Source organism: Pan paniscus, chromosome 19, assembly GCF_029289425.2.
Source record: "Pan paniscus chromosome 19, NHGRI_mPanPan1-v2.0_pri, whole genome shotgun sequence".
NCBI classification, from domain to species: Eukaryota; Metazoa; Chordata; class Mammalia; order Primates; family Hominidae; genus Pan; species Pan paniscus.
The window spans coordinates 51,818,212-51,889,121 of record NC_073268.2 but is presented as its reverse complement, the minus strand read 5'-3'; the positions used below and the strand labels follow the sequence as shown (position 1 = coordinate 51,889,121).

The 70,910-nt window shown below is 50.5% G+C and overlaps 1 protein-coding gene across 4 annotated transcripts; it reads right to left on the bottom strand.

Annotated features, from left to right (window-relative positions):
* Positions 1-25,489: 25,489 nt before the first annotated feature.
* Positions 25,490-69,858, bottom strand: NT5M (5',3'-nucleotidase, mitochondrial). Of its 4 annotated transcripts, none has more exons than XM_034942318.3 (6): positions 67,683-69,858; positions 64,853-64,953; positions 49,680-49,740; positions 39,338-39,430; positions 28,220-28,352; positions 25,490-26,342 (listed from the first exon to the last, which is right to left on the bottom strand). In XM_034942318.3, exons 1-6 carry the CDS (start codon positions 67,947-67,949, stop codon positions 26,200-26,202), a joined length of 798 nt encoding a protein of 265 aa, XP_034798209.1. In that variant the 5' UTR covers positions 67,950-69,858; the 3' UTR covers positions 25,490-26,199. The 4 variants fall into 4 exon arrangements, with proteins under 4 accessions (XP_034798209.1, XP_034798210.1, XP_024781927.2 ...); XM_034942319.3 differs by having other exon boundaries at positions 28,238-28,352; positions 67,683-69,829; XM_024926159.4 differs by lacking the exon at positions 39,338-39,430 and having other exon boundaries at positions 67,683-69,826.
* Between the last annotated feature and the right edge of the window lie 1,052 nt (positions 69,859-70,910).

The following is a 70,910-nucleotide window of genomic DNA, read 5'->3' as shown; positions in this document are numbered from 1 at the left end:
TATGTGTAAGATGTACATTGGTTCGGTCCTGAAAGCAGGGACAACTCGAGGCCGGGGAGGGACTTCCAGATCATAGGTAGATAAGAGACAAACAGTTGCATTCTTTGGGGTCTCTGATTAGCCTTTCACTGAATACACAATTTACCTGTGAGAGGAGGGTAGAGGAATAGTCACTGATACCTTAGTCTGGCTCAGTGAAACAACAGGGCAAAGGAGGCGATCAGAGGTGCATTTGTCTCTGGTGGGCAGAAGGATGGCTTTGAGCTCTGTCCGTCCCTCATCCAAGGAATTTCCTTGTGGGCAAGTTGTGAGGGAGGTATGTAGCTTTTTTTTCTTCAACTTTTATTTTAAGTTCTGGGGTACATGTGCAGGATGTGCAGGTTTGTTACACAGGTAAACGGGTGCCATGGTGGTTTGCTGCAGAGATCAACCCATCACTCAGGTATTAAGACCAGCATCTATTAGCTATTCATTAGGATAAAGAAAGTGGGCTGGGCCCAGTGGCTCATGCCTGTAATCCCAGCACTTTGGGAGGCCAAGGTGGGCAGATCACAAGGTCAGGAGATTGAGACCATCCTGGCCAACATGGTGAAACCCTGTCTCTACTAAAAATACAGAAATTAGCTGGGTGTGGTGGCGGGCGCCTGTAGTCCCAGCTACTCGGGAGGCTGAGGCAGGAGAATCACTTGAACTGGAGGCGGAGGTTGCAGTGAGCCGAGATCGCGCCTCTACACTCCAGCCTGGGCGACAGAGCGGGACTCCGTCTCAAAAAAAGAAAGAAAGAAAATGTGGCATGTAGGCTTTTTTTTTTCAATCTTTGTAGCCATCTTATTTAGGAATAGAATGGAGGCAGGTTTGCCTGACACAGTTCCCAGCTTGACTTTTCCCTTTGGCTTAGTGATTTGGGGATCCTGAGATTTATTCTCCTTTCACAAACCTTGTTTTATAAATGAAGACACAAAGATGGCCCAGAGAGATTCAGTAACTTGCCCAGGGCTGCAGAGCTCCTAAGTGTTAAAGAAAGTGTCAAAGAATGAGCAGGCAGCCACCATGCCGAACAGCCCCCAGAAACACAGAGGGCTGTGGAGAGATGACTACTCTGAGGGGAGGTTTGGAAATGACTTTTCCCAGAAGCTGAGAGCCAAGGCCAAGTAGGGGTGGAAGGAGGGAGAGAGTGGAGTAAAACTCCAGGTAGAAGCATCAGCTTGTGCAGGAGCCTGAAGACAGACAGAATGATTGCCACGTGGGGAGCCAGGCGAGTGTGCAAGGCTCCCAAACATTGAATGACCAAAGGTCACTCTTGTCGCCATTTTGGTTTTGGTGGGTTTTGGCCAGCTCCTTTACTGCAACCTGTTTTATCAGCAAGGTATTTATGACCTATATTTCATGCTGACCTCCTATCTTATCCTGTGATGATAAGCTGGTGACTGTCCTCCCCACCAGCTCCCATGTGCACATCTAGATGCAAGGGGCCCTGGGAAGTACGTTTCTGGCCCAGTATGAGGGAGATTCCTCAGACACACAAAGGGTGACTTAGAATGCCTGAACTGTCTGGGAATGCAGCACGGTAGGTTTCAGCCTCATTTTACCCAGCTCCTATTCAAGATGGAGTTGCTTTGGTTCAAACGTCTCTGACACTTCCAGAGCTGTAGAGGTAGGAAGCAGAGTTGTCAGTAAGACTGGGGGATTGGAACTGGGGAGGGAGAGAGGAGACAGGGTGACTGTTGGGCTTCACACTTGGGCAAGGGGAGGGATGTTTCCGATGGAAACAGAGGAGGAGTAAGCTTGGGGAGGAGGCAGGTATCAGTCAAGATTCCTCCTTGCAACCCATGCCAGGCAGTTTAGGAATGTGAAGGATTAATGAAGGATAGAGTCAGCTCACAGGGTCTTCAAATGGCCCGGAGGGCAGGCCTGCAGCCAGAGGTCCATGCAAATCCCAGCCCAGAAGAGCATACCACCAGCACTGGGGCCAGATGCTGTGGTTGCCACCGGACCCTTGGCGTCTCGGCAGCCACCTGGCCAGGGCGGCTCACATGGTGTCTACAGATCCTCATGCAGGGCCAGTGACCGTCCTGCCTACCAGCTCCCGTGTGCACGTCTAGGTGCAAGGGGCCCTGGGAAGCACATTTCTGGCCCAGCATGAGGGAGATTCCCCAGACATACAAAGGGGTTCAAAAATGCCAGCCAGCCAAAAATCATGACTGGTGTTGACCAGACGAAAGAAGAGGCAAGTTCCACGTTGGCCCCATAGAGATGGAGGGGCCTGCAAGACCTCCAGGTGGAACGATTCAGTATTTCTAGGTGCATATACAGGAGAAGTCTGAGCCATGCCATCTAAGCCATTTTTCCTGGGAGATTTTAAGCAAAGCTTAAAATTACATGATGTTCTAACCCTCACTCAGGCCCTGGTTAAAAAGTATTGTGAGGCTCGGGTTTTGTGGATTTAGGAAATTGTGTATTCAGTTGTGGTCTGATTGATCTATTTTCTTTACTTTAAAAAAAAAAAAAAAGTGGCCAGGCACAGTGGCTCATGCCTGTAATCCCAGCACTTTGGGAGGCCGAGGTGGGTGGATCACTTGAGGTCAGGTATTCAAGACCAGCCTGGCCAACATGGTGAAACCCCATCTCTACTAAAAATACAAAAATTAGCTGGGTGTGGTGGCACACACACCTGTCATCCCAGCTACTTGGGTGGCTGAGGCACGAAAATTGCTTGAACCCGGGAGGTGGAGGTTGCAGTGAGCCAGCCACTGCACTCCAGCTTGGGCGACAGAGTGACACTCTGTCTCAAAAAAAAAAAAAGTTAGTCATGATTCACTGGCGTTTGGGTTTCAGTTGAGCTTGAGAAATTCAAATATTGATTCTTGGAGTCACAGAATTTCTCATGTGGGAAGAATCTTAGAGGGCCCCATTCATAACACAGAATCCACCACACCAAGGCCAGGGACCAGGGGGAAGGGGGCTGGCACAGCGTGGCCCTCAGAGAGCCTGGACATGCAGACTTGGCTCTGCCTCTGAGTTTGTCTCCTTGTGTGTAAAATGTGGGTGAGAGTCCTCCCTCTGTGAGCTGGTCAGGATCTAATAAAACAATTAAAAGAGAGAGAGAGAGAGAGAGAGACAGGGTATTGCTCTGTTGTCCAGGCTGGAATGCAGTGGCACAATAATAGCTCACTGCAGCCTCTAACCCCTGGGCTCAGGCAATCCTCCCACCTCAAGATCCCAAAAAGCTGGGACTACAGGCACTTACCACCATACCCAGATATTTTTTTTCTAAACTTTTTGTAGAGATGAGGTCTCACTATATTGACAAGGCTGGTCTCAAATTCCTGGGCTCAAGCAATCCTCCTGCCTCAGCCTCCCAAAGTGCTAGGATTACAGGTGTGAGTAGTTCTTTAAATCTGTGGCGGAATTCATCAGTGAAACCATCAATCCAGGACTTCTCTTTGTTGGGAGGTTTCTGATTACTGAGCCAATTTCCTTCCTAGTGAGGGGTCTATTTGGAGTTTCTATTTCTTTGTGATTTAGTTTTGATAGTTTGTGTATTTCTAAGAATTTCTTCATTTCATCTAGGTTATCCAATTTGTTGGCATACAAGTGTTCATAGCGTTTTCTTATAATCCTTTTTATTCCTGTAAAATCAGTAGTAATGTCCCTACTTTAATTTCTGATTTTGATAATTTAAGTTTTTTCTCTTTTTTTTCTTAGCCATTCTAGTTAGTTTTGTCAATTTTTGTTGGTCTTTTAAAAGAATCAACTTTTGTTTCATTGATTTTCTCTATTGTTTTTCTATTCTCTATATTATTTATCTCTGCTCTAATCTTAATTATTTCCTCTCTTCTGCTATTTGGGCTTATTCTGTTTTGTTTTTGTTTTTGTTTTCTAGTTCCTTAAGTTGTAAAGTTAGGTTGTTGATTTGAGATCTTTCTTGTTTTTTACCATAAGCATTTTTTTTTTTTTTTTTGAGACGGAGTCCCGCTCTGTCGCCCAGGCTGGAGTGCAGTGGCGTGATCTCGGCTCACTGCAAGCTCCACCTCCCGGGTTCACGCCATTCTCCTGCCTCAGCCTCCGGAGTAGCTGGGACTACAGGCACCCGCCACCATGCCCAGCTAATTTTTTTGTATTTTTTTAGTAGAGACAGGGTTTCACCATGTTAGCCAGGATGGTCTCTATCTCCTGACCTCGTGATCCACCCACCTCGGCCTCCCAAAGTGCTGGGATTACAGGCTTGAGCCACCGCGCCCGGCCTTTCCATAAGCATTTAACAGGTAGAAAATTCCCTTTTAGCACTGCTTTTGCTGCATTCCCCAAGCTTCAGTGTGTTGTTTTTGTTTTTATTCATACCTCTTTATTTTTTAAAAGTCATTTTATTTTATTTTATTTTATTTTATTTTATTTTATTTTATTTTGAGATGGGGTCTCACTCTGTCGCCCAGGCTGGAGTACAATGGCGCAATCTCAGCTCACTACAGCCTCCACCTCCCGGGTTCAAGCAATTCTCCCACCTCAGCCTCCCAAGTAGCTGGGATTACAGGGGCACACCACCATGCCCGGCTAATTTTTAGTAGAGACAGAGTTTTATCATGTTGACCAAGCTGGTCTTGAACTCCTGACCTCAGGTGATCCACCAACCTCAGCCTCCCAGAGCGCTGGGATGACAGGCGTGAGCCACAGTGCCTGGCCTGAAGTTATTTGAAATCCCATTTGAGCAGTCACTCACCCAGTCAGTGGTGTGGGATCTCCTGCCCTCTCAGACCCACAGAATGAACGAGAGCTTGGCCGTCCAGCACCACGTGGGTGAGTCCTGACCCTCCAGAGAGGAAGCCCAGCTGACATCACCCCGATCAGCACCCTAGTGTCTCTTGGCATTCAGCAGCATCAATCCCACAGTCTCCAAGGCCCCCAGAGCCCTGCCTGGCTCAGTCTTGGAGACACCAGAGCCCTATTCCTGCCTTCGCCATCATCTCGGTCAGAGGCCTCTCTGGGATGTCTCCAAGTACCTTTTCTTTTCCATCCCTAAAATCCAAAAACCTGATCGGGAGGGTGTAGATTCTCATCCCAGGGCAGGCAAAGTCCCTCCCTTGGGGGCTTCAAGCATAGGAGCAACTTCTCGGCAAGACTCTGTGCTCCGTCAATCAAAACGCATTTCTGAGCCCTGAGTTATGTGTTTCTATGCTTTTCATCCTAATTCAATTATACGTCTCTTTGAAGCCTCACTTGACTCCTCCTCCTGCAGGGCCTTAGAAGGTACTAAATAAATGTGTCCAAATGGCGGGTGATTAATGCATGGATGCCAGGGGGTCAATAGCAAACAGGGACTGGGGAAAGGAAACACCTCCAGGGACGGAGGACAGACAAGAGTGTGCCCCAGACCCCGGCCCCTCCGGCCTCCCTTCCCTCGCTGAGCCTTGGCAGCTTTGCCTGTCAGCCGTGCCGACTGCCCTACAGATTAGAACGCTGCGCTGATCCCGGCTCTGTGCTCAGTGGCTCCAGTACCTCGCATTCTACCCAGCATGTCATCTGCTCTGGGCACAAATTCTGGGCAAAGCAGGGTCACATATTACAACCAGGGCCCAGAGAGGTCCCAGACTCACACAGCAAGGAATAGAGCCCCACGTCAAACCCTTGGGCTGCTGTCCAGCTGGCAGCCCAAGAGGGTCCCTGAGAGCCCGCCTGGGTCTTGGGTTGCTCCCCTGCGGGACATTTCCACAGATGCAGAGGTGCTGGTCACAGCAAAAGAGACGCAGTCCCTTCCCACCAGGAGCTGAGACTCAGGACAGGAGGTCCCGTCCTGGTGTTCTATGCTTTTCCCACCAAGAGCCTCAGCGATCCAAAACGTAAGCCCGGAAGTCGGAAGGGCCAGGGGTCATGCTGAGGCTGTGGCACAGATGACTCCCAAGAGCTCTCTTCCTCATCTGTAAAGTAGGATGCCTCCCCCGCACTCCCAGAGCAGGCAAAGTCTGTTCTCACCAACAGCTCCTCCCTGCAAAGCCAGGGCCTCTGCCCGAAGACTTCCCCTGGCCAAAGAACATGCTGCTGTGTGCCCAGGGCAAGCCCGAGGGCCTGCCTGGCAGCTGACATCCCAGGAGCAGCCCTCAACTAACAATTGATGGAAGCAGATGGGTAAATCCCCAGCTCCCGTACCTCTGGGCTGGGATCACCTGAAGCATGCTGTGCACAGTCTCCCAGAGATCCCCAGAAGGACCAAACCCCAGTTACCCACAGCAGTAAGCTTCTCATCCCTGCACCCAGTAATCAAATTCCTTCTCCTTCACCATCTCACTTCTCCACCTCACCATCAGTGCTTCCAGGAATCAGCTTCCAAACAAACTTCTTGCATTCAACTCCACATCTCAGGGTCTCCATTTAGACACAGGAATTGGAATTATAATAAGAGCTAATGCTTAACTGAATGTTCTCGATATCCCAGTCTCTCAACAATAAAATGGGAAACATTTCACTCTTATTATTTGTTTGTATCATGTATCAGTCAGGAGAGGTCACTTTAAGCTACAGTAACAAACAACCCCCAAATCTCAAGGGCTTAATACCACTAAGGTTTGGCTTGATGGGAATGGTTTCTCTCTTTGCAGATCTTCAGGGACCCACTCAAACTAACATGTTTCACCATCTTAAGACACCCCCATCTCAAAGGGAGGCTTCAAAGTTTGCCAAAGCAGGCAAGAGAGTAGCACACAGGCTTTTCCACCAGGAGTGGCATCGGTCACTTCTGTGCTCATTTCATTGGCCAAGCTACTCCACTCCAAAATCTCAACCCCAACTCTGGACCACAGCCAAGACTTCTGAGAGAAGAGCCATCCTTGGGTCTGCACCAACCATCTCTGAGTCAGTTACTACTTCTGTGTAACAAAGCATGCAAAACTTAGCAGCAGAGACAACACTATTGTTTCTCATAATTTTTGTGCCTAAGGAATTCCAGGAGGGCTCAGCCAAACAGTGTGTCGTGCGTTTGCGGTTCTGAGCCCCTGGCGGGGCATCTCTTCCTCCTGATGTTTATCTGTGTGGGCTTGTTGGACTTCCTCACAGCATGGCAGCTCGAGCAGCTGGCCTGCTTACGTGGCATTTCAGCAAACCAAGCAGAAGCTGCATTGTTTCTCACATTCTATTGCTCCTCAGCAAGTTACACATCCTCCCAGAATCAAGGGGAGAGACAGAGCCCTGTGCAGAGGACGTATGGGCTAGACAGATTACTGCGGCCACCACACCCTGCCAAGGAGGAACCCTGTGCCACATCCTCGAGGTGCCCCCTCTGCCCCGTGATGGAGAACTGAGAGGCACCAGCGGCCTGCATGACAAACTGCTGTCCCTTGCTGGGACTAGCTCAGAAGTCACGTCGCCTACGTAGTTGGCCCCACCCTACATGTCAATAATGGGTTTTTTTTGGTACTGGTACATGTTCAGTTAGTATCTGGATTAGAGTACTTGAAAATTGGTGGCACTGAAGGAACTCCAAGTGTCATCAACCACATACATTTACCATGACATTAGATTCCTGCTACAGCTGTGTGAGGTGAGCCAGGAGGGCACTGCCACTCCCCCTTTTAAAAGATGTTAAGGCCGGGCGCGGTGGCTCACGCCTGTAATCCCAGCACTTTGGGAGGCCGAGGCGGGCAGATCACCTGAGGTCAGGAGTTCGAGACCAGCCTCAACATGGAGAAACCCCGTCTCTACTAAAAATACAAAATTAGCCAGGCGTGGTGGTGCATGACTGTAATCCTAGCTACTCAGGAGGCTGAGGCAGGAGAATTCTTGAACCTGGGAGGTGGAGGTCGCAGTGAGCCAAGATCGCACCATTGCACTCCAGCCTGGGCAACAAGAGCGAAACTCCATCTCAAAAAACAATAAATAAAATAAAATAAAATATGTTAAAACTGATGCCTGGCACAGGTGACCCTGAATGTGAGCTGCAGATTAAAGACGAGGGCTGCCAACTTCTGTTCCCAAGACCTCCCCAACCCCTTGCGAAGGGCTTGCAGGAGACCCTTACTCCTAGTTAGAAAGTGGAGCTTTCCAGGGGAATTAGCCAGATGAAATGAGAAGGAGCAGGTGGGGAACAGAGGAGGGAGCCTGCCCCCACCACACCCATTCCCTGCAGAAAAACGGCTTTTGAATCACCCAAAGTCTAATGAGGGGAATCCAACTCATCCCAACTTCTCTTTTCACATAGTGGAAACGGAGGCACAGGAGGAGAAGGAGGCTGGCAAAGTTCACACAGAGGTAAGTGGCAAAGCTGGGGCCTGACTTGGGTTTCCTGGGACCCTGGCCTTGCTGCAAAACGCTGCACCCTCCCGGGGATGGGGGCAAAATACATGCCATCCTGCTTTCCGAACAAAACAGTGGCACCAGGCTTTTACATGTTAAACATTTGGTTTCTTTTTAAACGTTTTCGTCAGCTGTCCTCTGGGCTTTAAAAATAGAGCCAGTCAGACGCAGGCAGGAGCTAAGTCAGGGAGCCAGCCTGAATATTCAGCTCCAGGGTACAAGAGCACCACGAAAGGGCAAAGCCTGATTAATTAACCCATGTCCCCAAGCAGACACAGAGCCGGCGCCTCGTTCCACTTCCTGTGGCTTCCTCCAGGCCTGGGAATCTGGGGAAGGGAGGCCCTGCCCGAAGAGAAGCAGGGTACAGTGTCCAGGCCCAGCAGGACCTAGGCCGAGTCTCTGGGATCTGGAAGAAATGGGTCAGAATTTCCCCAGTGAGGTGAGATGGGCCAGCTACCTTGGGTTTGCCTCTTCCAGGAAGCCCTCTAAGTTTTCAAAGTGCTTCACTTCCCAGGAGAGCCATAGAGAACTACTTTCTCTTCCTTCCTGCTTGGCTCCTTTGAATACACCCTTTGCCCCACCCAAGCGGCTGCCCTACCCCTCCCTGGAGTTCAAGGCTACAAAAGGGCTACAGGGTCCTTGACCTTGCCTAACCCTGGGTTTCCCCTCGCTGTGAGATTGGCTGGTTGGTTCTCACAGCTGTTTATTTGCCCATCCTGCAGGTGCTCACTCTGTAGGGTGCAGACGAGGCTGAGAAGGGCAGGCTGTCACCTTGAGGGTGTTTATAATCACCCAGGAACAGGGGAACAGGGTGTGTGCATCACTGTGGCAGGAGGCTGATGACCCAAGATGCCATAACAAGATGAAGCCACAGGGGAGGGCCAGGCGGAGACAGGCAAGGCCAACAGAGCCCCTGCCACCTTGCCTGCTCTCTCACCTGCCCCGCCCCTGGCTGCTTGCACAGCCTCATGGACCTGCTCACTCCCTCCAAGGCCACCTCCCTCCTGCCCTGGGTTGTCACGCCCAACCCCCCTCTTCCCCATCACCACCACCTCCCCGGGCTAGCTGATTCCTACTGCTCCTTCATGTCCCGTTTAAATCTTCCTCCCTTCCTTAGGAGGTGGCAACGAGTGAGTCAACAAGGAAGGGCTCAGGAGAGGACAGTCCAAGTTTAAGCAGAAGAGGCTCTTTGAGAGACCTGAGACTTAGAGATGCCATGAGAGGGCTGAGCTTGCACACAGGGTCGGGAGGAAGAGTGTCTGGGAGAGGAAAGAACAGGCACAGGAGCTTGGAGGGGAGCACGGAGGCCCAAGAGGCGGTGCCAATGGACAAACGATGAGGACCACGGTGAGGACTTGGGCTTCTGCCCTAGTAAAGTGTGAGCCATGAGAGGGTTTTGAGCAGAGGAGGGAGGACAGTTGCCTTAGGCTGGAGGAGAACAGACCCTAGGGGGCAAGGGTGGGAGCAGGAGCCAGCTAGGAGCTGACCCAGGGCCACAGTGATGGCAGGTAGATCACTTGAGGTCAGGCATTCAAGCCCAGCCTGGCCGGTGAAACCCCGTCTCTACTAAAAATACAAAAAATTAGCTGGGCGTGGTGGCAGGTGCCTATAATCCCACCTACTTGGGAGGCTGAGGCAGAAGAATTGCTTGAACCCGGTAGGCGGAGGTTGCAGTGAGCCGAGATCGCGCCACTGCACTCCAGCCTGGGCGACAGAGTGAGACTCCATGTCAAAAAAAAAAAAAAAGGAAAGAAAAGAAAAGAAATCTTATTCAGCCACTAAAAGGAAAGGCCAGGCACATATTACCAGGTGAATGAACCTCGACTCCATGATCCTAAGTGGCAGAAGCCAGCCACGCAAACCCACAGAGCACCTGATTCCATTTATACGCAATGTCCAGAATAGGTAAACCTATGAATTAAGCAGGGTGGTGCAGGGCCTGGGGGAGGGGACAGGGAGTAAGCGCTGGTGGGTCTGAGTGGTGAAGTTCTGGAACAAGACAGTGGTGCTGCTCACACCACATTATGAATGACCACAATGCTACTGAATTGCACATTTTAAAATGGTTCAAATAGTAAATATGTATTTTGCCACAATTAAAAAAAAATCAGCCCAAGGCACACCACCTGGCCATAGGCTGCATGAAGCCGTCCGGCCCTGCTGGTGCTTTGCAGGCTTCTAGGTGGAAGGGTGCTGGCTCTTCCTTCCTGGGAGTCACGCTGTGGGGAGGAGAAAGGGGGTTTTCTCAGCCATGAGGGGCTGGGGGAGGGCCAGCTGGGCTGCCACAGCCAGGCAGCATGGGGTAGGACCATGGCAGGGGTGTCCGGCCTCTCCCTGGCCCAGCCCCTCAGCCACCCCCAGCTGCAGGACCCTGGGTGAGTGGCCCCCTCTCTGGGCTCCAGATGCCTGTCTCAAAAACAGTGTGGGGCCAGAGAGGGCAGCTCCAGGGGTCTCTCTCTTCTTGTCCGAGAGCCTGGAACCAGATGTCCTCTGCTGACTCATGGGAATGTTGGAACTGCCAGCACAGGCTATCCCAGGACCGTCCCCCAGGCCACAGCAGCCAGCGTCCTCCCCACGCCAGGCCCTCAGACCCCATGTTCCCAATGCTGGGATATATCCCAATGTGTGAGACAGTGCTTCTTAATATTTCCTGGATCACATGCTTCTTTGAGAATTAGAAAAACCAACCACACTCTTCCCAGAAGAGCGCCCTGAGCAGAGTGAAGAGCCCGTTTATGACGTGGAGATTAAGAGCAGCTGTGCAGCGTCAGAGGGCCCAAAGCCCAAATCCCGGCCGTGCTGGGACTCACCGTGCCTGCACATCTCAGGTTCTTCCATCTGTGAAGTGGGTGTGTTAATAGCAGCCACCTCAGGGATTAGATGAGATCATTCATGCACATCACTTAGGAGATGCTTGGCACTCAATGAATGTTGGCAAGCCCACACTCTGCAATCTTCCCAAAGAATGCCCCCTCCCAGCCTTCACCTCCCTCTCCCTGCCTCTCTTCTCCCCCTCCCTGCCTCTGTCCTCCCCCTCCCTACCTCTGTCCTCCCCCTCCCTGCCTCTGTCCTCCCCTCCGCGCCTGTCCTCCCCCTCCCTGCCTGTCCTCCCTTTCCCTGCCTCTGTCCTCCCCCTCCCTGCCTGTCCTTCCTTTCCCTGCCTCTGTCCTCCCTCTCCCTGCCCTGTTGCCCTGCCTTCCAAATGCCATCTCTCGTATCCATCCTCATCCCCATTTCCACTGCCAGGGAAGCAATGGCGTTTGCACCTTGTTCTTCTAATCCAACAAGCTTGCCAAGCTTGCCAAATTCTTCATTTGTCCTTTTTTTTTTCTTTTCTAATGAGATAATCATACTGTCTACAAAACAACTAACTTTATCTCCTCTTTTTCAATATTTCAATATTGTAACCAGTCCATGTATATCTGAAAATAACTTTTTTGAACTGTTCAAGTCTGTCTGTCTATCTATCTATCTATCTATCTATCTATCTATCTATCTATCTATCTTGTTAGAGGGTGGATATAGATTCTGATTAATTCTAGATGTTGGTAGAATAAGGTTAAGTAGGTGTGTGAAACTATTGAGGGAGGCCAGGCACGGTGGCTCACGCCTGTAATCCTAGTACTTTGGGAGGCTGAGGCGGGCAAATCACTTGAGGTCAGGAGTTCAAGACCAGCCTAGCCAACATGGTGAAACCCCACCTCTACTAAAAATACAAAAAATTAGCTAGGCATTGTGGTGCGTGCCTGTAGTTCCAGCTACTCAGGAGGCTGAGGCAGGAGAATCACTTGAACCCAGGAGGCAGAGGTTGCAGTGAGCCAAGACTGCGCCACTGTACCCCAGCCTGGGAGACAAGAGCAAAACTCCGTCTCAAAAAAAAAAAAGCAAAAAAGAAAAGAAAAGAATAGAAAGAAAGAAAGAAAATGTTAAGGGAAATCTCCAGAAAAATGAAAATAGAATGTATAATTTGTAAACTATTAGAGGGAAAACTGAAATGGGAAAAATGAAATCAACCCAACAAATATCAGGAAAGGGAAGAAAAACAAAACATGGGAGATAGAAAACAAAAACTTATATAAAAGGAATAAGTTCAAACATTTCAATAATCACATGTAATAAATGTGAATGGGTTAAATTCACCTATTCAGGAGTCTCCCTAGACAAAAAACCTATAGGACCTATATAGATTTGAACAGTTTGAAAAAGAAATTGTATTACATCTGTCAATTTCTGAGAAAAATATATGAAGGTCTCTCGCTCTAATTGTAAAATTGTCCATTTCTCTTTATAGTTCTATCAGTTTTTGTGTTAAATATTTTGAAACTATGTTAAGAGCATAAGATTTCATCACTTTTATTTTGCTGGTAGATTGTCTCTTAGCAACATGAATTCAGATTTCCTTTTTTAATCAAGTTTTTACCTTGAGCTCTGTTTTGTCTGATACTGATGTATGCTTACCAATAGCTTTTTGTTAGGATTTTATAAATTATATCTTTTTCTACTCTCCTATTTAGAACCTTCCTGGGTCATTAGGATTTATATGTGCTTTTTGAAGGCAGGATTTCTTTTCTTTTTTTTTTTTTTTTTTTTTTTTTTTTTGGTCTAGGGAGACTCCTGAATAGGTGAATTTAACCCATTCACATTTATTGTATGTGATTATTGAAATGTTTGATCTTATTCCTTTTATATAAGTTTTTATTTTCTATCTCCCATGGTTTGTTTTTCATCTCTTTCCTGATATTTGTTGGATTGACTTCATTTTTCCCATTTCAGTTTTTCCCTCTAATAGTTTATAAGTTATACATACTGCTTCTATTTTTCTGGAGATTTCCCTTTACATTTTCACATATATACTTAACCTTATTCTACGAATATCTACAGTTAATTAGAATCTATATCCACTCTCTATCAAGACAAGAGCTTTAGCACACATTTACTCTCTACTGCTCCACAAACTCCTCAACACTTAAATTGATAATATCTAATATTTTAGTTGCAGATTGTTATTAATTTTCAAGCAATCAACACTTACTTAGATTTAATAAGTTTTGTTGGTTTCTTTGCTCATCATTGTTTCTTGTATTCCACTTCTTTTTTAAGACAGGGTCTTCCTCTCTCACCCAGGCTGGAGTGCAGTGGAGCAATCACAGCTCACTGCAAGCTCAAACTCCTAGGCTCAAGTGATCCTCCTACCTAAACCTCCCAAGTTGCTGGGACTACATGCAAACACCACCACGCCCAGCCAATTTTGCTACTTTTTGTAGACATGGGGTTTCACTATGTTTCCCAGGCTAGTTTCAAACTCCTGGCCTCAAGCAATCCTCCTGCCTTGGCCTCTCAACGTGCTGGGATTACAGGTGTGAGCTACTGCACTCACCCTCTGTTTCTTGGATTACTTTTTCTTCTTGCTAGGGCATATCATTTAACAATTCTCTCAAAAAGGAATTTTATCAATGCTAAACGTCTTAGACATTATTTTCCTTCAGGTTTTAAAGAAAATTTCTTCTTTTTTTCTGGCTTCTTGTATTCCATTATTTTGCAAGTTGTCTGTTTTCAGTCTGAAATATTTAGAGTCTTTTTTATCCCCAGTGTTCTGAAATTTCAACATGTCTGTCCAGCAGAGGCTCCCTCTTCATTTATCCTGATAGGCACTGGCAGAGTTCTGGGACATTGCCAGTCTCAGCTCTGGAAAATTTCTTCCCCTGCATTCTTTTGGTTATGTCTTCTGGGACCAGAAAATGAAACTTTGACTCTGTCCTCCATGTATCCTAACTTTTATTCTGTGCTTTCCATCTCTTTGTTCTTTCATGCTGCCTTCTAGAAGTCCTTAACTCAATCCTCTTACTCATTTCTTTGCTCGTCAGCTGTGTCCATTCTGCTATTCATCCCATTTATGGAGTTTTTTCAATGACCAGATTTTAACTTTCTAGATTCTCTAGTTGATTTTTTTGGGGATCCAATAGCCTATCCCATCTCTCCAGGGATACTGAGTACACCTTTCTAAGTCCTCATCCTGGTGCCTTAACTCCCTTTCCTTGGGTGTCAATTCTCTCATTGAGGAGTTTGCTGCCTGTCATTCACAGGCTCATCTCTGTGTCTGAAGCTCATGGTTAGCCAATCTGCAAGCATCACAGCTCTCTCCCACAGCCTGCCCCACTCGTGGGGTAGCAGAATGCACCACCAGCCGCTACCTAATGTTCTGTGCATGGGGGCCTCCATTCTCCCTAAACACACCAGCCTTCCAGGACAGTGCCTGCCCCTTCAAGCCTTGCACTCACATTACTTCTGATGACCACTCCCTCAAAACACAGATACCTGTGTTCTCTGCTTGGTCTGGGGGGGTGTGTGTGTGTGTGTGTGTGTGTGTGTGTGGTGGTGGTCAGGAAGAGGGTTGAATTCACCTGTGGCTCCTACTGAGTACCTTGAACAATCATCCCATCAGGGCCCAGGGGCCTACAGTGGCCCCAACTTTTTGCAGCAGCCAGCCCTCTCCCACCATTGGCCCCAGCCTCTTCTGCCTTTAAGGCCTTCAGCATAGTGTCTGGTCAACCAAGCGCACCAGTCTTGTTTTCAATGTGGTTGTGAATTTTAAAAACATATTTTTGTCCCCTTAGAGGATTTGGGATGATGGGGGAGGCTTCAGTGTGAGTCACCTGCTACCCCATCCCTTTCTATTCCTTGCATGCCTCTGGGCATCTTAATCTCTGCAGCCTGAGGTGCTGGGCATCAGCCCTGGAGTCAAGCTGAGCCTGGACTGCACCTTCTCAGCGTGACTTTTCACAGAATTGAAAGAGTCTAGGCCAGGCGCGGTGGCTCACACCTGTAATCCCAGCACTTTGGAAGGCCAAGGCGGGTGGATCACCTGAGGTCAGGAGTTCGAGACAAGCCTGGCTAACACAGTGAAACCTCGTCTCTACTGAAAATACAAAAAATTAGCCGGGCCTGGTGGCGGGCACCTGTAGTCCCAGCTACTCAGGAGGCTGAGGCAGGAGAATGGTGTGAACCTGGGAGGCGGAGCTTGCAATGAGCCAAGATCGTGCCACTGCACTCCAGCCTTTGCAACAGAGCGAGACTGTCTCAGAAAAAAAAGAAAGAAAGAAGGAAAGAGTCTACGTGGGCCGGGCACTGTGGCTCATGCCTGTAATCCCAGCACTTTGGGAGGCCGAGTCAGGTGGATCACCTGAGGTCAGGAGTTCAAGAACAGCCTGGCCAACATGGTGAAACCCTGTCTCTATTAAAAATACAAAAATTAGCCAGGTGTGGTGGCTCACACCTGTAGTCCCAGCTACTTGGGAGGCTGAGGCAGGAGAATCGCTTGAACTTGGGAGGGGCTGAGGTTGTGGTGAGCAGAGATGGCACCATTGCACTCCAGCCTGGGCGACAGAGTGAGACTCCGTCTCAAAAACAAAGAAAACGTCTATGTGGACCTTATTTCATCCTCACCAGGAGGATTCATGACGTGATGAAGTGTCTGGCATCTGCTCAATATATGTAGGATCCTCTCCCCATTTCTCTCTTTCCACCGCCGTAGAAAGTCAACTCCTTCCCTGGTGTCTGTTTGCAGTTAGCAGTCTAGGCAGTGAGTGCTGTTGGGGACAGAAGAGATAGACTACCCGGGGGGCTGGAGTCGTCGGGGACCTTTTGGCGGAAGGGACAGGCAGGCAGGGCCTTCAAGGAAGAACAGGCTTGAAATAAGTGGTGAGGGAAGGAAGAGATTCAGGCTGGAGGTGGGGGCAGGCGGGAAAGACAGACCAAGGTGAGGTGTGGGAATGTCAGGGAAAACCATCGTCTGCTTTGTTTAGGCAGAGGTCAGGGTCTCAAATGCCATAGGGGGCCAGGAGGTGACAAACCTGTGACCAGGGCTGGGTCTGAGGGCGGGGGGACTGAATCCTGGGGCAGGATGCTTAGTCAGGTTACTGCCCAACCAGCCCAGCCGTCTGTGCCCACCTTCAGAGGACTTGCGGTGGAGGATATAAAAGTACCCTGAAAAAATACAGTGAGCCGCCAAAGTGCTTCTGAGGGCTGCCAGCTTGCAACCTCTGGTGTGTGTGGGCGCTCAGTGCTGGCACCATGGGAGGGGCCTGCAGCAAATGGAACCTACCATGAGAACAGGGACCCATGGATGTCTTTGGGCACCTGCCTTCCTCCTAGCCAGGCCCGTGCAAAACCCAGCCACCCCCCAGTCTGTCTCTGGGGCCTCAAATGCCCACAGCACTTTGCTCTTTTAGGTGAAGTCACAGTTCAGGTGATTCATCTTGCCCCCCGGCCAACCAAGTGGTTGAGGTCCCCAGGGCCTGCCCACAGGAGCTTCCAGAACATGCCTGGAGTCAGAAAGAGATGCTGATCATTAGGAACATCCTTATGGGACCAGAACATGGGGCAGGTCTGGTCTGGGTGGTGACTGCAGGCCCCAGGGGAGGTCCCTCCAGGGAGGCAGTGAGGACTTAAGCATCCAGAGCCGGTCCTCTGGCATCATCCAGTGGCCATTTGTGTGAACTGCAGCCCCACACCGTGAACTGCAGCCCCACACCACTGCCTGATCATTCTCCAAGGAGCCAAAACTACCAGGAGTAGCAGAAAACCAGGGTGAGAATACAAGATTTCCGCCCACAGCCTGTTTGCATCTCCTCAGCCCTGCTTCTTTCTAAATTTTAAGGAGACTGATTATTGCTGGGTTCCTTTAGGCCCCGACCTGTGAGTACAAGCCAGCCTTGCCAAATCTAATCAAGGACTTTTTTTTTTTTTTTGTAATTTTATCCAAATTGCCAACTGGGCAGAGACGATTCCTGAACAGGCAATTTGGCTACTATTTGTACATATTTCTACCCTTAAGAGTCATCTTGTTACAGCCCTGGCATAAACTGGCTTAGGGCCTGTAAGAGCCCAGAGGAAAAGAGTCTTTTTTGGACTGTAGCGCGTGAAGACCCAGCCTCTCCCTCTCCAAAGCCGCAGGGCACCCTCAGCCTAGCCCCCCAGGCCTGGGCAGCTCTGGATAAAGGTAACACTGCAAAAGCTGCTGCTGACACAGCCCACACTGCCTCCCCGCTGCAGGGAAGTCAGAGCCAGGGCTTGTGCAGAAAGCGCCGGTAAAGACAGGTGAGCGGCAGGTGCAAAGCCGCGGGTGAGAGGCATGCGAAGAGCCCCAGGAGCCCCGAGCGCCGGGGAGATGGGGAGGGCCAGGTCCTGAAGGGTTTTCTTCCAGTGCTAAGCTAAGGAGATCCCACTTCATCCCCAACGTGACAGGGAGCTGTGGGTGGGCTAGAGGTGCAGCCCGAGGCCCAGCTGAAACCTGCACAAAGCCCTGGCTTGGAAGCAGAGCGACTTTCCTCTTCAGGCCTCCTTAAGGTCTTGCTGGTAGCGCATGCTTGAGGTTTGTGGCTGGAGACAAGAAGGTTTCTGCTGGTCAAGGGTGAGCCCCCTACCCTGGTAGGCTGCTCACGGGTCCTCAGTCTGGCTGGCGCCCTGGGCCCATCAGACATTTGTCCACAGCAGCCCGGGGCGTAAGGGGAAGAAGAGCTGGCCCAGGAGGGCAAGAAGAGCAGGTAGGGAATGGGGCCCTTCCCCCTTCTTTCCCCACAGCTGCCTGTACCCATGCACGCCCCATCATAAGCATGCACGAGCAGTCATTTGAAGGGGGCTGTGCTGCCACCTGGTGGCCACACCAGGACAATGTCCCTGGAAGGACTCCAAGTTCCTGTGGAAGGCCCCTCTTCCCCATTTAGGACTCCCTCCCCTGAGCCCACCGCCTTGCTTTACAGATGAAGTCAGTTCCCTCAATCGAGCAGCAACATTCTGGAATAAATGTCCCTATTTCCTTGAACCCTTTCTCATGGATGCTGACCCACTCTCATTTGTCAGCAGAGGAAGTCGGCTCAGAGAACAGTCACACAGCAAGTCGATGGCAGCGCCAGGCCCTGTCCTGCAGACTCCTTGTCCCTCTCTCCTCTGAAGCAAACTCTGGGGGCTGAGCTCCCACCCCAGCCTTGCTTGCTGTGTGGCTTGGGGCTTGCCAATGAGCCTCTCTGAGTCCTGGTTTCCTGGGGTTGACACCATGATGCAGGGTGTAGGAAGGGTTAAATGAGGCACAGGTGTAACAGAATCGGGTGCACATGCAAAAACTCAGATGTGCAAATAACTGTTCCCTATTAACTACAACTAATCACTTTTTTAAATTGCCAATTAAAATGAACTCACTCTTTCCATTAAAGTGGTCTTTGGTTGAACTCAGGCTCTTTTGGGGAAGCATTGAGTCTGTTCAAAGTTTCCCTGCCCTGGAGGGGCTGATGATCCCTCTGCGCTTGAGAGGGTCTCCCTCATTTCCTTCCCTGCCACGGGGACATCTGGATCCAGGAGCTGGCTTCTGCTTCAGGGCCTGGCCGTGCTGCCTTGTTTCGCCGGGTGGGCCTCCGCCCTGCCTGCTGAAGCTCCTGAAGCTCGGCGAGGGGCCTGCTCCTGAGGCCCAGCCTGGGCCCCAGGGGTGCTCTGAGCCCCTCAGGTCTGGCCGCAGCTCCCATCTGACCCCAGACTGCATGGTCCCCCGCAGCCCTCAGCCCCAGCTCACTTCGCCAAGCAGGCAGTTGCCCACCAAAGTTCTTGACCGTGGTTCCTCTACAAGCACACAGAATCCCCTGGATTTTTCCTTTCCAGGCTGAGGAAGAGCAGGGCACCTTGGGGCTCTACCTGGGGCTCACCTGCTCAACCTCTCTCATGCCATGCAGAACCAGCCTCTCACCAGCTGGGGTTTCTGTGGGATTCCTGTTCTCTTGCTCATACCCCCCAACACATACAACTACTATTGAACCAAGACAAATGGGGGTCACTTCCCAGGGCCCTGGCTCATCCTCCAACAGCGTGGCCCCTCCGAGGCTCTCCTCCCACCTAGGACCAGGGGCAGATTACAGTCTAGTGGGAACTTTCCCCAGGTCATCTCCTTCCTACCTACCCCATGGACTTCCTGTCCTGGATGACACCTGCCCTACCTTCCCATGGGGTGGTGGGGGTCATCACTTGGCCTGATTGGCAGGAGTGCAGGGAAGAAAACTGAGGCAACAGGAGTTGTCTACAAAGTGCTGTCTCCATTGCATATGTAAGCGCCAGGCCAGTCACACGGTGGAAGATCAATTCGCTCACATCCCCTTCTCCTCACCCTCCTTGGCCCCAAGACTGACAACTGAGGCCACCTCAGTGGTTGGGCCTGCCCCTCTGGCCTCTAAGAATTGGCCTGCTCTGGCCTGACCCTTTCTGCCTGTCCTGTGGTTTTGCTGCAAGCTGAGCATCTGGCACCCACCTCGGATGGAAGCCCAGCTCCTGACCCCAGGCCCTGCTTTACCCAGGAACACCTGGGCCCCAAGAGAATGCCAGGCCAGACGACAGTGCCAGGAGGCCACAAGCACAGCCCCAGCATGGCCACCGCCTAGGGCAGCCCCAGCAGGCCTGGCCACGCAGAGATGGTTCGTGCCATCCCTAACCAGGAACAACTCCAGAGGGTGGTTCTGTGGCTGTGAAATGTGCTGATCACAGTGGCGGGACACAGTAAGCACTAAGGAAACAGCTATTGTCGGATTAATGCTTGATGGGGTCCCAACAAATGGGGAATCCTGACCCAGAAAACTAAAGAAACCCCATGGTCTTTCTGCCTTCAAGCCCGAGGCCAGCCTGGAGGGCTCCAGTCCGCACCACTTCGGGTGTGTGTGTGTGTGTATGGTGCACACACATGTGCCCCCTTCATCTCTGCCTCGTCATCCTCATCCCGGCTGCCATCCTTTGAGCCGCATCTATATGCCGGACACTCAGAGAGAGATGCCCTTAAAATGTCCATTTTGCAATTTAAAAAAACACCCCCACTAAAGCTCAGGTGAAGAAGCAGAGCATAGAGGTCTGCGGGGGGGTTGGGAAGGGAGTTGGGGGGGCAGCCACCCTTCCTCTGCCCTGGGCTGCGGCTCCTGCCGCCGAGCTTCCCTGCCTGGCTGGGCTGCCCCAGGCCTCCCTCCCTCCCCAGCATTTGGGCCCCTCGTGAATGAGGACATATTTTACAGAGTCATGTGGCCCCCCCGCCCCGTGACCACCCAGCGGCCCATGTAAGAAGACCACGTGATGGAACCCGAGGGCTGAAAAGTGCCATTAGTGCCACCCCAGGTTGCACGGGACGCAGAGCAGGCCCTGCCGCAGTACTCGCCACACAGCAGCCTCTGTCGCCTGCGGCAAACAGGCCACATCCCCAGCCCATCTGTGCATTGGAGGGTTTAGACCCAAATGCTGGAAGTAAACTTAATCTGGTGAGACTGCTCCCACGCCTGTCCTCCAGGGCACTGGCCATAGCCCCTACAACATGAGTCATCGCCAGCCTGGGGCCGGCTGTTATTGACCTGGATGTCCTGGTGCGAAGCCTGTTCTGCTTATGGTGACTTCAGACCAGGCCACCCGCCCCCTGAGCCCGCTGTGAGGCGTCACTGCACTTGTCACAGGCTCTGCTGCCAGGTTTGCCGCCACCACCACCCCTCGCTATTTCTGGGCCCTTTCTACGACATCATCTGCAACCACTGTGGGCCAGAGCTCAGCTGCTCGCTTGGAGCATGGGCATGGTGTGCCAGCTGCTCTGCCCTCCAGGGAGCGTCCACAGGCCAGGAAGCAGAAGCGGACAGTGCAGTGAGAGAGCAGGAAGGACGAGAAAGCCTGGTCAGACTGTGTGACCCCCTGGGGGTGAGCATGCCCTGGGCCTCCCAGGCCAATGAGCTTTGCGCACGTGCACATGGGTGGGTTTGAGCTGTGTTTCTGACACATGCAAGTGGAAGTCTGGAACCTGGAAGGGGGCCGAGGTGGCGGGGGGCAGGGTGGGCAGCGAGGACCCCACCCAAGCTGGGTAGGGGCTGCAGTGGGGAAGCAGCCAGGGACTTGGGCCAATTGCCCACTGAGGCTAAAGCTGAAGGGACCCAGCACAAGAACGTCTCGTGCTGGGACACGCTGGCCCACATGCCACCTGCTAAGGCTCATTAAGGGGTTGCCCTCCGCCGGGGCGGGCTGCCCAAGTGCAGCAGAGACCGGCTCCCCACAGCACAGGTGCAAATGGACCGATGAGGGATCCCCAGCGACACATGTACCCTGGGAAGTGTGTGGTCTGAAGTCCTCACATCCCTCGGAGCCTGGAAGGGGCTGACAGGACAGAGGCTCAGCAACGCTGGCCAAGGAATCTGTCCTTCCTAGGCATGGGACACCCCGCTCAGTGTGGGGGTCCCCATCAGCAGCTTGCGCAGCCCCTGGGCCCTCTGGGGTGGAGACGGGTAGAGGGCCCAGCCAGAAGGGCTCTGCCACATCGTCCTTCACAAAAACGTCTGAGGAAAAGGCCACGTGGACAAAAGGAGGGCCTCCTGAGAAACACTGAGCAAGGCTGACCCAGGTCGAACGCCGCACGGCCTCGGGAACGTCACTGCACCTCCCGAGCCTGCCTCCTCCCCCCACAGGTGGGAATGGCACTGCCGTGGACTGGAGAAGGATCAGAAGCTTTCCTCACATGCATGGCCTCATCTGGCCTGACGACCCCACGGGGTGAGGACTCACAGCCTACATGTGTCAAGAAGAGCTGGCCTAGGGTGGGGAACCTGGGCCACTGAGCCCTGGACAGGCCCGGGCTGCTCTCCCGCTGGGCTCAGGCACTCGAGGAGTCCATGCGGGAGATAACAAGGGTCCCTCAGAAGGTGACCTGTGCTCAGCCCACCCCTGGTCAGAACCCCAGGCTCGGGGAACCACAAACCCCAGAGAGGTCTGAGGGCCAGGAGCAGTGTCCCCATCCTCAGCAGGGTCCCCAGGGTGGGGGCGAGGCCAGGCAGCAGTGGCCCCTTACCGAGGACAGATGGACACCCTGCACGGACAGGGATGAAGGGCCAAGGGTGAGCAGCATGGGGACAACGACAAGGCCCCCCTGCTAGAGGCCCCCCTGCTGGAGGCCCCGCTGCTGAAGAGCAGGTAGGGGAGTCAGATTCCTCCACCCTCTGGCAGGACAGAGAAACAGGGGCACATTCCCCACATACCTGAGCGTGCGGCCACGATTCCTACATGCTCCACAAACCTGCTTTCCCAGCACCCTCTCCACCTGGGGGATGTCACCCCTTCCAGGGGCTCTGGTCCTAGAGCTCTGAATCTCTCCAATATTTTCAAATGAATCACAACTTTCACCAAGAGCTGAGTCACTGAGAGGCCAGCCTGGTGGATAAGGGAGGAATACAGCTGACGTGCCATGGGGCAGAACCAGGCCTAGCTCTCCTAGCGGGGGTGGATCTTCTTTTCTGGGGTTCAAAAACTGGTTCTGAGGCAAAACACAAGCTTCCCAAGCTTCCAAGAAAGTGACCTTCATTTCAATCAGAACTTTTTTGTTGTTGAGATGGAATTTTCTCTGCCACCCAAGCTAGAGTGCAGTGGCGCGATCTTGGCTCACTGCAACCTCTGCCTCCTGGGTTCAAGTGATTCTCCTGCCTCAGCCTCTCGAGTAGCTGGGATTACAGGCGCCCGCCACCATGCCCAGCTAATTTTTGCATTTTTAGTAGAGACAGGGTTTCACCATGTTGGCCAGGCTGCTCTTGAACTCCTGGCCTCAACTGATTCATCTGCCTCAGCCTCCTAAAGTTTTGGGATTACAGGCGTGAGCCACTGCGCCTAGCCTCAATCAGGAGACTGTTGACACGATCATGAATTTGGGGTCTCAGCCAAGGTCAGTGCAATGGGGACGGCAGCAGCCGGCTGAGCATCCAGGTGCAGACGGCACCTCACTCATCAATGCCTGCTTCCCATTTCCACCTCAGCAAGCTCCCCCAAGCCCTGGGTTTCTGCAGGGCGCCTCAGCCAGGGGCTGGCCCCTTCTTCCACATAGGAGACCGTGCTGGGACCTGAGGCCCCCGGGGGCTCCTCCTGCTGCTCCACAGTGCCTCGGCAGCCCCAGTCACCCCTCGAAGTGCTTGTTAACGTCACAGCAAGTTGCTTTGAGACCGTCGGGTGGGGTCATGTTCTGAAACATTTTTGCCCCTGCAATTATTTTTTCTTCTTTAAATAAATTATGTGGCTGAAGCAGCTGCCCACCTCGGGGTGAGTGATGATAACAGCAGAGAACAAATGCGGCAATTTGGAGCATGGAGTTCCTAAACTGACCTTTAAAACTGATGGCAATTATCAGTCTAAAAGGTTTCGGAACAGTCCGTCTCCTGAAGGATTCAGAGCATGTTACTCTTGCGGACGCTTGGTTAGGAGCTGACGGAGACTGCCCAGCCCTGCCCTGCCCTAGACTCAACAAAGATTCCCTGGTTGGTGTAAGAGGCAGGAGGGAATGTCCCCCAGTGGTACCCCACCAGGCCCTGCTCCCCTCTTTGTGGACAGAAGGCCTCAGGGCCCCTCCACAGCTCCCTCGGGGTCCATGAACACCGCTCTCAGCAACCCGACCCACACCCCTGCACCAAGTCAGCCCCCAGGCCCGGGGCTCTCCCTGGGCAGGAGGAGGGAGGGAGAAACCAGGATGTGGCTGAGAAAATCTGGACAGGATTGAGTTTCTGTCATCAGAAGGACCCCCAGGATGGAAACAAGCCAAGTTGTTTTCTGCACCCCAAGCTATAGTCACAATGTTTTCAGGGTGTGGCTGGCCCCAGGAGAGTCTCTGTGACTCGAGTCTTCTGATGGGGCAGTCCCTCTCAGGACAGAGGGCGTGGAGCAGGTGGACAGGCCCTGCTGGGGACAAGAAAGGAGTTGCACATCACACATTCTCCTGGCCCTTCATGAGGAGGGACTTTCAGGGCCCCACAGGTGAGACCAGACAGCAGGAAGAGGCAGAGGGACTCAGGAGCAGCTGGGCAGCCAGCACCCCAGGGTCAGACTTCCCTCCAGAGCCATGTGGCAAGACAGCCAGGACTCTTCCAACCACCACCCTGCCTGGACCAGATGGTTTCAGATCATGTGATGCAACCCTAAATATATTCCTGGTTCAGCCTCTCCCCTTCACCCCAAAGAAAAATGTCAGTTCAGCGGGTAGAGGGGTGGGGGTGCCGTGGAGATCTGCCTTTGGCCAAGCCTAGAGTTCTTCCTCCCTAAGCTGGGGTGATGGAGCCTGGAGGAGTCCTCCCTCCCTAAGGTGGGTGATGGAAGGTGGGTGATGGAGCCTGGAGGAGTCCTCCCTCCCTAAGGTGGGTGATGGAAGGTGGGTGATGGAGCCTGGAGGGATCCTCCCTCCCTAAGCTGGGGTGATGGAGCCTGGAGGGGTCCTCCCTCCCTAAGCTGGGGTGATGGAGCCTGGAGGGGTCCTTCCTCCCTCAGCTGGGGTGATGGAGCCTGGAGGGGTCCTCCCTCCCTAAGCTGGGGTGATGGAGCCTGGAGGGGTCCTCCCTCCCTAAGGTGGGTGATGGAGCCTGGAGGGGTCCTCCCTCCCTAAGCTGGGGTGATGGAGCCTGGAGGGGTCCTCCCTCCCTAAGCTGGGGTGATGGAGCCTGGAGGGCTCCTCCCTCCCTAAGGTGGGTGATGGAGCCCAAGCTCCTGAGACTATAAGAACAGGAACATCAAAAAGCTCAGCCAACCTTGGGCCATGGGTGCCTTCCCCTTGTCTTCTCTCCTATCTGACCCTGCCTCCAGGGCAGCCCAAAGCATCTCTGTCATATAAGGCAGAGAGGCCTGCCAGGAGGGCCCCAGAGCTGGGGTGAATTAGGGGCATGGGCAACCCATGTTCCCTTCAAGGGCCATGATGGGAGAGCAGCCAGAGCAGTAAGGGGAAGGGCATAAGGACAAGAAAGTGGTCCCAAAACCTCTCCAAAGGGTAGTGGGGAGGTGGCTGGTTCAAGCTGTCACTTCCCAGCGGGTCAAAAGGAACAGAAGCTGAGACTCTGGAACACCAGCCTTCCCCACAGGGCTCCTGCGATCCCATAGAAACTTGGCCTTGGGAGAAGAGCAGAGGACGGGGGGACAGGGGACCCTGCTCTGAAGCACTGGGGCAGGTGCGGGAAGGAGGCACTTGAGAGAGCAACCGAGTGTCTGGAGCCCATCTCCTAAACCTCACCAATGAGAGTGGCTGGGTGGCCCGAGGAGACCACCACTAGGACCCACCCTGCGAGGCATGGGCTGAAGTCATGCCTTCCTCCACCTGTCTTCAATGCAGTGGAACTGCCCAGACACTTACAAGACCTGAAGCTGGGTCCCCAGTGGGGGCAGACGCTAGAGGATCTTAGGGCAGGCCACAGCCTTGAGCTACACACATGAACAGCATTTATTTTTCATGCACTCAACACATGTTCAAGCCTACGGACTCTCTGCTGGGCCCTGAGCGGGGCCCTGGGAACAGAGGTGTGAGAAACCTCTAAGCTGGTCGAGGCCAGAGCCAGTATCGTCCCCCAGCACAGAGCCTGGTGGCCGCTGTCACCTAGTGAGTGTTTGCTGAATACACAGAAGGTCATGTGGGGTGAGCAGGTTGGGCAGGGCAGCTGGAATAAGGGGTGCTATGGCTGAGACCATGAGGGGCTTGTCCCCACCTGGAAGCACCTCAGTCGCCGGGTTCCTGGTCCTCCTTGCTGATGGCTGCAGACTCTGGGAACAGGGAACCCCCTTCTGCCTCAGAGAACTTGCCTAGGGAGTGGAGACGGCCACCAGCCCCCTGAACAGTGGCCTCAACTCCTCCCTGTCCTGAGCCCCTGGGCTTCTGGCAGCTTGGAGCCTGCTGCCTGAGGTCAGGCTGAATGGCCTGGGACCACGTGTCTATATCCAAGCGCCCAGAGGGCCCAGCCCTGCCCCGTGATCAGGTTAAGGCCTGGCAGGGCTGGGGAAGGGAAGGGACATGCAGCAGGAGGTCATGGGGCCCAGGAGTCTAGGAGGGACTCCCAGACCAGCATACTGGCCCCACAGGCCCCGAGCTGGAAGCCCTGAGGTCAGAGCCCCACAGAGGAGCCCGAAGCACAGTCCAGCTCAGCAGGGCCGCTTGCTGTCCAGAATGGCCTTCCAGTCGTCCGCCCACGAGTGCAGCCTGCGGCGGGCGGGCTGCAGCTGCAGGTGCTGGTTGTGGCAGGCGGTGAAGAGGACATGCTCCCAGCTGGGGGTTGGCTCGGCCCCTGTGGGTGGGAAAGCGGCATTCAGCTCAGCAGTGGAGACCTGGAGCGCAGCCGCCTAGGGTGGAAATCTGGGTATCCAGGCAGGCATCTGGCCTTGCCAAAACTTGTTTCCTCTGTAAAGTGGTGACTGCACGCACACCCGCCTTCGCAGCGGGTGTGAGGATGGCACGAGATGCAGCAAGGAGGCCCTCAGCATGCGCAGCCAGTGCTCAGTCAACAGGGACTGACTGCGGGTCACTGTCACCACCAGCACTGCCAAGGGACATGTGCCCCGCCTCCTGATGGCTTACACCACATGGTGTTCCCCTGACTTCCCTCTCCGTGCCCCGCCATCCTGATGGCTTACACCACACGGTGCTCCCCCAACTTCCCTCTCCGTGCCCCACCATCCTGATGGCCTGGTGTGGGAAGGCCGGGTGGCACCAGCTCTGCAGCTCACCAGCCGCTGATCACAGGCCCCTGCAGCCTCTCCAGGCCTCAATCCCTCGTGTCCACACTGGTGCTGCTGGTGACGCCACCCCTTTGGGTTATACACCCGCCCCCAACAACCTGTGGCTGGAGATGGAGGCCAAGCCAGCCTTTGGGCCCTCAAGGTCACGGCCCCCCACAGACCACTGTCTGCCCTGACTCTGGCGGGAACCCACGAGGCTGGGGAGGGTGGGGTGGGGCGGGTACACTCGTGGAGTCCACCCTCTGGACGCAGTGATGGAGGTGGGCATGTTTCCCAAGCCAGTTCTAAAACAATCAGGGAAAAAATAGAATGTATATTCCCACTGGGGTGTCCAAAAGACTCGACCTGAAACTACTGACGGCTACCAGGAGGAGGATGTCGAAAACCAGGCCAGGGCAGAGCCAAGAGGCAAAGAAACAACACTCACAGGCAGTTTCAACGCCTAGATTCGGCTGGCCGAAGCCCTCCTCACCCCTCTTTCCAGTTAGGTAAACCAAAAAACTTCCCCTCTCCTGTGCTGTGTTGTATTTTGTTTTGTTTTCTGGAGACAGGGTCTTACTCTGTCACCCAGACTGGAATGCAGTGGTGCAATCACAGCTCACTGCAGCCTCCACCTCCCCAGCTCAGGTGATTTTCCCACCTCAGCCTCCAGAGTAGCAGGGACCACAGGCATGCGCCACAATGACCAGCTAATTTTTTTGTGGTTTTTTTTTTTTTTTTGTAGAGACAGGGAGTCTCACCATGTTGCCCAGGCTGGTCTCCAACTCCTAGGCTCAAACATCCTTCCACTTCAGCCCCTGAAGTAGCTGGGACTACAGGCATGCACCACCATGCCCAGATAATTTTTGTATTTTTTGTAGAGAGAGTCTCGCTATGTTGGCCAGGCTGGTTTCACACTCCTGGGCTCAAGCCATCCACCCACATCAGCCTCCCAAATTACAGGCGTGAGTTGCCACGCCCATCTCCCTCTCCTTTCTACGGCAGTTCAAGGTTGACTGGCTTGTTTGGTTTTTGGGAGGGGGGTCTTCTGTCCCAACCCACCTTCCCTGCAGGAGCTCTGCTCTGCCCTCCTGTCATTCATTGCATCAGTTCACATTGCTTTTGGGGGAAAAAATGGGTTTTGTTGCTAAAAACAAACATGGGAAACCAGAGTTGAGTCCCCATGTTACATGAGGAAGACAAGGCTTTGAAGCTGAAGGGACTTCCCCAAGGCCACCCCTCAAGCTAACCCTAGAGCTGGCACCCACTCCTCCCAGCTCCCAAGAGCACCAGGCCACAGCCCATACAGAGGGGGCCTTGTCTTCCCGAAGGGGAGGGGCTCAGTGCCTGGCAAACAGCTGGTGACTAAGTGGGGCAGGAAGCAACTGAGTGCTCACTGCCCAGGAGAAGGGGGCCAAGGCTGGGGCCCTCCCCACGTGCTCCTCACCTGTCGCAGGCCACTTGCCTGTGATGTCCGGCCGGTCGTCTATGAGAAGGTCAGCAGAGACCACGGTCTTGTCTCTGGTCAGCACAATCTGCTCCAGAAAGTCAGGGCCAAAGTACTTCTCCACCCAGGCATACTGGACGCAAACAGACAAGGGCAGGTGGTGAGAAGAAAGTGACATCAGACCTGGGAGCCAACCAAGAGCCGAAGGCAGGGGTCAGCCTAGACCTTAGCTAACAGGCAGGGAGGGACAGAGGCCTGACACCAAGGCCCAGCGCCAGGCAGTCAGTGCTGGGAGGGAGTCCAGCCCAGGACGCCAGCACTCAGGGAGCGCACATGGCTGGTCCACACCCCAGTAGCTAGAAAGCAGCAGAGTCACGACAAACCCAGCCCTGTCCCCTCTTCACACCCAGCGAACACTGCACAGCATAACCCAAACACAGGGAGCAGAGGGCGGCCGTGTGTGCCACCCCTGCCACCTGCTGGGCCACTGCCACCTCCTGCCCCACATGCATGTGGGCAGTGCGTACTGTTAGGCACTGAAGAAAGAAAACCAAGACAAAAAGCAGTTCCTACCCTCAGGGAGCTTACAACTGAGGAGACAGCGGTCAAGGCCCTCTTAAACGATGGTTACATAACACCTGGCACAGGCCTACAAAGAAGCCACAGGCTGCCCAAGGAAGGCTTTCTTCAGGACAGGCAAGCTGACCACAGGGGCACCCCTAGCACACAGCGCATTCCAGGCGCTAACGGACATGGGGCAGGGTGTGTCTGGGCCGATGGATAGCAAACTGGGGTGCTGGTGCTCCCCGGGGGGCAGGGAGCAGACCGGGGCCTGGCAAGCCACCGGCATCCTCTCGCCACTGGTGGGCTCTCGGCATCCTTTCCCTTTGCCTCGATTCCCTGGGGAAACTGACTTTTTCCTATAGGGTAGCAGGTCCTGGCTGCTCTCACCACCCCAGTGCAGCCAGGGGTGGGCGCAGCCTAAGCACGGCACCTGCTCTGGCCCATGGGCCCCAGGCACCCTAACTGAGCCCTGCCCAGCTCCAGGCTGTCTCTACAGCCATCCAGATTCCAACACCCTTGTTGATTTCTGACATTGGCAACAACCCTTAACTCACAGACCCTGTTACAACTACAGAGGTTAACCAGAGGCAGATTTTAAGCAGAGGAGGGGCAGGACTGGATGCACTTTTTCCCAAAGCTCCTCTGGTTCCTGCATAAACAAACAGAAACACTGAGTGGCCCAGGCTGCGCAGGGAGCTCAGGGCTCTGCCACCCTGGGGCAGAGCCGGGCAGGTCCTTGCCCTCCCAGGGACTCCGTTTTTCCCTGTGTATGACAAGGGAATGGGACATGGGTGCCTTAGGGTGGCTTTCTTCCAGTTGGAGGTCGCTTCAGGAGTCCCACTTCACAAAGGCAGACACCGCATGACCCTCTGCAACCGGCCAGCACACGGGACATGGGAAAAGGGCCGGATCTGCAGAGCAGACCACCCCTACCGCTGTCCCAGCGCCACCTTTCCCTGTGGCCACCTCGCTTGCCACGCCCACCCACAACAACCTCCTCTCACTGCTTGACTGTATTATGCTTTTTCCTGCTCAGAGCCTCACATGTGCCATTTCCTCTGACTGGAACATTCCTTCATGGACACGTGTGTGCACACACACATGCACACACACACACATATGCACAGGGCCCTTCTCCTAGCCCAGTGAGCACCTATCCTTCTAAAGCTGCCACCTCCTAAGCCTTCCCTGAGCTCTCCCAGTCTAATTGTCCTTCCTAGCAATGTCACAGTCGGAGCTACACATCTCTATAACTTACTTCACATCTTCCCCACAGGACTGTAAATCGCTGGTGCAGGCTGGATGGGGGGCAAGGGCCTGGGGCTAATGTTTTTAGCAGGCCCACTCCACAGGCATGCAGTGTCCGTCATCGTATCTAAGCCTCACGGCAACATTCCAAGTAGCCAGACTTTCCTTACTTGTGTAGTAATTTAGCCAATATTGCATGAGGTACAGTTCCAGGAACCAGAGAGACGATGGTCAACAGGAGACCCATGGAGTGCACATAGCAGGAGGAGGCACACAGGCCACAGACAACGCTAGCCAGGGGGCAAGGGCTCTGCAGTCAGCACAGAGCTCCAGCCTCACACAGAGGCCTCACTGCAAAGGCAGCATCTTCTCTGGACCCGACTGACAAGGCGGCTGGCTCTCCACAGGTCGGCAAGAACATTCCAGGCAGAGGGAAAAACAAACACTGATGTTCCAAGGCAGGCCGGTGCTCAGGTGTTTGAGGAATGGGGAAAACCCTGGAGTGTGGCTGGAACATGGAAAATCTGGGAGTGTGGGAAGAGAAGGGTCAGGTTTTGTTTTTTTAATTTCCACTGCATTGTGACCAATGCTTTTGTAAGATATGAAATCAAATAATGTGCCTGAACACTGCATCAGACAAACTGCCACGAACGTTTCCAATCACACACACCCAGTTTCCGTGTTTCATCTCGGACCGGCGCCACTCTGCAGACAAAATACGGAGCTGCTCTGCAGAAAGGGTTTGCGTGGGAAAATGATGTGCCACGATAGTGGTGACGAGATCCCGTACAGATGAAGAAATGGAGGCTCAGAGAGGGTCTGTGACTTATCAGGGGTCACATAAACGGCAAAACAAAGTGGGCTGTTTGTATTGAGTTGTGAGAGTAGTTAATGTATTCTAGAAACCAGTCCTTTATCAGACAATGCATTTTGCAAATATTTTTTCATGATCTGTGATTTGTCTTTTCGTTTTCTGAACAGTGCCTTTTGAAGAGCAGAAGTTTTATACTTTTAGCTTTTATATGTATATATGTATTTATATGTATTTAACCCATTTGGGGTTAATTTTTTTTTTTTTTTTTTTGAGACAGAGTCTTGCTGTCGCCCAGGCTGGAGTGCAATGGCACAATCTCGGCTCACTGCAAGCTCCACCTCCCAGGTTCAAGTGATTCTCCTGCCTCAGCTTCCCAAGTAGCTGGGATCACAGGCGCCTGCCACCATGCCTGGCTAAGTTCTTTGTATTTTTAGTAGAAACGGGGTTTCACCACGTTGGCCAGGCTGGTCTCAAACTCCTGACCTTGTGATCCGCCCACCGTGGCCTCCCAAAGTGCTGGGATTACAGGCGTGACCCACTGCACCCAGCCAGGGTTAAATTTTATATATGGTAAGAGGTAAAAATAGAAGAGGGCATGGGGATCCCCCTGAGCCTCCTGGAGCCCAGCCATGAGCACTTATGTGGCCACTGCGCATAGATACCACCAGCTTCTCACGTGAGTATCTCTATCCCTCAGCAGGTTGTCTGGTCCCTGTGTGGTGACACAGGGATGAGGACAGCATCTACCTCGTGAGTGCCTTTGGGGATTTAGTGGAAAATTATGCATCAGAGTCTCAGTACTGCACCTGGCACACAGAAAGTCTTCAGAAAAAGGATTCTACCTTTTTGTCTTACCCTCAAAATTAGGCCCTAAGTCTGGTTCTGATATATACGAGCTGGGGACCTTGGGCAAGCCAGTGACTTCCACTGTGAGGTCAGTTTCCTCACAGTGTTGCTGGTATGATCAAATAAAAAACTGTGAGGACACCTGAGTAATGCCTGATACAGACGTACTAAATAAATGTAATTATTATAACTAGACTTTCATAGCCCCAAATCATCTACATAAAGCAACTAGAACTATTAATTTGGCAAACTAACAGGATACAAGGTCAATATAAAAAAATCACGTATTTTTGGAATAAAACCAGAAATCAATAACGAGGAATTTTGGAAACTATACAAACACAGAGACATTAAACAACATGCTCCTGAATGAAGTCGGTCAATGAAGAAATGAAGGAAATTGAAAAATTTATTGAAACACATGATAATAGAAGCACAACATACCAAAACCTATGGGATGCAGCAAAAGCAGTACTAAGAGGGAAGTTTATAGCTATAAGTGCCACATCAAAAAAGAAGAAAATGCTTTTGTGGGGGCCTGAATTTAAAAAAAATAAAAAAAGAAGAAGAAAAACTTCAAGTAAACAACTTAATGATGCATCCTAAAGAAACAGAAAAACAAGAGCAGGCCGGGCGCGGTGGCTCACACCTGTAATCCCAGCACTTTGAGAGGCCAAGGCGGGCAGATCACAAGGTCAGGAGATCAAGACCAGCCTGGCCAGCATGGTGAAACCCCATCTCTACTAAAAAAACAAAAATAAGCTGGGCATGGTGGCACCTACCTGTAGTCCCAGCTACTCGAGAGGCTAAGGCAGGAGAATCGCTTGAACCCAGGAGGCAGAGGTTGCAGTGAGCTGAGATTGTGCCACTGCACTCCAGCCTGGGCGACAGAGCAAGGCTCCATCTCAAAATTAAAAAAAAAAAGAAAAGAAAGGAAAGAAAAGAAATAACAAAGATCAGAGCAGAAATAAATGAATATGAAATAAAAAAATACAAAAGTTTGGTTTTGTGAAAAGAAGCAAAAAGTTGGCTTTTTGGAAAGGTAAACAAAATGACAAACCTTTAGCCAGACTAAGAAAAAAAGAGAGAAGACCCAAATAAATAAAATCAGAGATGACAAAGGAAACACTACAACTGATATTACAGAAATTTAAAGGATCATCGGTGGCTACTATGGGCAACTACATGCCAATACATTAGAAAATCTAGAGGAAATGGACAAATTCCCAGACACAGGCAATCTACCAAGATTGAACCATGAAGAAATTCAAAACAAACAGACCAATAACAAGTAACAACAACTGAAGCCATAATAAAAAGTCTCCCAGCAAAGAAAAGGCCGGGACCCAATAGCTTCACTGCTGAATTCTACCAAACACTTAAATAACTAATACCAATCCTACTTAAACTATTCAGAAATATACAGAAGGAAGGAATACTTCCAAACTCATTCTATGAAGCCAGTATCACTGTGATACCAAAACCAGACAAAAACACATTGAAAAAAAGAAAACTATAGGCCAATATCACTGATAAATATTGATTCCTAAAATCCTCAACAAAAGATTAGCAAATCGAATTCAACAACACATTAAAAAGATCATCCAGCATGACCAAGTGGGACTTATCCCAGGGATTCCAGGATAGTTCAGCAAATGCAAATCAATTAATGTGATATATCATATCAACAGAATGAAGGACAAAAAACATATGATTATTTCAATTGGTGCTGAAAAGGTATTTGATAAAATTCAATATCCTTTCATGATAAAAACCCTCAAAAAACTGGGTATGGAAGGAACATACCTCAACATAATAAAAGCCATATATGACAGACCTATATATGGCTAGTATCATACTGAATGGGGAAAAACTGAAAGCCTTTCCTCTAAGACCAGGAACATGACAAGAATGCCTACTTTCACCACTGTGATTCAACATAGTACTGGAAGTCCTCGCTAGAGCAATCAGACAAGAGAAAGAAAGAAAGAGCATCCAAATTAGAAAGGAAGAAGTCAAATTATCCTTGTTTGCAGATGACATGATCTTATATTTGGAAAAACCTAAAGATTCCACCAAAAAACTACTAGAACTGATAGAGTCAGCAAAGTTGCAGGATACAAAATCTGAAAAAAACAGGAACAATCTGAAAAAAAATTAAGAAAGGAATCCCATTTAAAATAGCTACAAATAAAATAAAATACCTAAGAATTAACCCAAGTGAAAGAGCTCTACACTGTAAACTATAAAACACTGATAGAATAAATTGAAGACACAAAAAGTGGAAAGATACTCATTCCATGTCCATGGATTAGAAGAATAAATATAGTTAAAATGTTCATACTACCCAAAGCAATTTACAGATTTAATGCAATCCCTATTAAAATACCAATGACAGGCCAGGTGCGGTGGCTCACGCCTGTAATCCTAGCACTTTGGGAGGCCGAGGCAGGCAGATCACGAGGTCAGGAAATCGAGACCATCCTGGCTAACACAGTGAAACCCCGTCTCTACTAAAAAATACAAAAAATTAGCTGGGCGTGGTGGCTGGCGCCTGTAGTCCCAGCTACTTGGGAGGCTGAGGCAGGAGAACGGTGTGAACCTGGGAGGTGGAGCTTGCAGTGAGCCGAGATCACGCCACTGCACTCCAGCTTGGGTGACAGAGTAAGACTCCATCTCAAAAAAAAAAAAAAAAAAAAAATACCAATGACATTCTTCACAGAAATACCAAAAAAAAAAAAACCCCTAACATTTACATAGAACCACAAAAATTCCAGAATAGCCAGAGCTATCCTAAGCAAAAGGAACAAAACTGGAAAAATCACATTATCTGACTTTAAATGATACTACAAAGCTACAGCAGTCCAAATGGCATGTTACTGGCATAAAAACAGACACACAGATCAGTGGGTAAGAATACAGAACCAGGCCAGGCGCAGTGGCTCATGCCTGAAATCCCAGCACTTTGGGAGGCCGAGGCGGGCGGATAGCGTGAGGTCAGGAGTTCAAGACCAGCCTGGCTAACATGGTGAAACCCCATCTCTACTAAAAATACAAAAATTAGCTGGGCGTGGTGGCACATGCCTGTAGTCCCAGCTACTCCAGAGACTGAGGCAGGAGAATCACTTGAACCCGGGAGACGGAGATTGTAGTGAGCCGAGATGGTGCCATTGCACTCCCGCCTGGGCGACAGAGTAAGACTCCGTCTCAAAAAAAAAAAAAAAAAGAACACAGAACCCACAGATAAATCCATATATCTACCTTGAACTCATTTTTGACAAAGGTGCCAAGAACATACATTGGGGAAACGACAGTCTCTTCAATAAATGGCACTGGAAAACTGGATATCCATATGCAAAAGAATGAAACTAGACCCCTATCTCTTGCCATATACAAGAACTACTAAAAGAAAACATTGGGGAAACTCTCCAGGACATTGGTCTGGACAAAGATTTCTTGAATAGTACCCCAAAAGCACAGGCAACCAAAGCAAACACGGACAAATGGGATCACATCCAGTTAAAAAGCTTCTGCACAGCAAAGGATACAGTCAACAAAGTGAAGAGACAACCCACAGAATGGAAGAAAGTATTTGCAAACTATCCATCTGACAAGGGATTAATAACCAGAATATATAAGGAGCTCAAACAACTCTATAGAAAAAAATCTAATAATCTGATTTTAAAATGGGCAAAAGATCTAAATAGACATTTCTCAAAAGAAGACATATGGTGGCTGCGTGTGATGGCTCACACCTATAATCCCAGCACTTTGGGAGGCTGACGTGGGCAGGAGTTCAAGACCAGCCTGGGCTACATAGTAAGACCCCGTCTCTACAAGAAATACAAAAATTAGCCAGGCATGGTGGCACACGCTTGTAGTCTCAGCTACTTGGGAGGCTAAGGTGGGAGGATTGATTGAGCCTGGGAAGTCAAGGCTGCAGTGAGCCATGATTAAACCACTTGTACACCAGTCTGAGAAACAGGGCAAAACCCAGTCTAAAGAAAAAAAAAAATTAGGCTTGGTGGCACACACCCATAGTCCCAGCTACTCAGGAGGCTGAGGTGGAAAGATAGCTTCAGTCCAGGAGGTTGAGGCTACAGTGAGCTATTTTCACACCACTGCACTCCAGCCTGAGCTACAGAGCAAGATCCTGTCTCAACAACACAAAACAAAAGACATACAAATGACAAACAGGCATATAAAAAGGTGCTCAGTATCGCTGATCATCAGAGAAATACAAATCAAACTACAAGGGAATATCATCTCACCCCAGTCAAAACGGCTTTTATCCAAAAGTCAGGCAATAACAAATGCTGGAGAGGACAAGAAGAAAATAAAACCCTTGTACACTATTGGTAGGAATATAATGGCAGTTCCTCTGAAAATCCAGCAGTCCCACTCCTAGGCATATACCCCTAAAAAAAAAGGAAATCAGTATATGGAAAAGATACTCGCACTCCCATGTTTATTGCAGCACTATTCACAATAGCCAAAATTTGGAAGCAACCTCAGTGTACATCAACTGATGACTGGATTTTAAAAATGTGGTAAATATACACAATCAAGTACTATTCAGCCATAAAAAAGAATGAGAGCAACCCAGCACTTCGGAAGGCCGAGGAGGGTGGATCAAGAGGTCAGGAGTTCAAAACCAGCCTTACCAACATGATGAAACCCCACCTCTACTAAAAATACAAAAATTAGCCAGGTGTGGTGGTGCATGCCTGTAGTCCCAGCTACTCAGGTGGCTGAGGCAGGAGAATCACTTGAACCCGGGAGGCGGAGGTTGCAGTGAGTAGAGATCACGCCACTGCACTCAAGCCTGGGTGACAGAGAAAGACTCCGTCAAAAAAAAAGAAAAGAAAAAAGAATGAGAGCCTGTCGTTGTCAACAACATGGATGGCACTGGAGGTCATTATGTTAAGTGATATAAGCCAGGCACAGAAAGGGCTATACATGTTCTCACTTACCTATGGGAGCTAAAAATTAAAACAATTGAACTCATGGAGATAGTAGGAGGATGGTTAGTAGAGGCTGGGAAGGGGGAGTGGAGGAGTATCTAGAAGGAAAGTGAAGAGAGTTAATGGGTACAAAAAAATAGAAAGAATGAATAGGCTGGGCGCGGTGGCTCATGCCTGTAATCCCAGCACTTTGGGAGGCCAAGGCGGGTGGATCACGAGGTCAGGAGATCAAGACCATCCTGGCTAACACGGTGAAACCCCGTCTCCACTAAAAATACAAAAAATTAGCTGGGCATGGTGGCAGGCGCCTGTAGTCCCAGCCACTCAGGAGGCTGAGGCAGGAGAATGGCGTGAACCCGGGAGGCAGAGTTTGCAGTGAGCTAAGATCGCGCCACCGCACTCCAGCCTGGGTGACAGAGCGAGACTCCATCTCAAAAAAAAAAAAAAAGAATGAATGAGACCTAGTATTTGCTAGCACAACAGGGTGACTATAATCAAAAATAATTTAATTGTTCATGGCCAGGCGTGGTGGCTCATGCCTGTAATCCCAGCACCTTGGGAGGCCAAGGCAGGTGGATTACCTGAGGTCAGGAGTTAGAGACCAGCTGGCCAACATGGCAAAACCCCGTCTCTACTAAAAATACAAAAATTAGCCGGACATGGTGGCACATGCCTGTAGTTCCAGCTACTTGGGAGGCTGAGGCAAGAGAACTGCTTGAACCCAGGAGGCAGAGGTTGCAGTGAGCAGAGATCGCGCCACTGCACTCCAGCCTGAGTGACAGAGCGAGACTCCATCTCAAAAAAAAAAATTGTTCATTTTAAAACAACTAAGAATATAATTGGATTGTCTATAACACAAAGTATTGAATGTTTAAGGTGATAATGGATACCCCATCTGCCCTGATGTGTTACACATTGCATGCCTGTATCAAAACATCTAATGTACCTCATAAATATACACATCTACTATGTACCCACAAAAATTAAAAATTAAAATTAAAAAATCACTTGTATTCCAAAAATTAGCTGGGCATGGTGGCGGGCGCCTATAGTCCCAGCTACTTGGGAGGTGGAGGCAGGAGAATGGCATGAACCCAGGAGGCGGAGCTTGCAGTGAGCCGAGATCGTACCACTGCATTCCAGCCTGGGCAACAGAGCAAGACTCCATCTCAAAAAAAAAAATCACTTGTATTCTATATATTTGGAAATTTCAATTAAACAAAGTTTATAATAGCATTAAAAACGAAATAAGCTGAACTGTACACTTGATAAATTTTATCATGTGTATTTACCATTATAAAATATTTAAAAATATATTTATAAAGATAGTCTCTATGCCAAAAAAAAAAAAACATGAAATAGAGACAAATTTAACACAATATGTGCAAGACTGGTGCACTGAAAGCTACAAAACATTGCTGAGAGAAGGTAGAGGTGGCCTACATAAATGAGGATGTGTATGTGCTTGTGGATCAGAGGACCCAATATTGTTAAGCTTTATAGCTACAATGCACTTGCAATCAAATTCTCACCAGGTTCTTTGTAGAAACTGACCAGCTTGTTCTAAACATTCTATAGAAATATAAAGGACCCAGAATAGCCAAAACAATTTTTAAAATGAAGAATAATTTTGGAAAACTCACACTGCTTTCAAAAGTTACTATAAAACTACAGTGGCCAGGCACAGTGGCTCACGCCTGTAATCCCAGCACTTTGGGAGGCCAAAGTGGGTGGATCACAAGGTCAGGAGATCAAGACCATCCTGGCCAACATGGTGAAACCCCGTCTCAACTAAAAATACAAAAATTAGCTGGGTGTGGTGGCGCCTGTAATCCCAGCTACTCGGGAGGCTGAGGCACGAGAATCACTTGAACCCAGGAGGAGGTTGCAGTGAGCCGAGATCACACCACTGCACTCCAGCCTGGCGACAGAGCAAGACTCCATCTCAAAAAAAGAAAAAAGAAAAACTACAGTAACTGAGACAGTGTGGTATTTACATTAGGTGGGACACTTAGATCAGAGAAGCAGGATACATTCCAGAAATGGACCCCAGGCTACCATGACACTTCAGTGAGAAAGGGTGGCCTTTCCAACAGAGGCACAACTGGATCCACATGCAAAAAAAAAAAAAAAACCTCTCCATTTTTACCTCCTACAATATATGATAATTAACTCAAAACGAGCCAGGCATGGTGGCTCACGCTTGTAATCCCAATATTTTGGGAGGCCAAGACAGGTGGATCACTTGACGTCAGGAGTTTGACACCAGCCTGGCCAACATGATGAAACCCCATCTCTACTAAAATACAAAAACATGCCAGGCACGGTGTCTCACACCTGTAATCCCAGCACTTTGGGAGACCGAGGCGGGCGGATCATGAGGTCAGGAGATTGAGACCATCCTGGCTAACACGATGAAACCCCGTCTCTACTAAAAATACAAAAAATTAGCCAGGTGTGGTGGCGGGTGCCTGTAGTCCCAGCTACTCAGGAGGCTGAGGCAGGAGAATGGCATGAACCTGGGAGGCGGAGGTTGCAGTGAGCCGAGATCACGCTGTTGTACTACAGCCACGGAGACAAAGCAAAACTCCGTCTCAAAAAAACAAATGGATCATAACTTAAATAAAAAATCTAAAAGTATAAAACTTCTGCTCTTCTAAAGACTCTGTTGAGAAAACTCACCTGTAACCTCAGCACTTTGGGAGGCTGAGGCAGGAGGATTGCTTGAGTCCAGGGGTTCAAGACCAGCTTGGGCAACATAGCAAGACCCCATCTCTACAAAAAAAAAGTGTTTTAAAAATTAGCTTGGCATGGCGGCACACACCTATAGTCCCAACTACTCAGGAGGCTAAGGTGGGAGGATCACTTCAGCCCAGGGGGTCACAGCTGCAGTGAGGCGTGATCATGCCACTGTACTTCAGCTGGAGTGACAGAGCAAAACTCTGTCTCTCAAAAAAGAAAAAAAAGAAAAAGAGAATTAAAATACAAATCACAGACTGGGATAAAATATTTGTAAAACACATTATCTGATAAAGAACTTGTTTCTAGCATATCTAAAGAACTCTCACAACTCACAAACAACTCAATGAGAAACGAGGCAAAAGGCTTGAACATATCATTACAGAAAATATACAAAGGGCTACTTGCTTAAAAACATGTCCAATGTCATTAATCAAGGAAATGCAAATTAAAACAACAATGAGACACCACTACATGCCTATGAGAATAGCCAAAATCCAGAGCCCTGACAATACCAAATGCTGACAAGGATAGGGAGCAAGAAGGACTCTCATTCACTGTGGTTTTTTTTAAGAGACTTTATTTTTTAGAGCAGTTTTAGGTTTACAGCAAAATTGAGCAGAGGTACAGAGTTCCCATATACCCTCCACTCCCACACAACGCACAGCCTCCCCGATTACCAATACCACAGAACGCAGGATACCGGGAGTGAACCCTGACGTAAACTATGGGCTCTGAGTGACCATGGTGCACTGAGGTAGGTTCAACAGCTATAATAATGTGCACACTGGTCGGGGCATTGTGCCTTTAGCTCAGATTTGCCTGACAAGGGTCTGTTAGGTTTATAAGCAGCTGTTTGGAAGAAGGGCTGCTCATCACCTGATTACCATTTTGGTTCCTGAAAGCTCTGGGGAGAAAATAGTTCAGCCCAGATGAATGTAAAGGTATCCAAGCATAAAGCGGTGCTGTCGTTCTAAACCAGAATCAGGAAAAATGCCTGCCATGGAACCTAAAACTACATGTAGCTAAAGAATTGCTGGCAGGACTCCCAGGGGAGGCGCTCTCTCCAAGACCTAGGAGTGCAGGCAGGAAGTCCATGAACCACCTCAAGAGCAAAGAGTTCAGTGATTACCAAGAAGACACAGAAGTAAAGGGGGATGCTGGCAGAGGACAGTGCTGGAAAAGATCAGAGGGGCAGATGGCTGGCAGCTCTCGACCCCACCTCCCTGCCCTTCCTGCTCCGCGTGGCTCACAGGCCCATGACCAAATGCACACATCAGAAATAAGAGATCTATGAGCTAGACACGGTCCCTAGCAGGCAAAATGTTGGAAAGGACAGAGTCCTGCTCCACTCAGATGAGCAGATCCCAAGACAGGCCTTAAATCAAGGAGGGTGGGGTATGCAGGTGTGGAGTTGGGTGAATGACACTGTTAGAAAAATAATACCATAGGCCGGATGCGGTGGCTCACACCTGTAATCCTAGCACTTTGGGAGGCCGAGGCAGGTGGATCATGAGGTCGGGAAATCAAGACCATCCTGGCCAACACACTGAAACCCTGTCTCTACTAAAAATACAAAAAATTAGCCAGGCATGGTGGTGGGCGCCTGTAGTCCCAGCTACTTGGGAGGCCAAGGCAGGAGAATGGTGTGAACCCAGGAGGCGGAGCTTGCGGTGAGCAGAGATCGCGCAACTGCACTCCAGCTTAGGTGACACAGCGAGACTCCATTTCAAAAAAAAAAAGAAAAGAAAAAGAAAAAGAATACCATAAAACTGGAGGTTTTCAAAATGAATGGCTTGATCTAGGACACTTTAAAGGTATTATGACCAGGCACGATGGTCTGGGAGTTAGAGGCTGCAGTGAGCTATGATCGTTCCACTAGAATCCACCTGGGCAACAGAACGAGACCCTGTCTTTAAAAAAAAAATTACATAAATAAATAAAGGGATCATGCACTTTTGTCTACAATCCCTATTACAATGATGAAATGGCCAGATCTAACTAGAAGGAGTGAGTTAGCTTTGGAATTATTAGCCATCTGAACAGCCAATTTTATTTTATTTTTTGGAAATGTAATTCACATATCATAAAATTTACCAATTTAAAGTGTACAATTCAATGGTCTTTAGTGTATCAACAATGTTATGCAACCACTACCACTATCTAAATTCCAGAATGTTTCCATCACCCCTAAAAGAAACCCCATGCCAATTAGCATGAACAATTTTTAAAATAAACACGGTATGGGCCAGAAACACGCCAAGAAAGACACCATGAGCCCCACTGAGATGGCAGGGGTGAGACTGGGGTTCAGGAGCTCCAGGGGAAGCTCCTGAATGCTGGCAGTGTGGCCGTGCCATCCCCAAAAGAACCTAGGGTTTCTTTACATGCCAAGAGAAAGTGCCAAGTCTTTTAGCCTAAGTCCTACAGGGAGTAACTGGAAAACGTACTGGAGCAACTGGAAATTTAATGTAAAATATGCAAAGAAGGCCGGGTGCAGTGGCTCACGCCTGTAATCCTAGCACTTTGGGAGGCTGAGGCAGGCGATTGCCTGAGCTCAGGAGTTCAAGACTAGCCTGGGCAACACGATGAAACCCCATCTCTACTAAAATACAAAAAATTAGACGGGTGTGGTAGCATGTGCCTGTAGTCCCAGCTACTCGGGAGGCTGAGGCAGGAGAATGGCGTGAACCCGGGAGGCTGAGCTTTCAGTGAGCTGAGATCACACCACTGCATTCCAGCCTGGGTGACAAAGTGAGACTCCGTCTCAAAAAAAAAAAAAAAAAAAAAAAAAAAGAAAGAAAGAAAGCAAGCAAAGAAATGTAATTCATTATCTTAAGTTAAAAAAAAATGGTCTATGTTGGCCAGGCGAGGTAGCTCACACCTGTAATCCCAGCACTTTGCGGGGCTGAGGCAGATGGATCACCTGAGGTCAGGAGTTTGAGACCAGCCTGGCCAATGTGGTGAAACTTTGTCTCTACAAAAAATACAAAAATTAGCCGGGCATGGGGGCAGATGCCTGTAATCCCAGCTAGTCAGGAGGTTGAGGCAGGGGAATCACTTAAACCCAGGAGGCGGACGTTGCAGTGAGCTGAGATCACGCCATTGCATTCCAGCCTGGGCAACAACAGCAAAACTCTGTCAAAAAAAAAAAAAAAAAGCCTACGTTTTTACGTTTTTATTTCAGGTTAGAGGAAGAGGCTCAATTAAGGAGTGGGTATTTTTTTTTTTTTTTTGAGACGGAGTCTGACTGTCATTCAGGCTGGAGTGCAGTGGCACCATCTCAGCTCACTGCAACCTCTGTCTCACGGGTTCACGCCATTCTCCTGCCTCAGCCTCCCAAGTAGCTGGGACTACAGGTGCCCGCCACAACGCTCGGCTAATTTTTTGTATTTTTAGTAGAGACGGGGTTTCACCATGTTAGCCAAGATGGTCTCAATCTCCTGACCTCATGATCTGCCCACCTCGGCCTCCCAAAGTGCTGGGATTACAGGCGTGAGCCACCACGCCCAGCCAGGAGTAGGTTTTTGTTTTGTTTTGTTTTGTTTGTTTTTGTTTTTGTCTTTTTGAGACAGGGAATTACTCTGTCACTAAGGCTGTAATGCAGTGGCATGATCATAGCTCACTGCAGCCTTGACCTCCCAGGCTCAAGCAATCCTCCCACCTCAGCTTCCCAAAATGCTGCAACTACAGGCACACATCAGCACGCCTGGCTAATTTTTTTTTAGTACAGATGGGGTCTCATCATGTTGCCCAGGCAGGTCTCGAACTCCTGGGTTCAAGTGATCCTCCTGCCTCAGCCTCCCAAAGTGGTGGGATTACAAGCATGAGCCACTGTACCCGGCCTGAAGTGGGAATTTTTGACATTTATTCTAAAAATCAACGTCGAATCGGGCAGACATGTCATCTGGAAACCAGACTTCAAATCAGAAGAGCACATTCCCCTTCGCACCCAAGCCCCTCCCTTAATTTGGCTTGTGATTACTCCCCTTGTTGAACTGGAAAATCTCAGAGTAAAATGCCATGCCTGTGGATGAAGAACCTGACACGGATTTTCAAATCTCTCTGGGGGGTGAAAAGGTACAGGTCATGCTGCTTAAGTTTCAAGTCAAGGAGTCCGAGAAGAGGCAGTGAGGCCGAGGAGCAGAGCATGGGCTCTGAAGTCTGACTCCCCACTTTCTGGCCGCTGACCCTGAGCTTCAACTGTCTGTGCCTCAGTCTGCCCATCTGTAGAACAGGGATAATAAAGATACCTATTTTAAGGCCAGGCGCTGCGGCTCACGCCTGTAATCCCAGCACTTTGGGAGGCCGAGGCGGGCAGATCACAAGGTCAGGAGATCGAGACCATCCTGGCTAACACAGTGAAACCCCGTCTCTACTAAAAATACAAAAAAATTAGCTCGCCGTGGTAGCAGGGATCTGTAGTCCCAGGTACTCGGGAGGCTGAGGCAGGAGAATGGCATGAACCCGGCACGGGGAGCTTGCAGTGAGCCGAGATCACGCCACTGCACTCCAGCCTGGGAGACAGAGCGAGACTCCGTCTAAAAAATAAAAATAAAAAAATAGAAATACCTATTTTGTAGGGCTACTATGAAGGCTAAATGGATCACTACAGGGAAAGCCCTTGGAGACGTATACTAACAGCTTGGCTATTGTTAACTATTACCGAGCAATCTGGGTTTAGAATGTTGGGAAACCTTCTTTCCAGCCAGAAAGAAGGTTCTGGCAACCTGAATGTAACCCAATTCCACTCCCTCCATGTGGTGATAAAGTGAGAGACCTCACAGCAGTCAGGTTCCCATCCTCTGACTGGGTCTTGAAAGAAAATCAACCAAGGAGAAAAGTTTCCACTTCTAGCAACAAAGGCTGAACCTACTCAGTGGACAGGAGCTGGGGAAGGAACTGTGAGTGCTCTGGGGCTTAAGCCTAGACCGGGGCTACCGTGGGAGACCTCTGTCCTGTGCAGATGTGCCCTGAGACCCATCTCCAGCCCTTCCTTGCCTCCCCCAGGCATGGAACACAGGAACCATTAATACCAGCCCGCCCTCAGCCAGGGAAGAAGTACCAGTCCATAGGGTTGGGAGGGGCACAAACGGTGGGTGAGGGGGTGCTTGGAGCAACCTTCGCCTTACTTCTCACCCGCACTTCTCCCCTTGTCTTAGTTCTAGGGTTAAAGGTGGTGGTGTGGCTAAACCATGAGGACAGCTGGGAGATTTGGATAAACTAATCCATTTCACCTGGCCCAACCCCGCTCCCAATCAGCCTCTGTAGCCACTGGCCAACAAAATTCACCCTGAATTCCTCAAATCTGCTGCGCACTTTCCTGTCTTCATGTGTTTGTTCAATGGCCTGCTTCCTCTATTGACTGACCCTATGTGGTCCAGCCTAGCCCCTGGCAGGAGGAAAGTACCCTGCCCACGGCTGGTACAGTGGAAATGAATACAAATTTCTGTGTGATATATACCCGAACCCTACCTTTCCTCGCGTGACCCAGGAATTGTATTTCTTGGAATTCACCCTAAGAACATGACCATACAAAGGCTTACTCACTAGACGTCTTCAGCTATTAACAATCATGTTTCTGGCTGGGCATGGTGGCTCACACATGTAATCCCAGCACTTTGGGAGACCGAGGTGGGCAGACTACTTTGAGGCTAGGAGTTTGAGACCAGCCTGGCCAACATGGTGAAACCCCATCTCTATTAAAAATACAAAAAAATTGGCCGGGCGTGGTGGCTCACGCCTGTAATCCCAGCATTTGGGAGACCGAGGCAGGTGGATCACAAGGTCAGGAGTTTGAGACCGGCCTGACCAACATAGCGAAACCCTGTCTCTACTAAAAATACAAAAATTAGCTGGTCATGGTGGCACGCACCTGTAATCCCAGCTACTTAGGAGGCTGGGGCAGGATAATCACTTGAACCCAGGAGGTGGAGGTTGAAGTGAGCTGAGATTGCACCACTGCACTCCAGCTTGGGTGACAGAGCGGGACTCTGTCTCAAACAAAACAAAACAAAAATATAAAAAATTAGCCAGGTATGGTGACACACACTTGTCCCAGCTGCTTGGGAGGCTGAGGCATGAGAATCACTTAAACTCAGGAGGCGGAGGTTGCAGTGAGCCAAGATCGTGTCACTGCACTTCAGTCTGGGCCACAGAGCTGGACCCCGTCTCACAAAAAAAAAAAAAAAAAATCATGTTTCTGAAGTGTTTGATGACAGAAAAAAGGCTAAAAATATATTAATAAGCAGAAAAGGATAACTATGTTGGATGAAAGCTTTGTTAAAATACATGTATTATATTTAATACGCATCAAAGAAAAACGAGGGCTGGGTGCGGTGGCTCACCTGTAATCCTAGCACTCTGGGAGGACAAGATGGGTGGATCACGAGGTCAGGAGCTAGAGACCAGCCTGGCCAACATGATGAAACCCTGTTTCTACTAAAAATACAAAAAAAATTAGCCGGGTGTGGTGGCGCACACCTGTAATCCCAACTACTAAGGAGGCTGAGGCAGGAGAATCACTTGAACTTGGGAGGCGGATGTTGCAGTAAGCCGAGATCGCACCACTGCACTCCAGTCTGGGTGACATAGTGAGACCCTGTCTCCCCTACTCCCCCACAAAAAACTAGAAAGAACCAGATCAAAGTGCTAACAGCATCTCTCTCCAGGTGGTGGGATTGTAGATGTGGATTCTTGTTGCCTTTGCTCTTTCGTTTAGTTTGATCAGGACATCCACTATGAGTGTGACCCTTCTTCTGGCAACAGCATCTCAACTCCTCTGGGAAGCCACGCCTCTGCCACCAACTGCAGCCTTTTAGGACAGTCCATCAGGGCACCCAGGGCTGGGTGTGGGACCCAAGCTCAGCTGATGGGCCTCCCTCTCCTGGGGACTAGGAATCTTGGGCAATGAAACCCAAGGATGGAGAAAGGGCGCTCCAGCGTCTTGGGCTGTTTGCTGGAGAGACGGTCTGCGGGCTCTGCCCCTACGGCCTCAGGACTGCTTCCGCGGGCTTCCTTTTGATTCCCTGAGCAAGGCAATATCCTTCTAATCAGTCCTGCCTTTGTTCAAGTGAGCCAGAGCCTGTTGATGTTACTGTGACTGGGGTCCTGACATCCCTTTCCTCTTAAATATGCGCGGTTTCCAAATCCTCTCCAGTGAATGCAGGCTACCTCCAGGGGAACACACTGGCGGTGGGCACAGGCTCTTGACAGGCAGACCCGGAGCAGGCCTCACTGGCTGGCCAAGCGTCAGACCTGGTAAATGAGCTGCCTCATCCCTCTGAGCCTCAGTTTCTTCATCTGTCAAATCAGAAGAGTTTTCTTGTTTCACAGGCAGCTGTTGTAAACCTCAAAAGTGAGAATAAAGGGACATTGCCTGGCATATCAAAGGTGTCAAATGAATGGCAAGCACTGTACTCGCCAGTGTTTAATAACTCTCTGTTGGACAAATGAATCTACTCATTTAACAACAAACGCTGAGTCCTCCCAGTGTGCCACCCTGCGCTGGGTGCTGGGCTTGACAGTGGGCAGGAGGGTGTGAGCCCAGCCTGCACAGGTCCCAGCCCAGTCAGGAGATGGACCAAGAACAAGCCACAGACGAAAACACAAACCCATTTCAAGTGGTGGGAAGTGTCATCCAAAAAACAAGATGGAGAAAGAATACACTTCAATATGACGGTCACGAAATGTGGGGAGACTTCTGGGCCGAGGCCTCGTGGACAAGAAGGCACCAGACCTAGGGGTGGGAGGAGAACATTCCAAGCCAAAAGCTGCTGGAGAAGCACACAGAGAGGGGGGCACAGTGGGTGGAGAGGCAGGCAGGCCCTGCAGGTCATGCTCAGAAGGGTGTATGTGGTTTTTAAAGGGAAACTATTCAGAGGTTTCAAGTCAGGAGCTGCCATGATCTGCTCTGTGAGGGCCTTGTCAGCCTGCATGGAACCGAAAGGAGCAGGCAGTTTAGGAGGCCCTGTCAGCTGTACTGGGAGTAAATGCCAAGGTGCTGGCAATGAGAAGAGACAGAAGCAGACAGGTGCCAGGCGCGTTTTCGAAATCGGTCCCACGGGACATGGGACTCACCAACAGGCTGGAAGTGAGGGCTTAGAGGAAGACATCAGCACGGCCCCTGATTTCCGAGCTGAGGCCACCAGACAGCACTGCCATGCACAAGGAAACCAGCACCCCAGGGACAGATACATCGGGTCTGAGTGTCTGGAGCTCAGAGGGCAGTCCCGGGCCGAGGCAACACAGGTGGGACAGCTGGCACAAAGACAGTATCTAAATCCCCAGGAACGGATGAATGAGGCCATGTCGTTCATCTCACTCCCACAACTGCTGGTCAACCACCATGGCCACCCAGTGAAACTCCAGCTGAAATAGTGACTCCAGTCCCGCAATCCTTAAACTTGAGGGTGCATGAGAATCACCTGGCGGGCTCGTAAGACCCACATTGCTACTCCCAGTGTCTGATTCAGAAGGTGTAGGGTGGGGCTGAAAATGTCCACTCCTAAGGAGTCTCCAAGGGATGCTGACTCTGGTCTCAGGACTCACTTTGGGATCACTGCTCGACCTGAAACAGTGGGCCTGGCCCACACTCTGAATCCACATTGACTGGCTGCAGGTAAGATACTCCTCTCTCCTAAGTATAAGTGAACTCGTGCTCCTAGCGTGTTAAAAGGGGGTCAGCGAAGGCCGGCCATGGTGGTGCGTGGTGCGCAGCTGTGTTCCCAGCTACTCAAGAGGCTGAGGTGGGAGGATCACTTGAGCCCAGGAGTTCGAGGCTGCAGTGAGCTGGGATGGCACCTGTGAGTGGCCACTGCACTCCAGCCTGGGTGACAGAACAAGACCCACTCTCTAAAAACATGAGGGATGTCAGGGTAACTAGGGAACAAGGTGTCATGAGGACATGATGAAACAGTGGGCACTAAGCACCCACATAATGCCAGAGCAACTGTTCAGCAAGTGTGATTCCCACTGAGCACACAGACGGCACGCTATGTTGGCTGAATGTGTGAATTTCTTTTTTTTTTTTTTAATTAAGTTTTTTTGTGAGGGGACAGTCTCGCTCTGTCACCCAGGCTGGAGTGCAGTGGCACGATCTTGGCTCACTGCAACCTCCACCTCCCAGGTTCAAGCAATTCTCATGCCTCAGCCTCCCAAGTAGCTGGGACTACAGGCATGAACCACTACACCCAGCTGATTTTCGTATTTTTAATACAGATGGGGTTTCACCATGATGGCCAGGCTGGTCTTGAACTCCCAGCCTCAGGTGACCCACCTGCATTGGCCTCCCAGAGTTCTGGGATTACAGGCGTAAGCCACCGCGCCTGACCATGAATTTCATTTAAATATGGAATCCAGGCCAGGCACGGTGGCTCACGCCTATAATCCCAGCACGTTGGGAGGCCGAGGCAGGCACATCACCTGAGCTCAGGAGTTCGAGACCAGCCTGGCCAACATGGCAAAACCCCGTCTCTACTAAAAATACAAAAAAAATTACCTGGATGTGGTGGTAGGCACTTGTAATCCCAGCTACTCAGGAGGCTGAGACAGGAGAATCGCTTGAACCCAGTGATCTTGGCAGTGAGCCAGGATCGTGCCATTGCACTCCAGCCTGTGCAACAACAAGAGCAAAACTGTCTCAAAAAAAATGGGAATCCAGAGCAGAAAGGTCATGTGAAGAACATGAAAGAACTCATGCCTGAAGGTTTGATGCCCCCAGAGCAGGAGGGGCTCTGGACTGAAGATCTTGCCTTCCTCAGCTCGGGAAGAGTTGCTCCGACGTCCCCAGGGAGGGCCGGCCCTGACCCCTCCGGCATGAGTGCTCTCCTCCAGGGCCACAGACCTTTCCTCTGGGTTTGGCAACTGCAAGTTCCCAATTTCCAGAAAGGTCTCAATTTCATGCAACTCTAATTCTTTTCAATAAAGATAATAAAGTGAGTATACAGCAAAATGAACTTTACCCACCTCACCTTTTTAAGACTTTTCATGTTAATGCATCCACGTGCCTTCAGGACCTCCCCAGGCATGGTTCTCACCCTTCAAAGGCCTGCTCTGGGCCAGGCTAACCTGACACAGTGACAGGCACCCTTCCTGGAGAACCTGCATCATAAGAGGCCCCATCTAGAGCCTCAGGCTGGAGAGGTCCTTGGGGAGCAGAAGCCGCTGTCACAGAGGTGGGGGAGTGCTGTGAGGGTCCATCCCCTTTCCACAGGCAGGCTGAGCCCCGTACCCCTCACCTGTGACGCATGGGGTAAGGGCTCAGCTGAGCAGACGCACGCCTTACCTTCTCATAGGGACAGTACTTGAACATCTTGATGGGGCTTGTGCAGATGAAGACGTCAGTGCTGTCAACAAGAGAAAGGAGGTTGAGCCTGCAGTCCCATGACTTCACCACCCCGAGGCCTTCACCACCTGCCCTGCCTTCACAGGGCTGGACCCTCTGAGTCTGAACCCTTCCCCTGCTGTGGGAGACCCACTCCTCTGTACTATACCCACACCAGAGGTGTCGGCCTATCCCATGGCCCTGGGCAGCCACATGACCCTACCCAGCCACAGGCAGCCAGCTCTGGGCTGGACATCTGACTGGAGGGCCTCCTGCAATGCAGAGTGGTAAGTCGAGAAATCTATGAGGAAGAAGGATTCTGGCATGCAAGTCCCCTGGCCTGGAGAACACAGAGAAGGAGCCTACTCCATGCCAGGCTAAGCCCTGCAGTGATCGAGTCCCTGAAACACAGGCTTGGCCTTGGCTTGGCTCCGCGTGAGGAGCGCCACATCCCCAAGGTCGTAGCTCCGCGGGAGAGCTGACCCAAATGGCCTCCCAGGTGCCTGCGCCCTCATGCCCACAGGGCCCCAGCCCTCACTAATGGAGCCACCTGGTCCCAAACACCCTCATGAGGCTGGCGTTCGCCACTGGAGCCTGTGCCTCCTGCACGTCTTGCTGAGCCTCTGGAAGATGGCACTTTGCTGACGCTTTCTCTCTGGCAAACGCGTCCCTCAACAGGCAGAGGTGAGACTCCCGGGTCCCTGGGCACAGGGTGTGCCCTCTCATTACCTGATACTTGGCACTACCTCCACCAACCACGCCATCCCCTCTCCTAAAGACTCAGCCTCTCCCCGGCATCCTCACTCCTGCCCCAACCAAAACTGGCCTCACACGAAGGGAGCACCTCCCCAACTCGCCTCTGAGTGACAGCTGCCTCTTCCTCATCCCCCACAGACTTCAGAGATGGCAGGTGAGGGCAGCGTCTGCCTTCTCCACTGCTCCTTCCAGATCCCTGATGCCAATGCCCACACTCGACAGCACACCTCTAGAGCCCTTCCTACCCACTGTCACCTACCATTGCCAGTTACTGTCCCTTATGCACCTCACTCGCTGGCTCGCCATCCTCTCCATTCCTGCTCTATCACCATCCTCAGTGACTTGACACACACATGTCCACATATATGTGTGTGCATAGGTACAGGTCCAACACCTTGTCGCTCAGTTCCTAACCCTCCCCACCTCCAAACAACTTCCTCTCCACCTCCAAACACCCAACCTCCAATACCTCTCCTAGTGTCACCCCCGGAGCTTGGAATCACTTCCCCCCGAAACCTTGTCTCAGGCTTTGCCTCCCTGGCCACCACCCACGACGCTTCAGCAAATGCATTCTCTCATTCTGTACTCAACTCTTCAGCCTCGTGGAGACACCCTCCTTGTCCCAGCATAGCGGCCTGCCTTCATCCAGCTGGGGCCCAGCCTTCGCTGCCATCCTCTGCTTGTGCTTCTCATCCTCCACCCAGGCCTGTCTCGCCAGGCCCTGAAGGAGCCCAGCTATCCCACTGCTCCCACCTGCACCCAAGCAACTGAATGTTGCCGGAGAAGAAAATTCACATCATCAGTTGGACTTGTTTCACCTTCAATTCCTGACACCAAGCCAGGGCCTGCAGCTGCCTGGCAGCTCTCTTCAATGCCCTCTCTGGTGCTCTGGGCACAGCCAGGACACACCCGCCCCATTTCCTCAACCTTCTTGTGGGTGAGACTCCAAGCCCACCTAATCATGGATCTGGAGACTCACCTGCCACCGGGCTCACTTCTTCCTCCCTTCCTGCTGCACAGGAGGAAGCCACACCACTGCCCTCTCCTGGGCTCCACCTGTGCCCTGGATCCTCCCCCTCTGCCCTTCACAGACACTATGCCCTGCAATACCCGCTTGCTATCCTTCTCCACAATCCTTATTCAAACGCGTGCTGGCACCTCCCGAATGCCCGCTTGCTATCCTCCTCCATGACTCCTCATTCAAACGTGTGCTGGCACCTCCCGCCTTAGATATATACACACACAGCCTTGACCCCCACACTCCAACTGCTCCCTTCAAAGCAGAATGTCCCCGACAAGCTGCCTCCACCTACCGACCCCACTCCCTCGCCTCCTGCTCCTGCTTCAATCCACTCTAGACTGGGCCTGCCCCTTCACTCCACAGAAATTGCTCCTTGTCACCAAAGACCCTCGTGTCCCTCTGTCCAATGCCCATCTCACCATCCTCACCCACAGGTACTCAGCCCAGCTGGCCACGCCAGCTCTCCTGGGCTCCCCTATCCTGGGTCCTAGCCTGCGCTCCTGGCCTCCTAATCCTTGCCAGCCACCCAGCCCAGACTCCCCGTCTACTCCTCTCCTGACCGCTCCAGGTTGGGTCTAGGCCCTCGGGGGCTCTCAGCCTGCACTCCTGCTTTAAACACCATGTGTGTGCTGATGCGTCCCAACCTCTCCCAGCACCAAGTTTCCACCCACCTGGACGCCTCACACACCTCACACAGGATTTCCAACGTGGGAAACGTGATCCCCTACTCCTAAAGCGTGTCTCTCCCCGAGTCTTCCCTCAGTTCCTAGTCTATTTTAGATAAACAGAGATGATAGAGACGGAGCTCTGCTCAAGCAAAACACCTAAAAATCACCTATTTTTCCTACCTTTATTCCACCCCCAATATCAGATCCATCCCCAGGTCTTATGGGTCCCGCCAAAGCACACGTCATCCACCCACCTCTCTCCACGGACCTCACCCCAGTCAAACTGAGTCGTCTCCCACTGAGCGGCTGCAACCACCTCCACTGACTCTTCAACTTCCAGTTCTCACCCCTCCAAGCCATTTCCACCCAGCATCCAGACCCACTCTTTTTAAACAGCTTTACAGAGGTATAAATAATATAATAATCAACATGCAATAAACTGCACATATTAAAAGAGTACAATTCAATAAATTTGAACATAAAGACATACATGGGAGGCTGGGCATGGTGGCTCACGCCTGTAATCCCAGCACTTTCAGTGGCCAAGGCAAGCAGATCACCTGAGGTCAGGAGTTCAAGACCAGCCTGGCCAACACGGTGAAACCCTGTCTCTACTAAAAACAGAAAAATAGCCGGACGTGGTGATGAGCACCTGCAGTCCCAGCTACTCAGGAGGCTGAGGCAGAAGAATCACTTGAATCCGAAAGGCGGAGGTTGCAGTGAGCCGAGATCACACCACTGCACTCCAGCCTGGCGACAGAGCGAGACTCCGTCTCAAAATAAAGAAAGAAAGAAATATTTAAAAAAAGTAAAAGACACACATGGGAAACCCAGATCACCACAATCAAGAAATAAACACGCCTGCCACCCCCAAAGGTTCTCCTTTGTTATCTCTCCCAGCTGTCCCTCCCGTCCCTCCCTGCCTCTGGGGCCCTAGGCAACCACCCATCTACTTTCCATCAGTACAGATTGGATAGTATTTTCTAGAATGTTACATAAAAGAAAGTATAGTCTATACTCTGTTTTGCCTGGCTTCTTTCATCCAGCAAAACTATTCTGATATTCGCCCATATTGTTAAATAAATGTATCAACAGTGTGTCCTAATTGTTAAATAAATGTATCAATAGTTTGTCCTAAATTTTTAAATGTTTGAGTAAACAGTTCTTAAAAGTTTTACTGAGATAGAATTCATATATCCTAATATTCACCTATTTTAAGTGTATAATTAAATAAATGTTAGTATATTTACAGGGTTTTACAGCCATCACCACAATCGAATTTAAAGACACTTCCATCACCCCAAAAAGAAGCCCCATTCCCATTAAGCAGTCATTCCCACGGCCCCTCCCCACAGCCTGGGGAACCAGGGGCTGCCTAGCTCTAAGGATTTGCCTCTTGTTCAGAAACTTTTTTTTTTTTTTTCTAAGACGAGGTCTCACTCTTGCCCAGGCTGGAGTGCAGTAGCTCGATCTCAGCTCACTGCAACCTCTGCCTCACGGGTTCAAGCAATTCTTCTACCTCAGCCTCCCCGCAAGCAGCTGGGATTACAGGCACCCACCAACACGCTCAGCTAATTTTTGTATTTTTAGTAGAGGTGGGGTTTCACCATGTTGCCCAGGCTGGTCTCGAACTCCTGACCTCTGGTGATCCACGTGCCTCGGCCTCCCAAAGCACTGGGATTACAGGGGTGAGCCACCACGCCCGCCCCACAATATTTCACATAAATAGAATCCTACAATACGTGGCCTTCTGTGTCTGGCTTCTTTCACTCAGTATCACGTTTTCAAGGTTCATTCATGTTGCCACATGAATGGGTAGGTCATTCCTTTTTTTTTTTTTTTTTTTTTTTTTTTTTGAGACGGAGTTCTGCTCTTGTTGCCCAGGCTGGAGTGCAATGGCGTGATCTCGGCTCACTGCAACCTCCGCTCCCCAGGTTCAAGGGATTCTCCCGCCTCAGCCTTCCGAGGAGCTGGGATTACAGGTATGTGCCACCACGTCCAGCTAATTTTGTATTTTTAGTAGAGACAGAGTTTCTCCATGTTGGTAAGGCTGGTCTCAAACTCCGGACCTCAGATGATCCGCCCGCCTCAGCCTCCCAAAGTGCTGGGATTACACACTTGAGCCACTGCGCCCAGACTTTTTTTTTTTTTTTTTTTTTGAGACAGAGTCTCGCTTTGTTACCCAGGCTGGAGTTCAGTGGCACGATCTAGACTCACTGCAACCTCCCGTTTCCCCAGTTCAAGTGATTCTCCTGCGTCAGCCTCCCAAGTAGCTGGGATTACAGGTGCCTGCCACCAAGCCTGGCTAATTCTTTTTGTATTTTTAGTAGAGACGGGGTTTCGCCGTGTTGCACTGGCTGGTTTCAAACTCCTGAGCTCAGGCAATCTGTCCACCTCAGCCTCCCAAAGTGCTGGGATTACAGGCATGAGCCACCATGCCCGGCAGTCATTCCTTTTTATAGCTGAAACATATTCCATTGTGTGGCTACGTCACATTTTAAATATCCATCCATCACTTAGTGGATACTTGGGGTTGCTGTGAATAGTGTTGCTGGGACATTCGGGTACTAGTATTTGTTTGAATACCTGTTTTCAATTCCGTTGGGTATATACCTATGAGTTGAATTGCTGGCTCATACAGTAAGTCTATGTCTAACTTTTTTTTTTTTTTTTTTTTTTTGATCATGGAGTCTCACTCTGTCACCTAGGCTGGAGTGCAGTGGCATGATCTCAGCTCACTGCAACCTCCACCGCCTGGGTTCAAGCGATTCTCCTGCCTCAGTCTCCCAAGAGCTGGGATTACAGGTGCCTGCCACCATGCCTAGCTAATTTTTGTATTTTTAGTAGACAGGGTTTCATCATGTTGGCCAGGCTGGTCTCAAACTCTTGACCTCAGGTGATTCGCCCTCCTTGGCCTTCCAAAGTGCTGGGATAACAGGCGTGAGCCACCATGCCCGGCCTAACATTTGGAGGAAATGTTTTTCAAGGTGTTTTTCCACACTGGCTGCACTATTTTATATTCACACCCACAATGTGAATTGTGGTTTTTTTAGAGACTGTCTCACTCTATGTTGCCCAGGCTGGCCTTCCGGCCTTCTGTTGCCCTTCTCAGCCTTCTGAGTAGCTGGGAGCACAGGTGAGCGCCACTCACCCAGCTCCTCCTTGTGGTTTTGACTTGCATTTCCCTAATGACTGATGATGTTTTCAGGTAGTTACTGGCCATCTGGATATCTTCATTGGAAAAATGTCTATCCAAATTCATTGCCCCAAATCCACATTTTAAAAACCTAAATTAGCCAGGAGCAGTGGCTCACGCCTGTAATCCCAGCACTTTGGGAGGCCGAGGTGGGCAGATCACGAGGTCAGGAGATCGAGACTAACCTGGCTAATACGGTGAAACCGTCTCTACTAAAAATACAAAAAATTAGCGGGGCATGGTGGCAGATGCCTGTAGTCCCAGCTACTTGGGAGGCTGAGGCAGAATAGCATGAACCCGGGAGGCGGAGCTTGCAGTGAGCTGGGATCACACCGCTGCACTCTAGCCTGGGTGATGGAGCGAGACTGTCTCAAAAAAAAAAACCTAAGTTAGATCACATCAATCTCTCTTCAACTTCACCCTCCACCCACCCCCGCTGCCCCCAACATGCTTCCTAAGTTCCAGTGCCAGCTGTCCAGTTCCTTTATGTTACTCAGACAAACAAAGGCCTGGCCCGGCTCAGGCATTGGCACCTGCTCCTCTCCTGGCCTGCAAGGCCTGTCCCGACTCTTCACTGGCCCGTTCATTCTTACTCTTCAGGTCTGATGTCAATTCTCAGCTCCCTAGAGCCAGCTTCCCATCCTACCCAAAGCAGCCCCTTCCCTGTTTCCTCTGCAGCACAGCCCCTTGTTTAGTTCCTTCACTAAGCTTATCACAGTTGGAAATCATTTTAGTTTATATGTTGTCATCTTCCCTGCTGTGAGACCTGCCCTGAAACTGGAGACCTTAGGTGTGTTATTTACATATATATCCCCAGTGCTAGCATAGTACTGGGTGCATATTAAGTCGTAAAATGTATCTGTTTAATGAACCCATGAATAAACTGCCTCTTACTCTAGGCTTCACGACAGTGAGCACCATGTTAAAATCAGGTTTAAGTTCTTATCCTTCTAAATGAGTGGTTTCCTCCAAAATTGTTTAAAAAAAATTTTTTTTTTAAATCAACAATTACTGTGGGATTATGCACATGAAGTTATTCATTTGGCAAATATTTTGAGTGTGTGATGTGCCAGGCATCATTCTGGGAACTGAGAATAGAGCCAGAACCAAGACAATCCCTGACCTCAGGGAGCTGACACTCGAAAGAGGAAGGGACAGACACAGACATGCAATTTCAGCTTAGAGTACACACTCAGGGTCATGGGACAGAATGACCAGGAGGGGAGGGCAGAGACCTCAGCTGCAGTGGTCAGGGAAGGCCTCTGTGAGGAGGCAACATGCAAGGTTCTCAGTTTGAAAGAGAAAAACAATCTAGCTGTGTAATGAACTAGGGCAGAAACATTCCAGGAAGATGCAACAAGAACAAAGGTCCTAAGACCAGAAACACGTGTGGCACATCCAAGGGGCAGGAAAGAAGTCAGCGTGACAGGAGCAGAGGAAGACAGAGGTTGGAAAGGAAGGCAGGGTCAGATGGCAGACAGCCTTCCCAGCCTGGCCAAGGGACAGCGGGATTTTACCACAAGATGAAGCCAGCAGAGGGCTTTCAGTGGGGCTAACATCATCTGAATTTAGTTTAAAAAATATCACTCTGACTGCTGGGTGGAGCATATAAATTTGTAAATCTATATTTAAATATGTAGGGGGGTGCACTTCAAAAGGTCTGGAAGCATACACACCAAATTCTTAACTAGAGCAAGAAGAGTGGGCCAAGGTGGGTATATGCAGGGAGAGAGGTCAACTGACACATTTTCACACACGCTCATGCTATTGGAGTCTTTTATAAGAATATATTCGGCCGGGCACGGTGGCTCACGCCTGTAATCCTAGCAGTTTGGGAAGCCGAGGTGGGTGGACCACCTGAGGTCAGGAGTTAAACACCAGCCTGACCAACGTGGTGAAACCCCGTCTTTACTAAAAATACAAAAAATTAGCCGGGCGTGGTGGCGGGTGCCCGTAATCCCAGGTACTCCAGAGGCTGAGGCAGGAGAATCACTTGAACCCGGGAGGCGGAGGTTGTAGTGAGCCGAGATCGCACCACTGCACTCCAGCCTGGACGACAGAGCAAGACTCCATCTCAAAAAAAAAAAAAAAAAAGAATATATTCATATATTCCCGAACAATAAAAAGAATGGTCACCCCTGAAGATATTCCAAACCAAGCTCCTCAGAACCTGAGGCTCTGCCCAGGGAAGCCCTATCTCACGCGCAGAGCTGCTGGAACAGGGCAGGACGTGCCACAGAGGCCATCTCAGGAGAGTCCCCTGGGCGTCTGCTCAACTGTTCCCCTCCTACCTGGAGTCCCCTTGCCCTTCACTACCTGGCAGGTTCCTTTTCATTCCTCAAGATGGCAGCACAATGGCGCGGCCTCCCGGGGAGAAGCAGTTCCTGCCTGCCTGCCTGAGCCCCAACACCACGATTACTTTGAGATCTATGTTCCAATGTCTGTTTACCAGGGAACTCTTTGAAGGTAAGAACTCTCTTACCTATTTGTGTCCCCGCAGCCCCTGGGATGAGGCTGAGCATGCAGCAGATGCTGGATAAATAGTCATGAGGGTGACTGATGAGCCTTGGTCTCTGCTGCTGGGCCCACATCTCTTGTACTCAGTGCCCACTTCAGCACCAGATACACAGTTATCCACTCAGTTACTGACGAGTCCCTTCGCTTTGTCTAGATACTGGGCACAAACTGACCATAGGAATCTTCTACCAAGTTAAGAGCCAAATGGAGATAAAGGACCACTGGGTATGGTCTAGATTTGCATTCCCAAACGGGAATTTCTGCAAAGGTATTAATCGAGAAGCTATGAAAAAATGTTCCAGGCTAGAATACCTTTTTTGGTTTTTGGTTTTTTTTTTTGAGACAGATTTTCACTCTTTTTACCCAGGCTGGAGTGCAATGGCGCAATCTCGGCTCACCACAACCTCCGCCTCCAGGGGTTCAAGCGATTCTCCTGCCTCAGCCTCCTGAGTAGCTGGGATTACAGGCATGCCCCATCATGCCCACCACACCCAGCTAATTTTTTATTTTTAGTAGAGACAGGGTTTCTCCATGTTGGTCAGGCCGGTCTCGAACTCCTGACCTCAGGTGATCCGCCCGCCTCAGCCTCCCAAAGTGCTGGGATTACAGGCGTGAGCCAGCACCCGGCCTAGAATATCTTTTTTTAAGAGACAGGGTCTTGCTCTGTTGCTCAGGCAGGAGTACATGGCGTGATCATAGCTCACTGCAGCCTTGAACTCCTGGGCTCAAGTGATCCTCCTGCCTCAGCTTCCCAAGTAGCTAGGACTATAGGGACAGGTCAGCATGCCTGGCTTCTTTTTATTACTATTATTATTTTTTTTTAGTAGAGACAGGAGCTTGCTGTGTTGCCCAGGCTGGTCTCAAACTCCTGGGCTCAGGTGATTCTCCTGCCTCAGTCTCCCAAAGTGATGGGATTACAGGCACGAGCTACCAAACCCCACCCAGGCTAGAACACTTTTTTTTTTTTTTTTGAGATGGAGTTTCACTCTTGTTGCCCAGGCTGGAGTACAATGGCGCGATCTTGGCTCACCGCAGCCTCCACCTCCCAGGTTCAAGCAATTCTCTTGCCTCAGCCTCCCGAGTAGCTGGGATTACAGGCATGCACCACCACGCCTGGCTAATTTGTTTGTATTTTTAGTAGAGACGGGGTTTCTCCATGTTGTTCAGGCTGGCCTCGAACTCCTGACCTCAGGTGATCTGCCCACCTTGGCCTCCCAAAGTGCTGGGATTTCAGGTGTGAGCCACCGTGCCTGGCCACTAGAATACTTTTGAAGAAAGCTGCATCCCTTACTACCCCAGTGCAGTGTCACAAAGCACACAAGCAGCTAAAAGCTCTGAAAAGTACTACAGTGAAGAAGCCAATCTAATCCATTGTTTCCCATACCATGGTGGCTTAAGGATGCCTTTCTTGCGATATGCCTATTAAATCTTACAGAGCGGCAACAGCAGCAGCTAGCATTTGCTGAGCACCTGCTATGTGCCAGGCACATATACTGAGGACTTTCTCCTTATCTCCATTTTACTGAAACCCAGAAAGTTTAATAACTTGCCTGACATCTGGGAATGAGATTCTGGGGAAGTGAGGATGTGAGCCTGGGCAGCCAATGTCCAGAACCCCACTCCAAACCACTGTGCCCTGCAGCTCCCCAGGACACAGTCATGTGGCTGCAGGTCAGCACATGCTGATCCAGGCCACGAGCAGGGTTTTGAAAGCTTAAGTGTGAATGCTGTACACATATTCTTTGCCTCTCAGACTCTTGCTACAGGAACACGATACATCAAGTTCATACCATAAACCAGAATAAAATTCACTACTCTGCAGGACTTGGACTCACATCCAAAGATAAATTACTACCAAATAAGGTCTACGATTCAACTCAAACTCTGTATTTTGTGTTTCTCTGACACCTATTTATCATATTAGAACTTTAAAAGTTGACAATTTTTAGAGGCATTTATATGACACAATGAAGTCCAAATCATACCTTACATTTGTCATTCAGGTTGCTAAATTCAAGCAAAAATGTGGCCAATAAAAGTTATCTAAGTCTAGAAATAAATCCTTATATTGATGCTCAATTAATTCTCAGCAAGAGTGTGAATACAATACAGTGGGAAAAAAGTAGTCTTTTCAATAAATGAAACTGGGACAACAAGATATCTACATGCAAAAGAATGAAGTTTGACCCCCTACCTCACACCATATACAAAAATTAACTCAAAATGGATCATAGGCCTAAATGGAAGAGCTAAAACTAAAACTTTTTTTTTTTTTTGAGACAGAGTCTCACTCTGTCGGCCCAGGCTGGAGTCCAGTGGCGCAATCTTGGCTCACTGCAAGCTCCGCCTCCCAGGTTCATGCAATTCTCCTGCCTCAGCCTCCTGAGTAGCTGGGACTACAGGTGCCCACCACCACACCCAGCTAATTATTTTTGTATTTTCAGTAGAGACAGGGTTTCACCATGTTAGCCAGGATGGTCTCGATCTCCTGACCTCATGATCCACCCGCCTCGGCCTCCCAAAGTGCTGGGATTACAAGCGTGAGCCACCGCGCCCGGCCCAAAACTAAAACTCTTAAAGAAAACACAGGGGCAAATCTTTGTATTTTTTGTATTTTTAGTAGAGATGGGGTTTCACCATGTTGGCCAGGCTGATCTTGAACTCCTGACCTCAGGTGATCCACCTGCCTTGGCCTCCCAAAGTGCTGGGATAAGAGGCGTGAGCCACTGTGCTCAGCTGAATCTTTTTCTTTTTAGACAGGGTCTCGCTCTGTCACCTAGGCTGGAGTGCAGTGGTGTGAACTTGGCTCACTGCAAACCCTACCCCTCCCCCCACTCTCTCCACCCCCTTGAGGTTCAAGTGATCCTCCCACTTCAGCCTCCCAAGTAGCTGGGATCACAGGCATGCACCACTATGCCTGGCTATTTTTGTTGTATTTTTAGTGGAGGCAGGGTCTCCTCATGTTGGCCAGACTGGGCTCAAATTCCTGAGCTCAAGTGATCTGCCTGCCTTGGCCTGCCAAGTGCTGAGATTACAGGCCTAAGCCACCACACCTGGCCTCAAGCATCTTTTTATGTGCTTATTGGACATTCTAAATTTTCTTTAAAGAAATGTTCATTCAATCCTTTGTTGAGGTTTTCAATTGGTTTGTCTTTTTTTACTGTTAGCTTTTGGACAAGGTCAGGCACAGGATAACTTACTTTTGGGTATAACACTACATTTTTGTATTTTTTGTAGAGACAGGGTCTCACTATGTTGCCCCAGCTGGTCTTGAACTGCTGGCCTCAAGTGATCCTCCTGCCTTGGCTTTCTGCTGGGATTACAGGCATAAGCCACTGTGCCTGGCTTTTTTTCATTGTTAACTTGTAAGAGTTCTTTATATATTCTAGATACAAGTCTCTTATCAGATACATGATTTACAAATATATTCCCTCATTCTGTAGACTTTCATTTCACTTTCTTAATTTTGTCCTTAGAAACACAAAAGTTAGGCCAGGCGAGGTGGCTCACGCCTGTAATCCCAGCACTTTGGGAGGCTGAGGAGGGTGGATCACGAGGTCAGGAGATCAAGACCATCCTGGCTAACATGGTGAAGCCCCGTCTCTACTAAAAATACAAAAAATTAGCCAGGTGTGGTGGTGGGTGCCTGTAGTCCCAGCTACTCGGGAGGCTGAGGCAGGAGAATGGCATGAACCCAGGAGGCAGAGGTTGCAGTGAGCCAAGATTGTGCCACTGCACTCCAGCCTGGGCAAAAGAGTGAGACTCCGTCTCAAAAAAAAAAAAACAAAAACCACAAAAGCTTTTACTTTTGGTGTAGTCCAATTTTTGTGTATTTCTCTTTTGTCACTTGCATTTTTGTGTCATATGAAGAAGCCATTGCTGACCCAAGCTCAGCAACTCTGTCTCAAAAACTCTGTCTCAAAAAAAAAAAAAGATGCTTGAGCATCATTAGCCAACAGAGAAATGCAAACCAAAATTCACAAAATCACTTCACACCCACAAGGATGGCTAAAGTAAAACAGAAATTAACAAGTGTTGACAAAGATGTGGAGAAACTGAAACCTTCATATGATGCTAGTGGGAAATGTGCAATGGTACAATTGCTTTGGAAAATAGTTTGACAGTTCCTCAAAATGTCAAACATAGAATTATCCTATGGCCTAACAATTAATTCCATTCCTAGGTATATTCTCAAAAGAATTGAAAACATCTGTAATCCCAGCACTTTTGGAGGCTGAGGCATGAGAACTGCTTGAGCCTAGGAGTTTGAGACCAGCCTAGGCAACATAGGTAGATCCTACCTCTACAAAAAATGAAAAATTAGCTGGGTGTAGTAGTGTGCATCTGTGGTCACAGCTACTCTAGAGGCTGACGCAGGAGGATCATTTGAGTCCAGGCGGTAAAGGCTGCAGTAAGCCATCATCATGCCACTGCACTCCAGCCTTTTTGAGATAGGGCAAGACCCTGTCTCAAAAAAAAAAAAAAAAAGAAAGAAAAAGAATTGAAAACAAGATTCAAACAAATATTTACACGAATGTTCATAGCAGCACTATTCCCAATAGCCCAAAAGTGAAAACTGCCCAAACATCTATCAACTGATAAATGGATCAATACATGTAGTCCATACATTAGATCCATACATATCCAATGGCTGGAATATCATTCAGCCATAAAAATAGTAAGTATTGATAGATGCTGCAACATGAATGAACCTTGAAAACATGTGCTAAATGAAAGAAGCCAGACCCAAAAGACCACATATTATATGATGCCATTTATATGAAATCCCCAGAATAGGCAAATTCCTAAAGACAGAAAGTAGATTAGTGGTTGCCAGGGGCTGGCAGGGAGCACAGGAATGGGGGTGACTGCTGATGGGTACAGGGTTTCTTTTGGGGATGATGAAAAAGCTCTGAAGCGGATATGATGATGGTTGCACAACTTTGTGGATGGTTTTGTAAAACCACTGGATTATATACTTCAAATGGGTGGACTGCATGGTATGTCTCTTTTTTTTTTTTTTTTTTTTGAGACAGAGTTTCACTCTGTTGCCCAGGCTGGAGTGCAATGGTGCAATCTCGGCTCACTGCAACCTCCGCCTCCCAGGTTCAAGAGATTCTCCTGCCTCAGCCTCCCGAGTAGCTGGGATTACAGGCACCCGCCCCCACGCCCAGCTAATTTTTGTATTTTTAGTAGAGATGGGGTTTCACCATGTTGGCCAGGCTGGTCTCGAACTCCTGACCTCTTGATCCGCCCGCCTCGACCTCCCAAAGTGCTGGGATTGTAGGCATGAGCCACGGCGCCCAGCTGGTATGTCATTATTATATGTCAATAAGGCTGTTTTTAAAAATCTCTCAGGGAAGCACATCCTCTGTAATTGTCAACAGGTCACTGAGTGGGGGCTTCAGTCCATAAAACTACTCATTTCACCAGAACAAAACAGAAATATCTCAAGCAGTACTACTTCTCTTTCCTTAAACACTTTTTCTAAATAAGGTTTCCCGCTGAACCTCTTTTCCTTCAGCTCTTTGGACAATCTGCAAGTGTCTTCACTTCGTGATTCTTTTTTTGAGACAGAGTTTCACTCTTGTTGCCCAGGCTAGAGTGCAATGGAGCGATCTCAGCTCACTGCAACCTCCACTTCCTGGGCTCAAGCGATTCTCCTGCTTCAGCCTCCTAAGTAGCTGGGATTACAGGCGCCCACCACCACGCCCAGCTAATTGTTTGTATTTTTAGTAGAGACAGGGTTTCTTTTTTTTTTGGAGGCGGAATCTTGCTCTGTCGCCTAGGCTAGAGTGTAGTGGCGTGATCTTGGCTCACCGTGCAACCTCCGCCTCCTGGGTTCAAACAATTATCCTGCCTCAGCCTCCCAAGTAACTGGGACTACATGTGCATGCCACCACGCCCAGCTAAGTTTTTGTATTTTAGTAGAGACGGGGTTTCACCATGCTACCCAGGCTGGTCTCGAACTCCTGAGTTCAGGCAATCCACCTGCCTCAGCCTCCCAAAGTGCTAGGATTACAGGCGTGAACCACCGTACCTGGCTGAGGCAGGGTTTCATCATGTTGGCCAGGCTGGTCTCGAACTCCTGACCTCAGGCAATCCACCTGCCTCAGCCTCCCAAAGTGCTAGGATTACAGGCGTGAGCCACCGCGCCCAGCTGAGATAAGGTTTCATCATCTTGGCCAGGCTGGTCTCGAACTCCTGACCTCAGGTGATCCACCTGCCTCAGCCTCTCAAAGTGCTGGGATTACAGGCGTGAGCCACCGTGCCCGGCCATTTTGTGATTCTTTAATGTCTGCTCTGTCTGGACTGGAAGCTCCATGAGGGCAAGGACTATACTTTGCTCATTGCTGAAACACTGGGGCCTGCAGTATCTAGCACAGTCAGTTCTGAGATATTTGCTGAATAAATGAGCTTTGAGATGGAGTTTCGCTCTTCTTGCCCAGGCTGGAGTGCAATGGCACGATCTCAGCTCACCACAACCTCCACCTCCTGGGTTCAAGCGTTTCTCCTGCCTCAGCCTCCTGAGTAGCTGGGATTACAGGCATGTGCCACCATGCCCGGCTAATTTTTTTATTTTTAGTAGAGATGGGGTTTCTCCACGTTGGTCAGGCTGGTCTCAAACTCCCGATCTCAGGTGATCCGCCCGCCTCAGCCTCCCAAAGTGCTGGGATTACAGGCATGAGCCACCACGTCCGGGCATTGAATAAATGAGCTTTGAACACCCAGGGAACCAGATCAAATTAAACTGGGTATTTCCTCAAGTTCCTGGATCAAAACATCACAGCCTACAAACCGAGATCATTGTATTTGGTAGTTTTCCCCAGGCTCAGCAATGACAAGGCAAGTGCAGCCTTGCGCAGGGCCAAGGAGAGAGAAAGGAGAAGGCAGAGGAGGGAAGAAGCAGGAAGGAGGTACAGGGCTGAGTGGCTGCTCAGACAAACTTACTGAGTGGCTGGGAGGACAAACTTACTTTTGTAGGCTGGCCATCTCCTTGACAGCTTCCACGGCCCCTGGCAGAGGCTCAAGTTCAAAAAAGAAATTCTTTGACTCCCAAATGCTGATGGCCTTCTCCTGAGAAGTTGAGAAAAGCAAGTTACTTCCAGGGTCCTCAGCACCTTACTGCCCTCATCTTGGGGAGTATGGCCAGGCTATAGGGGGAGTGGTTCTGCATTCCTCTCACTCCCCCAAACACACACCCAAGGACGTATTTCCTGGGGGTAGTGCAGAGAGTATGTGGACTTCGAACCCCTTTCCAGAAAGGACCTGACTTCGTCGGGATCCAGCAGAGACCAGCAAAGGTGTCAGGCCCATGGACTCCTACACCTGCTGGAGCTCTCTGGGACCTGAGGCCAATCATCAGGAACTGCGTGCTTGCTAGGCTGGATTCGAGTGGCCAAAAGCATTGTGGAAACTGAGGCTGGACCAGCTCTTACCATGGTAGTAGAGTCCTTAAACTTGAGAACTGGAGGGACTCAGAGATCTTTAAGGTGCCATGAGGGACAAGGGGGAGGGGGAGACAGGGTAAAAGGACAATTCAGGGAGCTTGAGGATCCTCCCCACATTAACCAGAAGAGCTCTGCTTTTATCGGTTTTATATGTTGAGGTGCCAATAAGTACATTTTTAAAAAAAGGATTCTGCTGCTTTTAGAGTTGCAAAGCAAAAATGCAGACTCTCATTTTACATGTCAGAAAACTGAGGCTCAGAATGGGGAAGAGATCCACCTGATGTCACACAGCGAAACAGCAGCTGAGCTGGGAGGAGAACCCCCAACACCAACCCTCTCCTCCCCACTCCCCAACCCCCGCTGCCTTTCTCCTTCCCCTGTTCTGCTGCAGGGCCAGAATGCAGCACCTTTTCTAGGGTCAGGCAAGGGGAAAGTGACAACCAGAGGGGAGACACATCTCGGCCTATGAGCAGGAGCCTAAATCCCACGTGTGCAGTACAGGAAGCGCCTCTACCAGCTGTTCTGCACACTACAGAAAGACAGCCACCCTGTCACATGGACGGCCGGAGGATGCCCTGACAGCATACCAGCAACACTCTCAGGAACCACAGGGACTAGGCAAATGCGTGCTTATTACTGAAACACATTTGATCCTCACATCCCACATAGGGTACTGTGAAGACCAAAGGGAATACAGACAGAGCAGAATTTTGAAAAGTAGAAATGCCTACATACACATAAGGAGCCACGTGTGTGTGTGTGCGGGGGGGGGGGGGGCGGTTGTTTTAACCACAGATACTGGGCCAGCTTGGGGTAGGCCCAGGGATGTCCACAGCAGCAAGCCGTGCCTCAGGAAGGGAAGTAGTGGAAGCCAGCAGATTACTCTCAAGGCACCCTCCTTACTGCCCCGTGCCTTTGCCTTGTGCTTGGAAACCAGTAACCCCACATGTACAGAGCCTACATATTTGCACAAAGAACTGGAAAGGCTGCTGCACTTTTCAGAGTTGGGGGTGGGCTTGGTTTCCACGTTAATACACTCCCGGGCGGATATATGGTGTCCAGACTCCCCATGCCGAGCGCTGCCTATAAATGAACACTCGCCACACACTGGAGCCTATTCCTGAGGCTGCAGAAAGTACCAGGGCATTTTCTCCAGTTTAAAGTTTATCATTAGGCATCCGCTGTAGAAGAGCTCAGCACACTGGGCTCTGTGAAAGTCACCTTCTGAAGTGCCTGGTGTTAATGGAGACAAATGGTACTTGGTTTCCTTTTTTAACACCTGTCCCTCAACAAACCACATTACTGATGAGGCATCTTTCTGATGTCAGAAGAAATGTCACTTGTTAGAGACAGTAGTACAGAGAACAGGACTGTGGAGTGGGGAGCACTAACTGTGCTTGGGAGGCAGACAGACTTGGGTTTGAGTCCTGACTGAGCCCCTGAGCAGCATGTGACTCGGGGCAAGTTTCCTCATCTGGAAAACAGAGTTATATAATAATATCTACCCAACAAAAGAGAGGATGCAGTGAACTTGTGGCTAAAAAACGGGCTCTTGTAACTTCCTTCTCCTCTTTATCAAACCCTCCAGCAGCAACCCTAGTGGCCAATCAAGGGATGCCAAAAAACACTCAGCCTCTTTAATTTTGTGCATACCAAAATCCCCTGTTCCTTTTGCAAAATACTTCAAATTTACCAACCAAGATCTGTGTGTAAACGTCCCTCCTTGGATCTTTCCCCTCTATCCATCCTGGACAGAACACCTCGGGAGTCGGATGGTAGGGGTTGAGCTCAGGTGTTCAGCAAGGCCAGCTCTGCAAGGGGATAAGACATGAGGTGGATCCCACCTCACCTGGACCACTGACTCACTGTGTGACCCCCAGAAAGTCACACAACCTCTCTGGGCCTCAAATACCCCTGGAAACTATGCTTTCATGGACAACAGTAAAAAAGATGGGTAAAGACACTTCTTTGTCCTGGGGACAAAGAAGTGGGAATGTGACTGCGGTCCGGGTGAAAGAGGACAACTTATAACGTTTATTTTTCTAAAAATTTAACAAACGACTTGAGGCCAAATATGCCACAAATTTTGAAGTCAGCTTTAGATGCAGAGTTAGGTATATTAACACTTTGTACTCTCCCGCATTTTCAGAAACCTTGGATGGCAGCCAACAGATCCTGAGCGCGGGGCCGCATCTTCCCGGTGCGCTGTGGCCCCTAGTCCCCCCCAGACCCTATTCTATCAGAGGGCCACCCCGAGGCTGGGGCGCTGACCGTCCAAGGTCACCCGCGCAGGGGCGGTGTCTGGGGCTCGGGGCGAGAAGGAGGCCCGGCGCGGGGCGGGGCGGGGACGCTCACGCTCAGCCCTGGCCGCAGGCGGCCGTACTGCTCCGACACCCAGAAGCCGCGCCGGTCCTCCAGCGCGATGAAGGGCTGGTCGGGAAAGCGCGCGCGGAACTTCCTGAGGAATCCGCCCTCGAAGTCGGCCAGCACGCCGTCCATGTCCACCAGCACCCGTAGGGCGCGGCCTCCCGCCAGGCCCGGCCCGCCCGCCGCCCCGCGCCGCCCCGCGGGAACCGCCGCGCTGCAGAGCCGCGGTGCACACCAGCCGCCCAGCCGGATCATGGCCCAGCGCGCTGGCCAGTCGTGGGCGCGGGGACCTGGGCCGCGCCGTGCTGCCGGGGCCGGCCAGACATTCCCGCCGCGGAGGAGAAGCCCCCAACGCTGGGGCGCGCGTGGAGCGCGGGACGGGGACCGCGGCGGGGACCGCGGCGGGGACCGCGGGGCGCGGGCGCGCAAGTACCGGCCCCAGAGCGAGGCCGAGGCGCGCGCGGTCCTTAAAGGAACACGCGCCGGCGGAGGCGGAGCCCCGGGGCGGGGCTTCGAGGACGGACAGCGGTAAGCGCCGCGCGCCTCCAGAAGGTCCGCGCTCCCGCGCTGTCGCTTTGCGTCTTCTCCGTGGACCCTGGGCCCGGGCTGCCTCCTCCCACTGCACAGACTACCATGGAGGAGCAGTGCAAACCGAGAAGCAGGCCTGTGTCGTTAGACATTTTTGAGCACTAACTGTGTCGAGTGTGAACCAAATAGACAAAGTTCCTGCCATCCTGGAACTTACGTTTTAGAAGGGGATCCAGACAACAGGATGGAGGAACCAAAACAGGGTGCACTCTGAAAGCCTCTCTGCTTTATTTACAGCAAGTGTCTGCGGAGAGACTGATAGAACCAATATCTGCTAACATCATACAGCCTTAGTAAAACTGATGATTCTCAGGTAAATATATGAATAAATATTATGTACCCCTGTGTTGCTTTTTTTTTTTTTTTTTTTTTGGAGACAGGGTCTTGCTCTGTTACCCAGGGTGGAGGCAGTGGCATGATCTCGGTTCCCTGCAGCCTTGAGTTTCTGGGCCCAAGGGATCGTCCTGCTTCTGCCTCCTGAGTAGCTGGGACCACAGGGGCCTGCCACCACACCCTGGTAATTTTTTTTTTTTTTTTTTTTTTTTTTTGAGACAGGAGTCTTCCTATGTTGGGCTCAAACGATCCTCCCACCTCAGCCTCCCAAAGTGCTGGGATAACAGGAGTGAGCTACCACGCCCAGCCCACTTTTTTTCTTTGCAAGAAAAAAAAAAAAAAAACCACACGGCGATGGGATGGTGGAGAGAGGTGGAGGGATTAGCAGGGGTGGGCAGGGAGGGCCTCTCCTAGGAAGTGGTGCTGGAACAGAGACATGATGAGGAGAAAGCAGGCAAGAACCAAAGAGACAAGAGACCCCATCCACAAGGGCAGCAAGCTCAAAGGCCTGAGGGCTCAGGAGGGAGAGAAGGCCAAACAAAGCACAACTTTCTTTTCAACTTTTAAGTACAGGGATACATGTGCAGATTTGTTATATAAATTGACTGTCTTGGGGGTTTAGTGTACAGATTATTATTACCCAGGTAATAAGCGTAGTTCCTGATAGGTAGTTTTTCCATCCTCACCCTCCTCCCACTCTCCACCCTCAAGTAGGTCACCGTGTCTGTTGTCCCCATCATTACGTCCATGTTTACTTAATGTTTAGTTCCCGCTTTTAAGTGAGAGCATGAGGTATTTAATTTTCTGTTTCTGTGTTTGCTTAGGATAATTGTCTCCAGCTCCATCCATATGGCTGCAAAAGACATGATCTTATTCTTTTTTTATGACTGTGTAGTATTCTATGGTATATATGTACCACATTCTCTCCCCATTTTTTTTTTTTTTTCTTGATAGGGAGTCTTGCTCTTGTTGCCCAGACTGGAGTGCAGTGGCAGGATCTCGGCTCACTGCAACCTCCACCTCCCAGGTTCAAGCAATTCCCCTGCCTCAGCCTCCCAAGTGGCTGGGATTACAGGCGCCCACCACCACACCCAGCGTTTTTGCATTTTTAGTAGAGACAGGGTTACACTATGTTAGCCAGGCTGATCTCCAACTCCTGACCTTGTGATCTGCCCGCCTCGGACTCCCAAAGTGCCGGGGTTACAGGTGTGAGCCACCGCACCCGGCCGATTTTTGTATTTTTAGTAGAGACAGGGTTTCACCATGTTGGCCAGGCTGGCCTCAAACTCCTGACCTCAGGTGATCCGCCCCACCCCCCTCGGCCTCCCAAAGTGCTGGGATTAAAGGCGTGAGCCACTGCACCCAGCCTGTGTTACAGCTCTTTTAGCCCCACCATTTGGCAGGTCCCGAGTTCTTGTCCTGCATCCAGGAAGAATGGGGTAGGCAGACAAGTGGAGAGTGAGCAAGACGAAGAGGAGCTTTATTGAGCAACAGAATACTTCAGAAGAGACCTGCAGTGGGCAGCTCCTCTCCATAGCCAGGGTTTCCCCACAAGTGTTCAGCTTTCAGCAGAGAGGGTAGCTCCTCTCTGGTAGGCAGCTCATCCCAACAAGTGTCCAGCTCTCAGCAGAAAGGGTAGTTCCTCTCTGCAGCTGGTTTTCTCCCCATCTACCCGTCCTCTCTTTGAGTCTGGCTGAGTCCAGGGTTTTTTATGGACCTCAGAGGGGAAGAAGTGAGTGCTGATTGGTCCATGGGCGGCCATAGGTGGCCATGAGCAGGCCTGGGGAAAAGCACCACAAGTTCCCCGCTCTGGTACTGGGACTGGTGACCTGGCCCCCAGGCTTCAGGCCCTTCCAGGATTGAAGGTGGGGCTTCACCAGGGACCCGCCCCCTTCCACCGAGGAGCTGTCTGCATCCTGCTGCTGTTCATGGCGCCCAGGCTGTTCATGCCAAGGGGTACCTGCAGGCCAACACCAGGCTGTCCTCATGCCCCCCTCGGCCGTTCTCCGATGCTTGTTGGCGCCCAAGTCCGGAGGGGGCCAAGGAGGCAGGGGGCTGGCGTGTCAGTGCTGCCCCGAGCGTGTGCACTCCCGGCCGGGCTGTGACGGCGCCCTGGCTCGGCCCGACTTTGCTCCGAGATTGAAGCAGGCACCAACAGCAGGGAGAAGCCAGGCAGCAGGAGCAGGCACTTCCGAGCCTGCGAGGGGCAGTGGAGCCTTCCCAGGTTCCCAAGAGCACAGAGATGCTGGGCCAGAGCCGCAGCAGGGCAACTGCAGCGGCATCTGGGGAACTCCC

What these genes read in the sequence shown, in the direction of transcription:
- NT5M (XM_034942318.3), bottom strand. Translation starts at nt 67,949, where the DNA reads ATGATCCGGCTGGGCGGCTGGTGTGCACCGCGGCTCTGCAGCGCGGCG. An exon ending in GCCTGCGGCCAGGGCTGAGC is followed by an intron (nt 64,954 to 67,682) that starts GTGAGCGTCCCC and finishes TCAACTTCTCAG; the next exon opens with GAGAAGGCCATCAGCATTTG. An exon ending in CCAAAGTGCTGAGGTTACAG is followed by an intron (nt 28,353 to 39,337) that starts GTGAGTTTTCTC and finishes GTTTGCGTCCAG; the next exon opens with TATGCCTGGGTGGAGAAGTA.